The 72,089-nt window shown below is 40.2% G+C and overlaps 1 long non-coding RNA gene and 1 pseudogene across 1 annotated transcript; both read right to left on the minus strand.

Annotated features, from left to right (window-relative positions):
* Window positions 1-1,929: 1,929 nt before the first annotated feature.
* On the minus strand, window positions 1,930-9,923 carry LOC110349123 (uncharacterized). Its single transcript, XR_002394876.2, has 4 exons — window positions 9,790-9,923; window positions 2,661-2,810; window positions 2,431-2,525; window positions 1,930-2,091 (listed from the first exon to the last, which is right to left on the minus strand). It is a non-coding gene; the product is annotated as an uncharacterized LOC110349123 (long non-coding RNA).
* A 24,395-nt stretch (window positions 9,924-34,318) lies between these two features.
* On the minus strand, window positions 34,319-42,081 carry LOC101703811 (cyclin-Y-like protein 1; annotated as a pseudogene).
* Window positions 42,082-72,089: the final 30,008 nt, after the last annotated feature.

The following is a 72,089-nucleotide window of genomic DNA, read 5'->3' on the forward strand; positions in this document are numbered from 1 at the left end:
AGAGAATGTGTGTGGTGGAGAGACTCATGACTCCTATTTTATTTACACATGAAAAGGGTACCATGTTGGACCAAAGAGAATCAAAGTTAAGTGGTTGAGGTAGGCTTTGTAATTATGCAACCCATTAATCAGGTGTGGGCTATTCAGATGATTGGCAGGTGGATTTTTCCTTGGAATTCCCAGACAGCAGACATTGTTTGCTTTGGATCAGGTGGCCAGACTTCTCTTTTCTCTCTGTGTGTCAAAGCACTGTGCAGGGAAGTCGAGCCCACACATGAGCTCAGTGGAGTCCCACGCACAGATTCCAGAATGCTTCGGAGAAACATGAGGATGATTTTATTTTGATAATCATATCTTACTGAAGTGCTTGCCTTTTAGAGAAAGCATGCAAAAAACATTTTAAAAAAAAAAAAAATTAGGCTTTATGTGCTGAACTAAATTTCCATTTTTTCCCAAAATATATTTACTGAACAATATGGCTCCATACTTTTGGAATCTGTAGAGTCATCAATAAAAGGAATAGTTACATGCTGAAATCTCTTGCTTAAAAATGTTTTAATTTTATTTAGCAAGTAATAAATTAATCCCCACTGTAAAATGTTTAGGTATAAAAAATAATAACTGTCCCTTTCAATACTAGTCATCATTCTAGGGGGAGTCACTGTTACCCTGTAGGAATTAAACTTTACCTCCTTGTATTTTTATGGTATTTTCATATATAAGGTTTTAGGAAAACCTAATTTGTGTGTGTGTGTGTGTGTATGTGCTTTACAGAAATGTGTATGATGTTACTTTTTACATGGTATTCTACAACTGTCTTTTTTCAGATAACTGTATATCTTATGTCTGTATATTATATATAATATGTATTGTGTTAAGTAAGTCTACCTCTAGAAAATGGCAGCACAAGATTTCAAAGTACAGTGGACCCTTGACTTAAGAACTCAATTCATTCTTGAGGGCTGGTTGTAACTCAGGTTCGTCAATGAAGGCTCAGGCTCCTCTACACAGCCTTCAAAGCCTCTCTCCTGTGCACAGGCAGATCTCAGTGTCCTTAGAGAGACATCGGCCCAGGATTTCTCAGTGAGCCCCACATGGGAGAGGATGCTGTCATGTTCCTTCCAGAGCTCTGTAAGGGTTAAACCTGTGTCTGAGACCATCTGGAAGCACAAGAGGCCGGCATTTGGGTGGTAACTCAAGATTTGATCATAAGTTAAAACTAAAATTCTGGTCATAATCCCGAGCTGTTCCTGTGTCAACCCTGTCACAATTCGAGGGTCCACTGTATGCATCTGCATCCTAGAGACAGTCAAGCGCTACAACAGACAGAGTTGCCTGGGTGTCCATGCAAAATCACCTTACCATACATCTGTGAGACTGTCTTTAGAGTAGGGATTGAAAACGGAATTGCTGCAGAGCTGCTGACTTAGAGGACATACACATTTTTAACTTTAATATATATTCCCAAGATGTCCTCAAAATAGTGACCAACTCTCACAATGCTGTAGGATCACATACCATTTTTAGTTGTGTCTTTTGTGTAGTTGCACTGTTTGTAGGTGCTATATTCATTGAAACCTTCCCTCCCACTATAGCGGGCATGTCTTTGTGAGGTCTATCCACTCTCATTTTCATCCCAGAGAAGCGAGTTAGAGGTGGTTAGAAATAGCACAGAATCAGCTGGCCCAGGCAGGAAATGATATTCCTCATCTTAGCACTGTGCTTTGACCAACTGAGCTAAGCTGTAGCCCGGCATCTGAGAGTAAGGGGATAAACATCACAGTAAATACAAAACCTTCTTGGCACATCCATGCTGCACCACTTAGGGTATCTATTAAGATATCTAATTAATAGGATTAACAGGATATCTATTAAGTTTTAGAACAGAGACCAATATAACAGTGGTCAAAATGAGTTTAGAAATTTAATCACGTCCCTGTCCAAATATAAGAAGTAAGGAGCTGGCATTGAAGATCCACAGTAGCAGCAATCTCTCTTGTTCAACTTTCCTCAAGGTGCTGTGTCTTCCATCGGATCCAAGATGGTGGCAATCATATTCACACTCAAGCCAGGGGTGAGAGAAAGACGCACCTGAAATCACATTCAACCTGCTCATACGTGGAATTCAGTGGCACAGACACATCTTTCAGAAAAAAATCAAGGGTTCTACTACTCTGAAAGATAAGGTAAGGACAGACACTGTCAGGCAACAGTCTGGTTATATATTTCAAAAGGACAATTACATGCTACTGAACAATAAAGGAACAATGACGAGTAATTCACCTATATTATTTAAATTTCACAAAGAATTTTCGTGTACTTTTGTCATTTTGCTCTCACAAAGTTCTGTGAATTAGTGGTGCTCAAGAAACAGACTGGACAGTTCAGAAAAGCAGACTATGAACAGCTATTACCAGCCACTACACTTACTTTAAAAGCCACTTGATTCTGCAAAAGATAGCGTTTCTGAGAGAAGTGGAGATCTCTCCTTTTGGGAGGCATAGGTGAAAGCTGGTTGGGAAGAACTGTGGAAAGAGTAAAGATAGAGAATAGGGGAGGCTGACCTTGAGGAGCTCAGCACATGGACAGGACCACAGGCATGAGAGGTGTTTGGAAGGACACACTTACTCTTAGGAGAGAATTGCTGTTATGCCAGTTACCTTCATCAGGGAGTCTTCTCATCACAGATGGCAGGTTAGCCTGAGGGTGATGGCTATGTCATCCAGAGGACAAGATCTCAGTGTCCATGTCAGTGGAGATTTCAGGATTTTGGTTTCTGTTTTTCTATCTTGTTTCCCATTTCTAGGTTGCTGTGGTGGACACAAATGTGGGGTGTTTAATCCAGGGTGTTCTGGGAGGGCTCTTGGAAGGTTGGTATGATGCTTGACCCTCAGTGGTCACAAGGAACCTGAGCTCAAGACGCATGTAGTCTGTACTTCCCACCTTTCCCAGGCCAAAAAATCATTTGAAGATTTTTGTTGAATATGGGTTCTGATCTAGTAGACCCAGCCTGGGCATTGGACTCTGTTTCTTGGGAATCTCCCAGCTGGGGCTGGTCCTTCTGGTCCCTGGACCATGGTTTGATTAGCCTGAGTCGCTGACGCACAGCATTGTGAGCCAAATACATGGCTGTTGCTCTAAGCCAATACGCTTTGTGCTCATTTTATCTCAGGCAGCACATGGTGGCTGCTCCAATCAACGCACTGTTACTAGTTCTTTAGGATGTCTGTAACAAAGCACCACACACAGTGGCTTAAAGCAATAGAAATTTGTTTCCTCATAGTTCTGGAAACCAAAAGACTGGCATCAATGTTTATTCTGGGGCTCTGAGGGCAAATCTTTTCTGTGCCTTTTCTAAGCTCCAGTGGTCACTACAATCCCTGGTGTCCCTGGTGTTCCTGGGCATTTAGGCATGTCCCTCTCCTGTCTGACTCTTACCACATGGCATTCTCTTGTCTGTGTGTCCAAACATCCCACATTTTCTGAGGACACCAGTCATCGGATTAGGGATACCCTGATCCAATATCACCACAACTTGATGACAGCTTCAAAGACTATTTCCACCTAAGATGACGTGCTTGTGGACAAACTTCAAACCCACACATTGGAATTATTCATATGGGAAATCCCATTCAGGATTCTAAATAACACCTGTCCCAAGAATCTTTGGGACATCAGCCCTTGGTAAGTTGCACCTGTGTTCTCTAGGATTTATTTGTGAATTCCAGCTAGGATTCTGAGTGCTAGCTCTTTTTTTAATCATAATTTGTTTTTATTCATTAAGTTTATTGGTACAGTTTAGGTATACAATGTGATGACATTCATCATTGGGAATTTGTACCTTTACATGATATATCTTGGCTCTTATTTTTTCCCCATTCCCCTGACCTCTCTTCCACCCCTCTACCTCTCCCTATTTACAAAGACTTGTTTCCGTTTTTTCCTTTTTCATATTTTATCTATGTGCCAAGAGCAGAGACTTTGGAAAACATTAATTTTTAATTTTTGGTGTGTAAATTATCTCACTGATCTTTACAATTCTCCTCAAATGTAGGTATAATGGTTTATGGCTCAGAGATCCTAGGAAATTGGCTAAAACCATACAATAAATATATTCAGCAACAGATATTTGTCCATCTGATTTTGAACATGATGTTTCTGTTGTACCATGGTGTTTCTCCTTAGGTTATCAGAAGGTCTGAGTTCTTGTCCTACTCTATTTTCCATTAAGTGGTGTGACCTAGAATGCCTTAATTTTGCTGAAATTCCTCCTTTTGATATAGAGCTAATAAATACATAAATGGGTTATTATGAATACCTAGAAGATGAAGTAAATTGTGTGGCTAGGGCTGGGTTTGGGGTTAGACAATGTTCAGTCAGAGGCTTAGCCAGGTGTGTGGTGCACACCTGTAAGCCCAGATTCTGGGAGGCTGAAGCAGGAGAATCATAAGTTCAAACCCGGCCTGGAAAACAGCAACTTAGCCAAGTCCTTGGCCCAAAATAAAATGTAAAAAAAGGATGGGGGATGTGGCTCAGTGCAAAGGCAGCCCCTGGGTTTAATTCCCAGTAACACACACACACACACACACACACACACACACCCTCGAGATTTGGCTCCAACTATGTGACTCTGGGGCATGTCAATATTAGCTTTGGAAGCTTTAATTTCTTTATCTGTAAAAAGGAAATAATCACATAGCCTATTTCAGAGAAGTACTGCAAAAATTAAATCAGATGATATACAACACATTTAGCTCAGTATATGGCCATTGTAAGCCCTCAAAGATGAACTACAATTAACTATTTTAAAAGCATTTTCTAAAGTGCAAAGTTCTAATTAATAGCAATTATTAAAATTGTGTTTCATTTGAGGTTCCATGGGGTACCACGCTCTTCGAAGTTAGGATGATTTCTCTGGGCTTTTTCTAACCAAACACCACCCTGGCTTGGCTATCAACCATCACTCATACCTCTGTACAACCAAAAACGAAGACCCGTTCCTCTGGCTGGAGATTTTTCACATAGGAAGACAAAAGCAGTTGGCAAAGAGGTCTCCGATGTTCACTTCCGGGAGCAGAAGGAGCTGTCATCCTGTTTTAGGCCGAGAGAGGCCTCAGAGCTCCTGACAGGGCCTCATAAGCTCATCCGGGTTTGCACACATGGTGACCTGCACAACCTGCATTGGTCTGCGTTGTTCCAAGTTACCATGTGGCTGGCCTCCCTACATCTGTTTCAGCTTGAGCGACTCAGAGAAAGACCACATACCTACCAAAACACACCAGGGTTCTCCAATAAGCTTTGGGAACATTCTCCTTGCTCCCCCGGCTAATACCTCAGGGGAACCCTCATTCAACCACTTAGCTTCTATTTCCATCCCTTCTCCATGTCTTACAGTCGCGTGTCTCCTACTCAGCCAAAGGCCAATGCATGTGCACATTTCCAAGCTCTCAGGGACTTCACTGGATGGATAGATCCAGGTACTTTCACCCTCAGGAATTTGACCGCAGTTATTTAGGCCAGGGATCAATCTCAGCCCCAAAGGAACTTATCTGCTATTGTGATTTAAAATCTCTGATCCCTTACAGTGACCCAGTGCCCAGACACCCATTCTCTCTTGAGAAGGCTGGAGTGGAGACACTGGTAAAGGGATGAATGAGCTCAGCCTGGCTGAGGGAAGGCAGGAAACAGAAGCCACTAAGAAGCGGAAGTCAAGGACAGAGGGACAGCCTGGGCAGAGGGAGGGAGCTTTGAGCACCAAGCAGTGTGAGTAAAAGGGTGCTCTGAGAGACTCTTACTGCCATGGCTATGGAGACACCAGAAACTCAGTCCAGGGAACCCAAGTTTCTGAGTCATCCCAAGTGGTGAGCTATACTGAATGAATTCATTTCTTGACTGAAAAGTAACAAAATTTAAATATGGCATCTTAAGAAAAAAGGCAAATGTGTTGGACATATAAGGGAAAGCTCTTAAAATACAAGAGTAACTGAGGAAATAGGCTTGGCAAAGAATGTTAACAAGGCCTTAGTCAGCCTTCCATTACTGTGACAAATACTGGGGATAAATCAACTTAAAAAGTAGGAAAGGTTTATTTTGGTTCATGGTTTCAGAGGTTTTCGTCTGTGGTCACTTGGCCTATGGTGGCACAGTATATCGTGGCGACAGTACATGGAAAAGTAGGCAGAGTTCCCAGCATCTCTAACTTTCCAGGGTTTCCACTGTACCTTTGGCTTCACCATCACAGCTTCGCTTCACCCTCTGCCCTTTCTTGGGCTTCTAGCAGGGACTGTAACTCTGTCACATATGTTTCCCTGGCATCCTAGGCCATCTTCTGAAGTCTGGGTGGAAGCCTCTATGATCCCATAACTTTTAGACTCTGCATGCCTGAAAAATCAGTATTATATGCATGATACCAAGGTCAACTGCCAGCATGAACACAAGCTGCCCCCTTTAGATCATGGCTGTTGTGGCCTCTGAGTGCCTGGATAGCTGAGCTGGGGGATGCATTTCCCTAGACAGTCTGAATGAGAAGGTGTCCCAGGGACTCTCTTTCCAAGCGGAAGACTTATGCTTTTGTACCCTTGAGCCTGTGATGGGTTCAGTCATGCTGATTTCTGAGAAGCCTGCAAAGTATCTTTCGTCTTGTCCCTTGTCTTCGTTACTTTTCTCCTTACTGAGACACAATACCAGACACCTGAAACTTTAAGGAGGAAAGGTTTATTTTGGCTCAGAATTTGTAGAGGTTTCAGTACATGGTCAGCTGCCTCCAAGCCAGGACAAAAGAGAAAGACCTCATGGCATGGTGGCAAGAAGCAGAAAGAGAACAAAGGAGGAGGAAGAAAGATGGACCCTTCCAGGTCATGCCAGCCACCCACAACTTCTGACCAAGATTCCCCTCCCAACATCACATTTTGCTATAATTCCACTCATCAGTAGACTCATCAGTGGACAGAGGATCATACCCCGTGATCCAATCACCTCCTCAAATCCCCACTTATGAATGCATGAGGCTTTGGGGTGACATCCAGATACAAACCACAGATCACTGCACAAAGTACTTGAACTCTTTTTAATGTTAATCTTTCAGCAACATGCTGTTCTTTACCTCAACTTTGCAGATGTTTCTGGCAAAAGTGTAAACTTAAAATAATTCAGTTTTGCTTTTTGCTCTTATAGATCTGGCTATAAGCAGATAGCAGAGGCCCTACCATAGCCTGAATGTTGGGCTTCTTTGAAAACACACACACACACGTGTGTGTGTGTGTGTGTGTGTTTCTGTGAAATATCTGTTCATACATGTTGCTCATTTTTAATTTAACTGGCTTTCATTTGTTATTTTTACTGTTGAGTTTTGAAAGTTACTTGTATACTTTAGATACTTATCTTTTAATCAATTGTGTGATTGCAAATTTGTTTTAGGCTGTAGCTTGTCTGTTTATCCTTTTTATGTAGAATTCAAAAATTAAGTTTCTATTTCTAATTTTGTTGCAGTCTGTTTTATTAATTTTTCTTTTGGCATAGATTTATTTGGCATAAATTTATTTGGGTTTCTTCTTTTTGGGGTTCATGAAGCTTTTTGGCTCTGTAGGTCTATGGGATTTTTTTGTTTAGTTTTTTGTCAAATTTGGGACATTTCAGTAACTCCTAAAAACATCTGTAAATCCTATCTTTTTCTCCTGACCTTTTAAGACTATAGTAATATAAATATTGAATCTTATCAGGTCCAGGTAGCATAACAAACTGGAATCCAGGTATTAAAAGAAATGAAGCGAGCCACAATTCCTATTGTCAAGGAGCTCACAATGGAGTGGGGAGCACAGATGTACAAATGAGAGGCCATGATACAATGGGTAAATACCATAAGAGCAGGAATTAAATGGTGTGAAATCACCGAAGGGACTCCTCATCTGGGAGAGGCCGCGGAAGTGTTGGGAAAGCATTCACATTGGTATTGGGTGGTAGGTTTGGAAGAGGTTTACCTGGTAAAAAGTGGAAGGAAATGATATGTGAAGAACAGAAAACTGCATGTTCCAACATGCAGAGGCCTTTGGGTAGGGAATTTTGGGTTGTCTATTTCGGTTACAGTGTGTGTGTGTGTGTGTGTGTGTGTGTGTGTGTGTGTGTGTGTGTGTGCCTGTGTGCACTTTGGAGGGAAGAAGTTACAAAGGATGATATTAAAATGATAGAACAAGATACTAAAGGTATTTGACCATGACAGACTTTGTACTCTACTCAGCAAGTGTGTTGTCCCTGGGTGATAGTGCCAGTTGATGTTTTCAAGTAGAAGAATGATTGCTCAGTTGTTAGAGATAAACTGTTGGCATCACATATGGCCTCCTAGGGAGAGACTAGCAGCAAGGGATCATTAAGAAGTTTTTAGGATAATCTGCTTGTCAGAGATGAAGATCTAAACAAAGGAAGTTGGTGTCAGTAAGCAGAGAGAAGATGATGTATCCATATTGCTTAGAAAATATGGAATAAGAGAAGAACCAAAGAATGCTCTAAATTCTCTGGGTGAGCCTCTTCCAGGTAGGGGTGATGTTAACATGACACAGGGACAGAAGAAACACGGGAAAGACACTGATGGGCTGAGTTTAGCAAAGTGGCAATGTCCAAGTCGCTAGTTCAGTGACTTCTGAAAAGAGATCAGAATGGAAGGCCCATTAGATTTGAAATAATTTAGAAATAGGGTTTTATTAGTTTGCTACTATTTCCATAGAAATTACTACAAAACATTGCAACATTTATTTTCTTTTGAAGTGTGAAATGAGTCTTTTGACACTGAAATCAAAGGATAGCACAGCTGAATTCCTTCTGCCGTTCCTAGGGAGAGATTTTGCCTACTTACATCTTCTAACTCCTGCATCCCTTGGCTCATGGCCCCTTCATCCATCTCAAAGTGCATCAGCTGCTTCCTTTGTCACCTGTGCTCTGATCTCCCCCATCTGCCAGTCCAGATAGTCCAGGATAATATTCTCATCTTAAAACACTGAACTTAAAAACATCTGCAAAAGTCTCCTGTTTTCTTCCTTTTCCAGTACTGACCATTGAACCCCAGGGCCTTCACACTAAGCTACATCCATAGCCCTTAAAGATTTTTTTTTTTCTATTTTAAGACAAGGTTTCACTAAGTTGCTAAGTTTCCCAGGCTGAGCTTGAACTTTTGATCCTCATGCCTCAGGCTCCCAGAGTGCTGGAATTACAAGGGTCCTCCAAAATTCTCAACCACAAAATTCCTTAGTCCTGTAAGGTGACACGTTCTTTGTTTGTGGGGACTCAGATATAAATATCTTTGGGATCTAGGGGGTGTTGTTCAGCCTATCACAAGGGCCAATGAGAAAAATGTGATAGAATGAGGGAAGGGAAAACATGAATGCAGAGATCGGGAAAACATGAATGCAGAGATCGGGAAAACATTAGTATGGAGAAAGAAGGGAGATACTTGCTGCTTGCATAGTAAATGTTTCTTAGAAGTCAATGAATCAAGAAATTTCTAAAAGGAGAATTTATGCTCCTCTCAGAAGTGTCTCTGTGGCCGGCCCCATTAGCCTGCCAGGTGCCACGTTTACCTTGTCACCAGCCCGTGAAGTCAGCAAAAACAGTGAATGGTGGGTGTGTGAAGCAACCTTCTGGGCCCTTTTCTCCAGTTCCTGATTTATTTGCTTTCCAGGTCTGAACTTTGCCCTACTCAGCTCTGAGATCCTGGTTTACCCACAGGTCCAGACACAATGTTCAGGAACGCAGCCCTCCATCTCCCTCTGCAGAAGCCAGGTTGGCCTCCCTCTGTCCTACCTTCTCTCACCGTGGTAGCAGTGAGCAACACAGCTTTCCAGACCCCTGGGCTTCCACTTCTGGAATGGGTTTTTCCTTACTTCAGGACCCTTGAATGGAGAGGGGAGCTTGGATTATTCTGGCATCATTCCACAGGACTTCCCATCCTTTTTGTTGTTGTTGTCTTTTGAGAGGGGCCTGGCTATGTAGTTCAGGCTGGCCTTGAACTCACTATGTAGCCCAAACTGGCCTGGAACTTGTGGTAATCCTCCTGCCTCAGCCTCCTGAGTGCTGGAATTATGGGCGTGTGCCACCACACCCAACAGGACTTTCCATTTTAACAAGGGGAAGTACCCAACCCAGAGAAGGACTTTTCTCAGACATTCAGGGAAGCCATGTGGCAATGGTTGTCTGTGCCTGGGTGATCTGCCCACCATCCTAGCAACATATTCTACTCCAGTAATTCCAGAGCCACACAGAGCAGGCGAGCCGAGCTCCTCTAAAAAGAAAGGGGGGGGGCTGCTATGACTACAAGAAAGAAAGGCAGAATGCTGGACCAACAACAAAGCGGATGTTCACAACACGGCGAATAGACTCCAAACTTTCTACTAAGAAAGGATGGCATTCCTGTAGCATTATCAAGAACTGTGCACACAGAGAACCTATATCAGAAGGAGCACGCGATGATTAGGCCTTTAATCATGCAACCCTAACACCTGGCATTCGTGTAAAAATGCTACAAAAGGATTATATTCTTGTAGCCTCCAGTGCAATGCCTGGCACTGAGACAAGATTCAATAAACACTTGATGAATTGGTAAGTCAGTGAATGAAGATACTGAATATAGGAATATAGAGATGTCAATCTGTAATCTACAGGTGATTTGGGGGAATCAGAGCAGAATTTTTTTTTAAAGAAGACTATTTTTGTGGACATATCCAGTTGTAAAATTTTTAAATGTAGACTTCCAAACCAGTATGTTAAAAACTCCACCTCATGGTCACACGCTGGCTTTAGAAAGCGGGAGCTACTGAAAGGTTTTTTGTATAATCTGATTAAGGGGCTGAGTAAGAAGAGGCAAGAGGTTAACGATTGGTGGTTTTAACACCACATTTACCTAAGCTGAAAGGGTTTTTCTAAAGATCTTTAAAAACCTTTGTGAAGTGTGTAATATGAGGGCTGGGCTTGGAGCCCAGAGTTAACACATCCCGGTCCTTCTGCCCCTCTGTATGGCCAGAGTGCTTCCACACCTACGCTAGGAGACAGCTCTCCCTCACTGTCATCTGAGACAGAATTCCGTGGTGCTATGGCACCATCAGAAATCTGTAGGTTTTTATTCTGAATGGTTTGACTAGTTATCAGATGCCACTTCCAAAGAGGCAAAAATTGGGTCTTGGGGTGGAGAGAGATCTTAGCTATCTCTTCAGAGGGCCACATAAATAGATATGAAGTGTATCCCTGATAATCTCATGGTGCCAGTTAGGAGAAAATGGCTAAAAGTTTTCTTAGAAAAGCAATAGTAACAATTGATGATGATAACAACGATGATGATATTTTTCAAACGTTGAGAAATCCTGAGTTATAAGGAAGTACCTGAAATATACTGGTGCTATTCCTTTTATCATGCTTACTCTGCCCTAAGAAAAAAGATATCATATTGGGAATGATCAGACTTGAGTGATAATTTTCATAGCTATCATCGATGTTTATTCATTCATTCATCCACTCGTCAAATATTTATTAGGTAATTTCTATGTTCTACACATGGTACTAGTCTCTGGAATTATCGTAATAAAAGGGCAAGCACTTTTCCCTCAGAGTTCATATTTGGGGATGGAGCATGATAAATAAATTCCATGTATGTCTAAGTAGTAATAATTATGAGAATTAAGATGATTATAATAGCTGTCAAAATAATAATCTTAAAAATTTATGTGATAAAGATTACAGAAATTTCAAAAGCACAGTGGAAAAAAATGACATTTGAACTGGGTCTCAAGTGGCCAAAGGACTGGTAATTCCAGTCCCAAAAGTTTCTAGGCAGAGAGAGGAGGCAGGCAGAGTTCTCGGGCTGGGAGAGGCAGGGCCTTGGGGTCCGTCGCGCTGGCTGGGCTGGCAGTGGCAGGCTCTGGTGCTGGGCTCTGGGCAGAGTCAGAGTCCTGTGACCTTGGGGGAGTCGCCCAGGCTGCTGGTCTGGGGTGCCCTGGAGGATGCTCTTGCCCCCCGGGGCCTGGACAAGCATGGAGGGAGAGTTCAGATTCCTCCAAAACCAGAACCTGCCCCTTCCACTGTTGATTTTTGAGGGACAGGCGTTTTTCTCCGTCTGACAATCTGCTTCTGCTGTACTTCGGGGCCATGTTGTGGGGACAAGCACAGGGCTCGGGCTGGGGGCTCCGGGCTCCGGAACCCCACCCGTCAGTAAATTACTGGGTGACTCCTGCCAGGCCATTCCGGGATCTGTGCTTCCAGACCCTCATGGGGAGCACCATTAAGACCCCTCCTACGACACAGACTCTGTGATTCTATCACCCTTGCCAGAGCCGGGAGGACTCAAACCCCTCACGCAAACTCACCAAACTCTCCTAAAATAATAAAGCCATTTCCTGGGGAAGGGTTGGCAGGAGCAGTGGGGAGCCTCTTGCAGGGTGTGATGAAACCCAGTCCCAGCCGAATATTAGGTTAGAGAGGGGTCTGTGATGGGCGAGGGCTGGCGAGAGAAGAGAGAAGGCAGACAGAGGGCTGGGAGGGAGAAAGTTTAATTGCAATTGTTTGGCCTGCTGATCCCCGGCAAATGACAAGAAGCCCCGAAGGAGCGGCCAACGCAGATATTTGAAAAGCAGAGGCGGCGGGGGATGGTTTGGCCTCTCCCTCCCCTCCGAGGCTGTTTGAGGAGCGGTCTACAGCGCTGACAAGCACGGGTTTGGGAGGCCATTGAAAAGTTTTGGGCCTAAATAGGGTAGGCAGCTTGGCTTAAGTGTTGCTAAGGAATACCTGGCAACGGGCAACAATAGGCCTTTCAGAGAATCCGGGGCAAACAGTGACCGTGGTAATGGGGTGGGCTTCAGGGTCTCCTTGCCCGGCCGGGCCCCTCCCCTGCTCACACAGAGGCCTGGGCACTGGGCTATGTTCCGGAAATTCCCCGCACAAAGCCCCATTCAGCGGGAGGCGGGCCAATGCGTGTGCTTTGGGGGGGTGGGGGTGGGGCGAGGGGGAGGGGTGCCGGAGAAGGCGCTTTGCTGCCAAAAAAACACAAAAAACACACCCTCTCGAGGCTCTTTCTTCTCGCAGAGACTAAGAGAGGCACAGAAAGTGCTAAGTTTGTAAAAGAGGCTGAAAAGGTTCAGAAAAAGTAGCATAAAAGGGGCTGGGGAACGCCCCCTGAATTTTGAACAGAGCGCAGAAAAGGGACCCTAAAAAGCAATTAGGGAAGCTGCTTGTAAATGAGGAGGCGGCTCGTTCGGGGTGGGGGGCCGAGGCCGAGGTAGGTGTGCCCGGGAGGCGGAGGAGGTGCGGGTGGGAGCAGGTGAGGGACGGAGCGAGGCCCGAGCCCAGGGGACCTGTGGGAGGGGCCGTGCTCCCAGCGCCCACTCCCCCGAGTGAGTTCCAGTTCTGACTCGCACTGTTCAGCCGCCCCGCCCTGCCTGGTTTTGTCCTCTGGAGGAGGCCGCGGAGCCTGGGACGTGCCCAGCACCGGGGGGCTGGGGGGGGGGGGGGCTGAGCCGCGCATCTCTCCAGCCTCCTCGGTCTCTGCCAACCAGGGAGGCCCCGGGCCCTGGTGCCGGATACCTGCTGTCCTTTCCTCGCCACTGAGTGACCGGCAGGATGCTCCCGGAGCTGGGTGTCGCCCAGAACCAGCGAGCCGGGCCAGCAGAGGAAGGGAGGCAGCCAACAGATGAGTGCTCTACACATTCCACGTGCCCGAGCTGCGTAACATTCGTGCTCAAACACCCTACTCAACCTCTCTAAAGATAATAATTTTACATTTCCAGCAGCATGTGCACAGTGACAATTATCTGTATCCCTACTGTGTCGCAGCACCAACCAATAATCAAGAGAATTATGTTCCAGTTGAAAGCAGATTTAAATAAACAGACCCTAAATGGGAGCCAATAATAGATGTACCAAAATAGTGCGGGGAGCAAGCAGCCATTCAGATAGGAGCTGTTGAGCTGAAGGGAGAGTGGCATCCAGACCCTGGGGTGTGGAGCTCCTGTCTGGAGCTCAGTCTCTTGTCCCTGCAGACCTGACCAGTTCACTGTCCTACACCCAGCCGAGGACCCTCCTTTCTTTCCTCCCTCCCCCACCTCTTCCTCCTTCCCTTCGACAGAGTCCTGCTTCCTTATCACCTAGGGATATTTAGGCACCTTCAGCAAAACGATTTTTGTGTCCCTCTGCTCAAGATTAAAACCAGTCATGTTGGCCCTTTCTGAAGCAAGGGAGGAGGATATTAGCTCTTTAAAAGAAAACCAAACTGTCATTTTAGGACAAGGGAGAATGGGTTGCTGAAGAGGCAGAAGAATGGAGAACCACTACACTTAGACATCAGGTACTGTTAGAGGTTACTCCCGGTGCTAGGCGTGGCCCTCTGCCCTGAGGATTCAGAGGGGAAAGTGATGGTCCCTTGTCCTCAAGAGCTTCCACTAATGCAGGGAAGATAACCAGGCCCAGGTAACCGTGGTTCTGCATTTCCAGTAATGAGTATGTGTACAGCATACAACAGGGACAGCAGAGAAGGGCTTTGCAGGTGAGGGGAAGGAGATGTCAGGAGGACCAGGATGTGCCTCTAAGGGTGAGCAACACAGAACCTAGAAGGGATCTTCCTGGCAGAGGAAGCAGTGTGGTCAAAGGCCTGGATGCAAAGGAAGGCTCTATTTGTTTGGGCCTCAGGAAGTCCTTCAACAAGAACAGTTTCAAAGTGAGATATCAGAGACAACTGGGACAGGAGGTGCTAAAAAGTAGGGAGTGACAACAAAGGACATGGCTTTGATCTAACCGGGAGGATGAGGCAATGAACAGGAACCTCATTTCTGCTTGCTCCTTGTTTTCCATGGGGACTTCTATTGTCAGTGCTCTTTTGGCTTCCTGTTTCCTCCTTTTAGAAGTTCTCTCCCAGATCTCTGCTTCTTTACTTCCTCTTGCTCAGGAGTCGGTTGCTGGGCTCCATGTCTCTTCTGTTCCACATGGAGTAAATTCTGATCTGCTGCTGGCCACAGTGTAACAGGAATCTGTCCTTCCTGGTTTGACATATCTGTGGATGCCCCCCAGTGAAGCAATCTAATTCTGGAGAGCATTGTTAGGATGCTATTGTTGTCCCAAGTGTCAGCCTGGTTCTTCTACATTTTCATTAATAAGTCTGACATTTTGATCTCAGTCTACCTTTGGTGTCTCACCTTCAGCAGAGCATAGACGTACTAGCTTTTAACCTCTTGAAGTGCCACAGTGAACCGAGCAGGTTAGACTGCTTCCTGGAGAGAGGGATGGAGGGCATTGAGGATATCTGCCCAGAGGCATGGTATGTTCAAAAGGCCTCTTTGGCAGTTGGGTAGAAAATGGATTGTAGAGGGCAGGATGTGATTTTGGGGGAAGGAGGTGATGAAGACCTTAATTGGGAAGGAAGTCTTAGTGCAGAATTTGAGAAGAGGTAGCGAAAGAATATGTTGGGAAATATGTTTTGGAATAACAGCAATTGGTTGTAGGGTAAGGAGGAATCTAGATTTCTGCTAAGTCAATTGGAGTCTCATTTGATGGGACAGAGAAGAAATATGAGGTCGGATGGGAGAGGGGATCATGAGTTCATTTTGTGACAAGTCTCAGAGGCAGTTAGACTTACACAGGCCCAGAGCCCCGTGGAAGATAACAGCTGAATTTACAAACCCAGTGAGAAATGACTGGTGGAGCACAGAATAAGAGAAGAGGCCAAGAGAGATGACAGGGTGAGGCCAGGGGAGGTGTGTAGATGCAAACCCACATTTAAATCAAATTATCAGAAACCCACTCAGTCTTTACCGAGTGCTAGGGAGACATATTATACTTTGCTTTATTCCCAGAGCTGAGCGGAGTGTCTGGCATACAACAAAGGCAATCGACATTACTTTAATATGTAGGTCACCACTTTCCAAAATGTCCAATGTTCAAGTCTTTCTTGTCTGGTTTGTGTTTGTTTTTTGTTTATTTGAGATATGGGTGAAGCATGTATCAATTACACATGTACACTATTTTGTTAAACTCTTCACACAACTCTATGAAGTAGAAACTAATGGAATTATAATAGAATTAGAATTAGAATTAAAACAGAAATTAATGGAATGAAGGAAACTGAGGTTGCAGTGCAGCAGTCAAGCTCTGAACCCCAGCCTGGCCAACTACACGTGAACCACAGGCCATGGGGCTTCTTTCCAAACAGAGGTGGCTGAATTTCCATCTTTAGCAGTTTCCTGCCTAGCAGGGAAATAAAATATCCTCTCACAATAGCAGAGCAAAACCACAAGGTGTGAAGTAAGTAAGGAAATGCCGCACTGATAAGGTACCAAGGAAAGATATCATTAGATACACAGTTAGACAGGGTTAGCTTGGATCTGTAACTTGTTTATTGAGCAATGTTAAGAGCTATAAATCTCAAATTTCCTCATTCTTATGCAGGCGGGAAATATTTCTTCACGGGTACATTTCTGCCTTTGTCCCTGTGGGAAAGCATCTTGCACAAAGCTTAATGTCCAAGATGGAATCTCCCTTTGCCGAATTTTTTCTTTCTCCTCCACCTTAACAGGAAAAACACCCCAAAACCCAAAACCAAAAACCAAACAAACTTCTAAAAGACTTCAAATCCAAAGAGTACCAAGAATACAGAACTATATTTATTTTCAAAATATTATTGTGAAAAATTGTGTTTTTATTAGGAAAATTCTAACAGCAAAGATAATACGATGATATTTAAATCTTGATGAGAAAGTAAAAGGGTTTTTCTTTGTAAAAAACAACACAGAGGGCCAGGGATTTAGCTCAGTGGCTTCACCGCCTGCTGCACAAGTGCAAGGACCCGAGTTCAATCCCCAGTACAAAACAAACGAACAAACAAACAAAAAAACCCAAACCAACACCCCCAGGAAAACAGCTATAACCAAGACTAAGGAGTAGAATGTCTCATCTTCTAGATGACGTTCTATTTCTTGGCTAGTGATTTTTTAAAAAGAGTTTTTATTTATTTTTACCCTGTAGCCATACATTGTTATTTAAAGCTATCTGTCAGAATTAAGAAAGCAGTGTACTTCATTAATTCATCTGCTCAGGAGTAATTCATGGAAGATGAGATTAAATTTTTTGCCTATATTCATAATTCTTTAAGAATACTCTATCTTTTATGAGAAAAATTCTCATTATTACCTGTGATAAAAGGAAACAATAAAAAGTTTCCGTGTTTTTAATAATTGGTTTTTCAGGACCACAGACAGCTCAGGATGTTTTAGTTACTCCCCTCCTTCCCAAGTGTATTTCATTTCATGGTCAAAAGTAAAATTACAGACACATTCATCTATACATTCTTTATTTTCAAATTTATGGCTTTCCCCTAAGAGAAAAAAGCCACATTTAGAAACACTAGACCATTAATCCATCTTGTCCACTTTCATTCATTTTTGGAATTCTGTTTCAATTTAATCACTCAGTGTATTCAGCATGATTAACCAAGATGCAGGTTCTCCTCAAATTCTCCCTTCAAAATGTCCTTGATACATTAAAGCAAAGCTTTCTGACTGGGGTTGAATGCACATTTGAAAAGGGCTGGTAGACAGGGGTCTGCAAAAGACTAGATTTGCAGGACACTGTCATTCCGGGTTCATGCGCACTGAGGAGTGAGGCATATAAATGCCATCTAGTCCTCACCTCTGTACAAGTGAGGACCTCCCATACTGAAGGATGGAGTGGAAAAGATAAAGAAGTGTGGATAGAGAAAGCCGAGATAGTTGGAAGCAGGTTGATATACCCAGCTGTATCATTCAATCCAAATGCTTTCAGTTGCTAGTGGGAGAAATCTAAACAGATGGATCTGAAGGGTGAAGGAAAATTGGTGGTTAAATATGGGAAAGTGAAGGCGAATGCAGCTTCAGGGCCAGTTGTGTTCTGTTGCTCCGATTGCACACTGGAACTCTTTCTCTCTCTCTCAGCTTGGCCTTTCTCTTCACTGACTTCCCTCTCAGAAGTTTTTTTCCCTCAGGCCAGTGAGGTGCCCCACAGGCTCCAGGCCCATGTCCTTCCAGTATCGCTACTCCGTCCTGGCCCGGTTTTTACAAAGCCATCACTGTGTCATGGGATGGACATGCCAATTGCTTCAGCCTTGGTTAGGTGCCTGTTCCTCAAGCTACAGGCAGACTTGGATGCAGAAGAAACACTTGGACCAGGAGAAGAAGAGAGATTCTTCAAAGAATTCACAGGAAGAAAGGCTCGCAGACAGTATGGCCAACATTCACTTGAAACTGGAACTGGAACAAAGTATCCCAAACTAGGAAGCTTAAATAGCAGAAATACATTGTCTCGGGGCTGGGAGTCTGAATCAAGATGTCAGCAGGCCTGATTCCCCTAGGGCCACAGACGAGCTTCTTTTCTACTCCAGGCCTCTCTGGCTCCTTGATGTCATCTTTTCTGTGTCTCCTCACATCCTCTTCCCTCTGTGCGTGTCGATCTCCCCAGAGGGCCACGTTTCCTTCTTTTGTAAGGTCCCAGTCATTTTGGATTGCAGCTCACTTCCGGGACTCGTTTGAACTGACCACTTCTGTAAAAGACCCCATCTCCACATAAAGTCACATGCTGAAGTCCTGGGGACCAGGGCTCATATATCACTTTTGTCGGGGGACATAATTCAACCCCTGGTATGCCCCTATCCTGGAGCTACATCCTCCCCTACTCAAAATACCACAGTTTCTGCTTTTTAAAAATTTAAATCTTAGTTTTAGGATTTGCTTTTCACCCAGAAAGCCTTCTGTTGGTGGTTAACTAGGATAGTTCCATGGCCCTCTCCCCTCCAAACCCTGAGAATATGATGAACAAATTAGGGGAGACATTTTCCCTGATTTCATTTACAATGTAGATGTGCATTTAGGAAAAGGAACATTATATATACATAAATATGTACAAACTGACTTTGTAATTGTTTTGTATTTATCAAATTGTTTGTCCCTCAGAAATTCTCTGCAAAAAGGAATATCATTTAACTTGGCTTAAACTAGTGCTCCCCAAATGTACATAGGGCATGACTATAAACATCCTGAAGAGAAGTGCTGTGGACCTCCAGGCTGGGAAGTTATTCCTGGTCATATCCAAGAACAACAGTACTAAGGAATTCTTTGGTTCCTACACTTTGATTGGCAGAATTATCCCCTCTCTCCCTTTAGGTATGCTTCCCCTTTACTCAGCACCAGAGACTCTTAGGTGTTTACTAATAATTTATTTCCCTTTTTTTCCTGCACTTATAGCTAAACTGCATTTTCTGCTCACTCTTGCAGTCCCTGTGACCAAACTCTACTCAATAGAATGTGCTTGGAAGTGACATGTGCCATTTCTGAGATGACAGCAGAGCTCGAAGGGAAGGTATATCCACGAGGCAAGCATAACCTAGCAAACATGCCTCCCTGACTCTACACATGGAGGAGAGCCCTCCAGGAGCTAGGGATGTCCAACTCAGCCCTGACTATAGACAAAAAGCAAACCTTTATAGAGTTTGAGTCATCAGATATATTTATTTGTTATGACAGTGTAGCCTACTTTACTAACACATGAAGTAATGTACTACTGAAATGAGTCTAAAATACATGGCATTGGCTTGGTGATTTGTTATCAGAGTGACAAGAAGATCAGATTCCAGGTGATGAAGGGAAACTCTTGCTACAACTCTTGCCTGAAGCAATTGGAAGGCAGAAGTACCACCTTTAGAGCCTATAGTTGTAGGCAAAGAATTTGGAAAAGCCAGACAGTAACATATGTTGGCTAAGTTTTGATGTTTTCTAAGGACTTCAAGAAAGAAATGCAATCAGGCAAGAATTGTACAGAAAATAAAGGAAACACAACTAGTCCAGAAACATGGAACACTTCAGAGAAGATGAGGTATCTACTTTTAGACCCCTAAACTGCAAAAAATAACAGTGAGAAGATTTTGAATGTTAATGACCTCCAATGATTTCACAGTTAACTAGTTCTAGGGCTCACATTTGTAGCAGAATTCAAATTGTGCTGGCTTCCCAGCTGTACCTGCTGCCTAAGGTGGCCTCCAGTTAGCTAACACTAAATTGAGAGGAAGACAGAGGTATGGAGAAGGGAATCAATAATAAGGTAGGCTTAAAACCGTGTCTTGGAAAAAATTTGGGTTAAGTTATTGGCTCATAGAACTGAAAGAACATAGATACTAGAACATATATCGGGGGTCAAATCAAGGAACTTCCTCCACAACAGGTCAAGTTTCATCATTACTAAGGACCAGAGGCTGCGAGTTTACCATGCTCTTCTGTCATCAGTGGACGTTTCAATTGCAAGTTGCCCGTATCTGCTTCCCCAGTGTATAAGGAGTGAGTTGTGTGTGTCTGTGGGGTAGAGGGAGGCACTGTTCAGATAACTTGCTTTTAGCTTTCCCTTTCTGGGCACCCTTAATCATCTATTGGGATGCTTAATCATTTGCTTCCACATTTTCTGCTGCAGAGGGTGCCCTAGTCTGGTCTATCTGGATATTGTTCATCATCCTAGACCCAGTAACTAGCCCATGATCAGTCACCAAGCTCAAGTAGGGTCAACACAGTTCTCATTTAAAGATTTATATGCACACTGAGCTTCTCTGCTTTTGTGACTCTAATGTTAACAAAAATACAGGAATGGAGTTGGGAAGAGTCATCTTTACTGTCAGAGAAAATGAATATAGAAAGGATAAAGGCAGAATGGTGGTAGAAAGCTGACAGATGCAGTGAGAAAGGCAGAGGCATTGTTTGCAAACCTGGATACAGTCATGTCCAACAGAGCTACATGATTTCTTGCCATTCTTGCCACTTTTCACTGTCTTCCTGGCCTAACCAATATCTGCATTTGCCTATTTTAATTCTGTTTATTTTTATTAATCATCATCATCATCATCATTATTTGCCTCCTAAGTGACCTTAAAAGTGACCTAAAAGGGGTTTTAGTCTATCAAGAGTTATCACTTTAAGAGTGGTCAAAAGATGATACCTTTTACTCAACACCCTCCAGGAGCTTCCATATTTCACTCAGAAAAATCCTAGTAACCCTCATGCCTGGCTGTGTTTGAGCTCCCATTACCCCAGGGCCTCTCCTTCCATTCCTCTACCTCTTGCCCTCCCAACTCCAGGCACATAACATTTGTGTTGTCCCACAAACACACTTATCTACTTTCTGAAACAGTTGGCAGTTTACATTTATGGCAATTTCTGTCAAATAAAAACATTACAGTGTATCCTCATCCACTTTATCCACTCAGTCTGGAACTTTGTGCCTTTTGACTTGTCCCCAAAGTCAAAATGACTATGAAAGGCAAATTTTTTGAATCAACTCAGGACACTGAGGCAGCCAGGACAGTGAAACTAAAGGTACTCATGAAAGAGGACTCCAGAGCTGCTGCAGAAAGTGGCAGGAATAACAGAATAAGTGTGTTCAAAGCAAGGAGAGTATCTTCATAGGGATCAATGGCAATGCGTCTTTTACTGTAATAAAGTTTTAAAAATGTAAACATTTACCACACCTTCTGATTATTCCTTCTACAACTTCAGAGTCATTTATCAGTTGTAAGTCCTGCTTTCCATATCCATAAAATGGGGACAAGAATCGGTCAGCTGTGGAAGCTAATGATTGTAAGAAGGCAGAATCACAGCACTTTTGTTATTGTTTCTGTGGCCTGACAAGCAATGCCATGTTGTGGTCCTCACCAATGTCTTAAAGTCACTTGCAGTCGTCACATATCACACACAGATTGGTTATCATTCAATAAAAGTCACATCCTGACCCTAGTGCCACACTTACTCACCTTGGAATCTTATGCAATGATCTCAAAATTGTTTCTTCATTTGTAAAAATGACACGATAGTAGCTACTGCACCTAGCTTCCAGGGCTAAGGATCAAACAAAGCGGTTTGTGAAATATTTCTAAAAACCAGAAACTTCGGCATGAATGCAAATGACTGGTGGTGGTAGGCAGCCTGGCATCCAACATCTGAACCCACCACCCCTACTGGAAGGAAGGACGCTCTGAGCAGAAAACAGTCCTCCCAGCCCAGCTCTCCCACCCAACCGTTCTGCAGTCCCTCTTTTGTGCTCATTGGCTGTTTGAGAATTATATATTTTTCATCGTCTTCCCTTAATAACTGTTGTGAACTCTTGGGCTTATACATTTGTGTTTGCACTTCCTACTGAAATAGTTTTAAAATGATATCCTAATAGTCAGGATCAAGGGAAAATCTTGATCGAACTAACACTAAGTTGAGTTAGGTTTTCACGTTAGTCTATGATTTAACACTAAGACTGCAATAAATCAATGCTTTTCAGCTCATTTATTTATAAGCTCCAGTTTGGGGCTCCGATGAACTCCTGAGTGGTTTTGGCATTTCCGGGGGAAGGCTGTCCCTGCTGGCCTTTCAGCTTGCTGTCCCAAATGGACAAGTAAACAGGGCACCATCATGTGCACATGAGAAAGAATGACCTACATCCTCGGTGTTACAGTACAGTATTAGAAGTGTAATTTCAGCCATTTCTCCCAATTAAGGCTAACTCATCTGTGATTTCAGTCTCTCATTTGAAATAAAAGTCTAACGATAATTGGAGCACAGAGCTATTCACCACTGTACTTCAATCTGGAAATAATTGTCTTTGTTCAATTAGGAATCTGCATTTTCATGCCAGTCTTCACAGATTATTTTGAATGGAGAATGCACTCTGATTAAGAGCTATCCTTCTTGGAAGAAGAAAAAAATAAACCAGCAGGCTGAAGTCCTCATCTTCATGTTGGATTTAACATTTTGTTTATGCCTAACTGACTGAGAAAGATGTCACATAAATCACTTTTAAAATTCAATATGGTAAAAATCTCCCAGGGTATTCATATATGGCTTTAAAAAATTTTTAAACTCCTTGGCAATGATTCTTAAGAGTTGGGTTTGGAAAACTGTCCATTTGCCTGAGGCCTTCCATTAATTTTACACATGATAAAGACCAGGTGTTTTGGGAACAAAATCTGATTAACATTTACTTCTGACACTTGTAGAACTACTTGTTCTCCTTGGTACTTTTCAAATAGGTAACCTCATATGTAACTCTTACAAAGAAACTTGACAGTTAGGCATTGCTATCCCCAAGCCACCGGTAGGATAATAAAGGCCAGAGAGTTCATGCAATTTTTCCCAAGGCCAATGAATGAGTCACCGGAGAAACCAGGAGTCAAATGTGAGTTTGGCCCTGATGCCCACGTTCTCTCCTACCTCTAGCTCTTTTCTCTTATTAATGTAAACAGCCAAAAAAACCTGATGAGCAGCATTGTAGTGATAAGGTGCTTAGACACAAATTTGAATAATGCCCAGTCAGTGTATGTCTATACTATAAACCACTATGTTCCAATGATTCTGAAAATGCCTGTATTTAATATTTCTGATAGGAAACAAAAGATCTACAAGTTATGAAAACATATGAGCACAATGACAACTTTCTTACATAATCTAAGATTCTATCCATACCAAAATATGATTTAATTTGAAAAAATGGATTCCCTTAGGAAAAAAACCCATCGCTTCTTTGTTTTTTTGCATCCTTTCAATGAAACATAGATATTAAAGTGAGAAAAATGAATCATTCTCTTAATAACCTCAAGAGGCAGGCAGGATCGGCAGCATCTTATCACTAGCATGTCTATCTTCCTATATCATGTGTGTGTTTTAACATCCACATGCAAGTCAGAAAATCCCATCAGTGCAAGAAGTAGAACTCTGGCCAAACCTTCCATTATCCCTTCTAGAAACATTATACAGGCATTGTAAATCCCCACCTTTGATGCAGAGCAGTTCTTTCTCGTTAATAATACTCTGGTAAACCTACACATGGGTGTTTTCCCATTCTTCTCTGCCTTTGACCTTGCCGTTTCATAACGACAACAAGAAGAAAAGACCTACTTACGCACCTGGATGGAAAGTGATAGCTAACCCAAATTTTCTTTTCTTGCAAATATAGAGAGTTAGTATTTGAGAGACTTGAGGTCCAATGGGACTTGTAAGCAAAAGTGCCGATAACTTCTACCTTTCATGCTGAATTTGATTCTGCCTATGGAGTATTTGTCTGGGACGAGGTTGGTGAGAGAAATGCAGCATTCTCTTTTTTATCTACCTACTCCACTGGCTACGGCAGGTGTGGAGATAACTTGCCAATAATGACTGGAGGCAATATTTCCCCTTTCACAGGAACTCAGCATCTGGTACTGAGGGCCAAAGATAATTTAGTCTCCTAGTTAACTCAGTGCGCAAGCAAAGACTGATAAATGAATCTGATTGCACTGCCATTCAGCAGTGTCAATAATATATTAACTCTGGGCTGCTCTGAGTGAGCTCTTCAGATGCCTTCAGGAAAGAAAGTACAGCTCTAATCGAATTAACCTATCTCAAAACCAAGCACATTACTTAAGGGAGAGAGGGTCAAGCTTTATGGAGGTTAGTAGAATCACTACAAATATATTTGCATAGTGTGTAGATCTCTTCCATCTAACCTTTGGTCTTGTACAATTAAACGTCAGATTCAATTTTGGCCTTGTGTACTCTAGAATGAATAACTTTACCCCTGACACTTTTCATCCCAGTAGAAATGGTGGCTAAAGCTGAAAAATTGCCAACATGCCCAGCTAATAAGCTCTGTGGCTTAAGAAAAAAAAAATCAGCGTGTCCATCAAGCCCAAGGAAGATATATGGCTGTGAGTGAACAATTTAGACCACAAGACAAATCTTTGAGAAAAACAGTTATTTTTCTTCTTGCCCTAATTATCTGAACTGGTTCCTGAAATTGGTAAAATGTACCAGATAGTTCCTTAAATCTCCACTGTACTTTGTCAGTGTTCCCATAACCATCTTGCTTGGTAAACCACCTTCAGAGAGTAGAGAGCTATAGTCTGAGGAGAAGAAAATGAGCTATTTGGGGAGCAAAGTATTCTGCATGAGTCAATGTCCCAGGGCCCTCCGAGAATATGTGGAGGAATAAAATGACATAATTAAATTAAGTGGCTGAGCAATGCCGAAGAAAATATGCCTACAAGGCTCTACCTCTTGGGAGAATGTCATCTTAGACATTTTTAAAGATATCTTATTACACAGAAGGTCACCAAGGGGAAATTATCTCAGTTTGGGAAATAAAACATGATTTTCTTGGGAAAGCAGAAAATTCTTCTGGGGAAGGAGTGTAAGGGAAGGAAAACCTCTTGGAGACAGTGAAACACACGTGTCCTCCCTCAGTGTAAGGAAAATAGCCAGTATTTGTAGGCTTGAAAGAGAGGGAAATGGAGTACAGTTTTGTACTTTCTAAATTCACATGTTGAAATCCCGACCCTCATACAATGATAACTATAAGGAGGTGATCTATTAGGAGTTTCTTAAGGTAAGATTAGATCATGAGTGCAAGGCCCTCAGAATGGGATTAAAAAGAGGAAGAGACATGATCTCCTCCCACCCACCCTGTCCCTCTTTGGACACAATAAGGAAAGGCCAGAAGAGGAAACAGAAGTTGGCTATCTGTGACCTGCTCTCCTCCTTGACATTGGACTTCACAGCCTCTAGAACTGTGAGAAATAGACATTTATGGTATAAGTCACTCAGTCTACAGTATTTGCAGATAGCAGATCAGACTAATGCTGCAATAGTCAACACTACTTTAGGGTGTTTCTTTCACAGAAACGTATTTCGAACACACCCTTCACTGGCAGATAAAATTAAGTGACCGTGTTTGTTTCATGACATGCCCCTGATTAAACCATTACGGTCCTTTTCTAATCAGCATTAGAAAATCTATTGACTGCCCTACAGCCAATAGAATTCTCACTCTTGAAAGTCAAAGGTGAAGCCAATTAAGGCAGTGTCAGTCCTGTAGTAAGACAAAACTGGATGAAACTGGATTGAAAGGGGGGCAAAAACGGTAAGTAGAAACACGAGGCAGCTACTCCCAAAGAAGTTAGTGGGTGGGTCCATAACTCCCAGTCCCCACAGTCTGTTCAGTGAGGCTCAGTTGAACCTGATTTTATTTTTGAAGAAGTATGTGAGTGTGCTTCTTATAATATTGAAAGACTTTCCACTTTCCACATTATTTTTTGAGGTGAGCTAATTCCAACAAGCTTGTATTTGCTTATAGCTAATTCCTGAATAAGATAAAGGACAAGAATCTAAAGATAATACGTTTGACATTTGAAAATTACAGAAAATAGAAAACATAGAGGAATACAATCAAGCATGTATTAAATGTCTCATCTGACAGATGCTGCAGTAGGTATATTACATATTTTAATCTTTTTAGCAATTGTGTATCTCAAGGACATTTCTATTTTAACTATACAGATGAAGCAAGTGAGGCTCAAAGAGCTGAGTAAAGTTGCCTTACCTCCTGAAGTGTCAGGACTTAAACTCAGGACTTTATGTCTCCAGAGCACCTTTCCTTAATCCTGTCACCAGACTTTGGAATAATCCAGACATGATGAGACAGTTAAGGTGAATGGTCAACTTGACAGGCTCTGGAGGCAGCTAGAGGATTAGTAACTTCTGGGTGTGTCTGGGGGGATCATGAAGTCATGATCTTGGATATTATATATGGTCCCTACTCCCTTCCTCTCTGGCACTGTTTTCTACTCTGCTTTCTGGTCACTGTGAACTAGGTATCTTTGCTCCACCATGATTTTCCTGCCTTGGAACCAGTGGACCATGGACTGAATCTCCTGAAATTGGAAGCCAGATTAAACTTCTTTAAATTGTGGGTGTGGGTATTATATCTCAGCAACTGGACAGTTTGATTAACACTTGTGGTTACCAGGTAACAGACGATTCTTGACAATGGTGAAGATGAAGATCACTATGTGTGGTGATTAATTTTATACATTAATTTGGGAAGTATTTTTGGATGAGATTAATGTTTAAATAGGTGAATGCTAAGGAAGCAGAATGTACTACCTCCCTTATGTAAGTGCATTGATTTCATCCAATCTGTTGGAGTCCTGCATAAAACAAAAACACTGGCCTCCAGGTCTGAGAGGAGAAATCTCCCGCCGACTAAGTTTAGATGTCACGTGGTTTTTCTGGGTTTCTGAAGCTGGCCTTTGGCCTGGAACTTCACCATCAACCCTCCTGGGTTTCTAGTTGGCTGACACACATGGCAGATTTGGATTTACCAGTCTGTAATTCTGCAAATCAATTCCTTATAATAAATCTCTTTGTATAAATATAAACATCCTCTTTGTTCTGTTTCTCTAAGAAACATCATCTATTAATACACCATGCAAAAGGCTCAATCAGAAAACTAAAGGTGCAACTCCAAGCTGGTTCTGGAGTATGTAAGTAGTTTCTTGTTTGGGTGTTTGATATGGACTTCTGGTTTTAAGTTTATTGTTGGCAATGTATACCTATTTATTTCTTTTTATTTTCCACATATATGCTTTTTATATCTAAAAAGCATCATTTGCAGATAGCAATAGTTGAGTCTTGCTTGTTCATCTATTTGCACAGACCCTGCCTTTTCATTGAAATTTTTAGTTCATGAATAGAGTTAGATTTTACTATTATACTTTACTTTTTTCCTGTTTAATCCTGCTGTTTTTCTCCTCTGTTCTTTCTACCTTGATTTCTTTAAAGTTAATTGCAAAGATTTTAAAATCCTATTTTAATTCATCCATTGACTTTAACTTATACCCCTTTAGTGTTTGCTGTAAATTGTAATGTGTACCCTTAACTTCTCATGGTCTGCTATGAGCTAAAATACCATTATACAAAATGTGTAGAATTATGAAAATTGATTTATACATTTATATTGTGTCTTAAGCTATAGTTATGCTACTAACACTATAATATAGAGCATGTTCTAATAACTCTACTTAAATAATATTATTTTGAGGATAAGCCCATGGATTTTTAAGGAATTAAAAAGGAAAAATCAGTGTTTCTATTTATCTTCAAGTATAGATTAGATATAAATCTACTTATAGATTCTTTCAAGTTATTCTCATTATTTTTGGTTTTCATCAATTTGTGCATAGTGTCCTTAGGTATGATTTCCTCTTTATTTATACTTCTTGGTGTTTGCACATTTTCTTGAATCTGTTAATTTGTGCTTTTCACTAAATTTGGAAAAATTTTTGGCTAGTATATCTTGAAAAATTTCATGCCCTTTTCTGTCTCTCCTTTTCTCTGGGATTTTGTATGTGAGACCTTTGGATATAACCATAAGTCTCTGAAGCTATGTTTATTTTCAAAATCTCTTTATCCCTATTATATGTATCAAAATATTGTATTGATTTATCTTTAAATGAACTAACTCTTTCCCATCTTCAATCTGATGTTAAACCTATCCATGACTTATTTCACGTATTATATTTTTCAGTTATAAAATTTTCATTTGAATTTTTTAGTTTTATTTCTGGGAGTTTTCTATAATTTTAATAGCTACTTTAAAACTGTTATGTAATAATTTAAAAATCTGAATTATCTCAGAGTCAATTTCATTGACTGTGTCTTCTCTATCATGGGTCATATTTTCTTATTTTTTAAAATGCCCAATGAGCTTAAATAATATCTTGGAAACTGAGAGGGATACATTGTCAAGACTCTGGATGATGCTATGTTTGTCTGAAGTATACTGGCTGATTTGTTTGTTTGATTGCTTCTTCTTTAGTCCAAGGCTGAGGTAAACTCAAACTGCAAACTTTGTCCCTACATCGGGAAGCAGCTAAAGCTTTATGGAAGAACTTTTAGCGTTGGATGAGCTATCTAGAGTTTTCCCCAAACATTAACAGTTTAGAAGTTGCCAGAGATTTGAGCATAGTTTATACATAGAATACATACATAATTTATACATAGAATATAGAGTTCTTTCGCTGTTTTCTTCATCCAGTGACTCCCTTCTCATTTTCTGATTCCTATAATTACTCTGAAATGTTTTCTAGTTCCTTAAACTAGGAACAGCATGTATTGTAATAAAAATAAAAGCTCACCAAATACCATTTATTTTCTTCACATGTCAACCCCTCTCCAGAATATGAGTTTCTGGTGGCTTTCTAGAGCCTTCAAGTAATTGTTTCTTATATTCTTTCCACCATTTATGATTATTATTTTCAGAAGGGTTAGTTACATGGAAGCTATTCCACTGTAACCAAAGTGGCAGCCTAGTTAGAATAGAGACTAACAGTTGCAATGAAATTGCAACAAACCTCTTTGGAACTATTCTTTTAGCTTTGTAGGAACAAATGTCAAGAAGGTTTAGTTTTCAAAATCTTTTTTCAGAGGAAGCCAACCTCAGTCCTTCCATGCTAATGTCATGCTTCAGTAACTCACGAGACAGGTAATCAGATATAGGTTATTTTAAAGTGTAATTTCCTTAAATCCCAAATGTAAAAATTTCAGCCTAGTTATTAACATATAAAAAGTAGATCATACAGTGTATTCAAAGGTGATAAATGCTATTTTAAAAAGTAAAATTAGGACAAGGTATGGAGAATTGGGAGGCCAGGAGAAGGGAGAGCGTTGCAACTTTATATAGGTGGTCAGGGCATGATTTCTGCAAAAGATGACATTCAAGCAGATTCTTGAGGGAGACAAGAGAATTTGCTGTCAGATATCAAGGGGAACAATGTTTCAGGAAAAGAGAGCATCATCATGTGCTATATATACCAGGTGGTACTTATTTGATTCTCTTTCAAAACCCAGGAAAGTCGTTCTCTTACCTTTGTTTACAGACATGAAAACTGAGGTCAAGGGAGAATAAACAGCTTGTCTAAGGTCATGAAACTAGTAAATGACAGAATGGAGCTCAGTCCTCGGCTTTCTCTCCTTACACCCCATCCCCTGCGCCACTCTGTGGTATTATCTGTTTACTGGATTCATCAGCATTTTCCCAAACAGTGAATACTCTACATGCTCTCAGTTGCTAAACCTCAGTCCCTTCTCTTAAGGTGCACACACACACGAGTAGGTAAACTGCAATACATGGTAGTATATCTTAAAACAGATCTACAGAATGCTACACAATTCACATCGGAAATTAACCAAACAGAAAAATGCCTGGAAACCCACCATCGGCTGCTTTTGGTGGACGTATTTGTGCTGATTTCACCTTGTGGTTCTCTCTAATCCTGCACAAGGCTTCTTGGATTTGAATTCAGGACATCCCTTTGTAAGAGATAAAAGATGGTAGGAGGAGGAGAGGAAGAAGAGCATGACCCTGGGGAGAATTCTTGGTAGAATTTAAGCTTCCTCTTTGGACATACACCTTTCTCAAGATGTTTGGTGGATAGCTCATGTCTTCTTGTCAGCTGGTAAACACCAGACACCAAAGTGGAGGACCACAAGATCCAAAATCCAAAGTACATGCGTCAAATAGCCCACCTGTGTCACTCTGATAATTATTCTCTTCATAGCCTAGACACACATCTCCAGATACACTTCTTTAACTGCTGTCCTTTATGTGTAAAAAGGGATTGTAATAGTTCTCCTTGTACAGAGCTGTTGTATTCACTGAGATAATACAATGCTTGCCACATATTAAGTGCTGAAGAAATATCAGGAGTTCTTATTTCCATTTAATATGCTTCTTGGATATTAACCTGTTCAATAAATACTTGGTTAAAATACATCTCAAATTTTAGAAGGAGAAAATGGTGCAGTGCTGATTGACACCAAAATTCTGAGATCTGGAATCTAGACACCTGGAAAGAAACAACTTGGCAAAGAAAAAAAGAAGTAGACTTCCAGGTGAGAGAGAACTGACAGGAAAATTAGATGCTACAGAGAACTTAGGGAGATAGACGACAATGCAGAGAAAACCATGAAACAACCTGGAGGCTCACCCCAGCTACTGGCTTGTGAGGAGGGAGACCTTGCTCCATGGAGAGCATTAGGGAGAAATGGCAGACTGGGCTCCAAAAGGAGCTCACAGCTGTTGTGAACTGCACAAACAGCACAATGCTTTGCTCTGAGGGCACTCCTTCAACATAGCAGGCAACAGCCAGAGAGGAAATCAGAGTGGCCCACTATATCGCCTGAGAGTGGTTAATCAGGTGCCATTTTAGGAAGGGGTGGTTACTTAAATCTGGGACTCAGAACAACAAAAAAACAACTTCACTTCAGGGTTCCCAATGGGACCCTCCCACAGTGACTGGGTGAGAGACAGTCACAGGAGACAGCCACAGACAAGGAGTAAGACAGAAAGAGAACCCATGAGGGATTTAAACTCAGATCAAGAGGGACATAGGCCCTAACTTCCACAGTGAAAGTCCAGGGTTTGCTTAAGCTGCACTCAGAAAGACCTGGGGCTGAAAGTACTGCTGTTAAGTACAGTAGCTCCTGGATGGAAACTACTCATTCAAAAATATGGAGAATTTTTTCGGACTCATTTTCTTTTTAATTTCTTCCTTCTTTTTCACTGGTTTACTGGGTTTGGGGAAATTTTCCTTCATTCTTTTTTTCTTTTTCTTCTAATTGTTTTTTTTAATCTTCAAATTTTTTCTCCCTTTTTTCTTTTATCTTCTATTTCTTGTTTATTCTTTTCTATTACCTTTATTTAATTCTATCAAAATCCTTCTATTCCTTAATAGAAGCCTCTGTCTCACTTTTCTCTCCTCCTTCTCATCCCCCGTAGTTTAAATTTCATTTTTTCTTTCATTCTATTCCCAACACCTTGTATCTTTAATGGTATAACCATTAAGCTTTATTAATCTTTAGATAATTAACTCTTATGTTATTAGTGTTGAATTCTTTTCTATTGTTAATGGAGGTGTAGTTGTCACTTTTAGTAGATATTTGTTGTATGTCAATATTTGGCTTGCACTAGTGTTTATACTATAATTATAGTTCTCTTTTCTCTGGTTAAGGGTGGTACATAATTGATTCTTACTGTATGTCAACATCAAATTTGTCTTGGGTGATATTTCTGTTGCTGATTTACTTGATATTGCCAGGGTCACATAATTGTTGCTATTAATAGATTTTCTCTGCATGCCAGCATCTGGATTACTTTTGTAACATTAACAATATTGCAGTTTATTCCTGGAGAAGTGGGTGCTGGGCCAATTGTACTGCATCCCAAATTAACAGAGATGGTCAGATCTTGGTACAGAGGCCAAAGACTATAGTTAGCCATGCCCAGTGTATTGCTGAAAAGCAGATACTAACTAGAGATCTCCATACTAGCAATAAAGTCTTTACATAATAAGTGCCCACAAATTTAGCACAAATGAAACAGTAGTAACTCTCAATTTGAATGGTGTTGATTCACTCATCAAAAAACACAAACTGACAGAATGGATCAAGGAAAAAACCCAAACCCTTATAAAACCCCTTATATCAGTATATAAAAAGCACATTTTTTTGTATTTTAATCAAAATACAAAAATATAAACAAGGGGAAAAATGACTAAGTGGTAGCATTGCTTTTCAAAATAAAATTGCAGTTAATATTCAGATCTCCAAGCTTGAATCTCCATAAACAATTTCAAGGGGGTAGATTGTCATATTTCTTGTGCTACTGCTTATCTCTTACATCTTTCTGTAAAACATGGTGGAACATGCACTATGCAAGGTTGTATGAAGAGCTGCTATGCTGTGAGAAAGTATTGCTGGGATGGAAGGCCTTTGTTACAGGCAAGATTCCTAGGGTTACATTTTAGAAGGCCGAGAAATAGATTTCACAGGGCAAGAACACTAATCAGTATTAATATTTCAAATTCAAGTAACATCATTGTAAACTCCCTCAAGTCACTTAATCCCCACCCTTTAATGCCTTCACTAATGTTCCTATGATTCATGTAAGTTCTGTCTCAAATAGGACTTGAAATGGGGCACCTGGAGCCAGGTTAACATGTAGGGCAGACTTCCAACGAAACTTTCTGATACCACTTGCTGCTATTGGGGTCCAATTCCTTTTTATAACGTGTGAATTAACACTGCTCTTAATAATCTTCCTTTACCAAATTTAGAGAAAAGAAATTTAGGTGATCAAAGTAGACAGTACATCGCTCTCAAACAACTATTTAAAAACAGGAGGGAAATTCTGTGGCAATACAAAGCATCCCAAAAGTCCTAGTGCAATCTCAAGCCTCCATACCAGTAGAAGTAGAGAAGCTGCAATATTACAAAACATCATCTGAAAGTTTCAACCTTTTAAATGTGAAATATCAACCTTTTAATTGCAATCTCCACTCCGCTTCTTCTTTTTTCTATTCCCTTTAAGAGACACTAGGAAAAAAGCAAAAATAAAAGCTCAATATTCCAAATAAGCAAACCTGAAAATTTCAAATGATATTTTACAAAAGTTTGGAGCTTCTATACTTGCTGTAATGCCCTGGGAGGCAGCAGCACAGTAGGGTAAGGCTTAACACTACACTCAAAGTCCTGGGACATCTTGCATTTTATTATCTGATATTTAGCACTACACCACCATGTTGGTTTGCGTTATGAAAATATCCTCTATTATGTTTATTTAACAAGGGGAAAAATCATCAGAAAATGTGAAGGACCATTAAGAGTTCACGGGATACAGCATGGACCTGATAGAAGTAGAAAGTCCATAACTGAGGCTTTCTCTTTATGACCACAAACATGCCACCACGGTAGTAAGTAGTGCTTGCAAAGGGCATGAGGGGCAAGTGTTCTACAGCAGCTTTTCTGTGTAAACTGATGGACAATAATGACCAGCAACTCAATGACACTACTGGAAGGAAGAACCTGACAATGCGACAGTCTCCTCCTCAGGGGCTTCATGAGTAGGAGGAACACGCCCATGTTTGGGCCTGGGTAGGTGGCTCAGTGGTAGACACTGTGCCCAGGTTATAAATAAGATCCTGGCTTTTATGCCCAGCACCATGCAATAAAAAAGATCCCCGTATTTTAATGGTAATACTGCAACAACCCTAAAGGCATATGTAGCACTATGGGGGCAGAATAATTATATGGGTACTATTTTTAAATCTAATTTTTAAAAATTAATTAAAATGTGAAAGTAGTTTAAACTAAAGTGCTTAATTGATAAACTGCACAGAGCTCACAGCACCGGTCTGTGAAGTAAGCAAATGCCTCTGTGTCAGTCTGGAGCTTCTGCTTTGCAGTACTTGCAACTCCGCTCACATCAATGAGGATAGGAAGTATGTTGCTGCTGACTGACAAAGCCTCTTTCTTGCCCATGCAGTGCTACTGTCACTGTTCAGGGCTTGCTTAAATTCAAGGTCTTTCTTTTTGGTAAAAATATTAACTTTGCTGGGTTTTTTTGGTTTTTTGTTTGTTTTGCAAGAGAGGTGGTATTTCTCCAGCTTTTGAAAATGCGGGGTTCATGATGTCTTAGGTCCCATTTCTCCCTTTTAAGAGAGGATGATATTAGACAAAAAAAGCCAACAAAATTGCCATCACTGGATGATCTTCCCACAGCTGCTCTGCATAAGTCTTTGTCTTCACACAATCCTGACATGGCTTCTAGGGCTTCTGGTCTTTTTCCTTTCTTTCTTTTTCTTTTTAGTTCTTTTATTGGTACATTTTATGTATACAATTTGTTTACATTTATCATTGGATGTTTGTACCCCCCTCCGCCCTTCCCTATTTACATAGATTTCTTTTTTTTTTTTTTTTTGGTACCAGGGATTGAACTCGGGTCCTTGCGCTTACGCAGCAGGCAATAAAACCACTGAGCTAAATCCCCAGCCCTTTACATAGATTTCATTTCAATTTTTTTTCTTATAGTTTTTCCTTTCCCTCTTTTCCTTTCCCCTTCCCCTCCCTTCACTCCTTTGTCTTTGGACTTTTTTCATTTTTCAAATTATCAATTATTCATTTTAATCGTTTTAACCCTTGTTTACATTATCAGTTTCTCACACTAGAGAAACTATTCAGTATTTACACATGTGTGTCCTATTTATTTCATTTAAGAATATGGCCTCAATATGTATCCATTTAGCTATAAATGACTCTAGTTTTTCGTTCTTTATGGCTGAGTAGTACTCCATTTTATAAAAAACCCCACATTTTCTTTATCCAGTTTCCAGTTGATGGGCACTTGGGCTGCTTCCAAGCTTTAGCTATTACAAACTGTGCCGCTATGAACATGGGTGCACATATATCACTGTGGTATGATTCTTTTAATTCTTTTGGGAAGATACCCAGCAGGGGAATAGCTGGGTCCAATGGGACCTCTAGCCCTAGTTCTTTGAGGTATCTCCATACGGATTTCCACAGTGGTTGCACCAGTCTGCATTCCCACCAACAATGGAGAAGGGTTCCTTTCTCCCCACAACCCCGCCAGCATTTGTTATTTGTTGATTTCTTGATAGCAGCCATTCTATCTGGGGTGAGGTGGAATCTCAGTGTTGTTTTCATCTGCATCTCTCAAATGATGAGTGATGTTGAACATTTTTTCACATATTTGTTTGCTGCTTTTACTTCTTTGTCTGAGAAATGTCTGTTCATTTCAGATGCCCATTTTTGAACTGGGTCTTTGAATTTGGGCCCTCTGATTTTTTTCAATTCTTTATATATTCTAGATAGTAGTCCTTTGTCTGAGGTACACCTGCTAGAAACTTTTTCCCATATTGTAGGTTGTCTGTTGATGGTTTCTTTTGCAGTGCAGAAGCTTTTTAATAAGATGAGATCCCAGTTGTTGATTCTTTCTGCTAGTTCCTGTGCTGCTGAGGTTTTGTTCATGAAGTCTTTTCCTATGCCAATGTCTTCAAGAGTTCTACCTAACTTATCTTCCAGCAAGTTTAGTGTTTCTGTCTTAATATTTAGATCTTTAATCCACTTTGATCTTAGTTTAGTGCATGGTGATAGGTATGGGTCTCGTTTTAATCTTTGGCAGGTTGAAATCCAGTTTTTCCAACACCATTTATTAAATAGGCTATCTTTTCTCCAATGATGGTGCTTGGCTCCTTTGTCAAAGATGAGGTGGCTGAGCATGCCTGGAGTTGTTTCTGCATCTTCTAATCTATTCCACTGATCCTCAGGTCTGTTCTTTGCCAGTACCATGCTGATTTTATCACAGTAGCTTTGTAGTAAAGTTTCAAGTTGGGGATTGTGATACCCCCAGCCATGTTTCTGTTGCTTAGAATTGCTTTAGCTATTCTAGATCTCTTTTGGTTCCAAATGAATTTTTGGATTGTTTTCTCTAGTTCTGTGAAGCATATTGTTGGAATTTCAATTGGCATTGCATCGAATCTATATAGTAGTTTTGGAAGTATGGCCATTTTCACTATATTGGTTTTTCCTACCCAGGAGCAAGGGATGTCTTTCCCTTTTCTTGTATCCTCTTCGATCTCTTTTTTCAGAGTGCTGTAGTTTTCAGTGTAGAGGTCTTTTGCTTCCTTTGTTAGGTTGATTCCTAGATATTTCATTTTTGGGGGATGCTATTGTAAAAGGAATTGTTTCCCTAATTTCTCTCTCAGCAAGTCAGTTATTTGTGTACAAGAAGGCTATTGTTTTTTGAGTGTTGACCTTATATCCAGCTACTCTACTGAATCTGTCAATTAAGTCTAGAAGTCTTCTGGCGGAGTTTTTTAGGTCTTCTATGTAAAGTATCATATCGTCAGCAAATAATGACAGTTTAACTTCTTCTTTTCCTATCTTTATTCCTTTTATTTCTTTCTCTTTTCTAATTGCTGTGGCTAATGTTTCTAGAGCTATATTGAACAGGAGTGGTGATAGTGGGCATCCTTGTCTTGTTCCTGATTTTAGCATGAAGGTTTTCAGTTTTTGACCATTTAGTATGATGTTGGCTGTTGGTTTTTCATAGATAGCCTTAATCAGGTTAAGATAAAGACCTTCTATTCCAATTTTCCATAGGGTTTTTATCATGAATGAATGTTGGATTTTGTCTAATGCTTTGTCTGCATCTATTGAGATGATCATATGGTTTTTGTCCTTGACTCTGTTAATATGGTGTATTACGTTTATTGATTTATGAATGTTGAACCATCCTTGCATCCCTGGGATAAATCCGACTTGGTCAGGGTGAATGATCTTCTTGATGACCCTCTGTATTCTGTTTGCCAGTATCTTGTTGAAGATTTTTGCATCTATGTTCATTAGGGAGATTGGCCTGTAGTTCTCTTTTTGGGTTGGGTCTTTCCCTGGTTTTGGAATCAAAGTAACACTTGCTTCCAGGAATGAATTTGGAAGTATTGCTTCCCTTTCAATTTCCTTGATGAGTTTAAAGAGTAATGGTGATAGTTCTTCTTTAAATGTCTTGTAAAATTCAGCAGTGAAGCCATCTGGGCCTGGGCTTTTCTTTGTTGGTAAACATTTTATTACATTTTCAATTTCACTCATTATAATTGGTGTGTATAGAATTTCTATATCTTCTTCATTTAACTTTGGCAATTCGTATGTATCTGGGAATCTGCCCATTTCTTCTGTGTTTTCCATTTTATTAGAGTACAGGTTCTCAAAGTAGGTATTGATGATCCTCTGGATTTCTGTTGGATCTGTTGTGACTTCACCTTTTTCATTCTTAACTGCATCTATTTGTGCCTTTTCTTTCCTTTTTTTTGATAAGGTTGGCTAAAGGTTTATCAATTTTATTTATTCTTTCAAAAAACCAACTCTTTGATTCATTGATTTTTTTTGTATCATTCTCATAGTCTCCATTGCATTGATTTCTGCCCTGATCTTTATAATTTCCTCCCTTGTACGAACTTTGGATTCATTATGCTCTTCTTTTTCTAGGAGCTTGAGGTTCTGCATTAGGTTATTTATCTGAGTTCCCTCTGTTTTCCTAATATGGGCATTCACTGGTATGAATTTCCCATGTAGAACTGCTTTCATTGTGTCCCATAGATTCCTGTATGTTGTACTGGCATTTTCATTTACTTGTAGAAACTGTTTAATTTCTTCTTTAATTACTTCTGTGACCCATTGGTTGTTCAAGAGGGTGTTATTCAGTTTCCATGTGTTTGTTGGGGTTTTGCAGTTTCTTATGTTATTGATCTCCAATTTTATTGCACTATGGTCTGATGATATACAGGGGGTAACTTCAATTCTTTCACATTTACTTAGACATGTCCTATGAGCTAGCACATGGTCTATTCTGGAGAATGACCTGTGTGCAGCTGAAAAGAATGTGTATTCTGATTTTGTGGGGTGGAACACTCTGTAAACATCTATTAAGTCCATTTGTTCAGTAGCTTGCTTCAGTTCTAGAATTTCCTTGTTAACTTTTTGTCTAGAAGATCTGTCTATTTGAGATAGCGGGGTATTGAGGTCCCCCACTACAACTGTGTTAGTGTTTATTTGGTTTTTCATGTCTATTAATATTTGCTTTGTATAGTTGGGGGCATTTGTATTTGGTGCATGTATATTTAGGATTGTCATCTCTTCCTCTTGGATTGTTCCCTTCACAAGGATGTAGTGACCATCTTTGTCTCTTTTAATTAGTTTTGGTTTGAAATCTACTTTGTCTGCAAATAAGATTGCTACCCCTGCTTTCTTCTGGGTTCCTGTGGCGTGGAGAACTGTTTTCCATCCTTTTACTTTCAGTCTACAAGTTTCTTTTTGAGTTAGGTGTGTTTCTTGTATACAGCATATTGTTGCATTTTCCTTTTTAATACATTCTGCCAGTCTATTTCTTTTGATTGGTGAATTGAGGCCATTAACATTGAAGGTTATAATTGATACTGATTTATACTTGTCATGATGTTTTACTTTTGTTGGCTCTTTTATTTCTTATTTTTCCCCCTTTCCCTTTAGTGTCTTACCTTGCCTGGTGACTTCCCTCTGTTGGGTCTCATGGAGTTGTGACCTTCATTGCTTTTTTCTAGGATATTGTTTAGAATTGCTTGTAGTGCTGGTTTGGTGTTCATGAAATTTCTCAGGTATTCTTTTTCGTGGAAGTATCTAATTTCCCCATTGATTTTGAAAGATAATTTTGCAGGATACAACAGTGTAGGTTGGAAGTTATTTTCTTTTAGGGCTTGAAATACTTCACTCCAGGCTCTCCTTGATTTGAGGGTTTGCATTGAGAAGTCTGCTGTGATTCTGATGGGCTTTCCTTTGTAGGTGATTTTTTTCTTTTCTCTAACTGCTTGTAGGATTTTGTTTTTCTGTTGGGTTTCTGGGATCTTGAATATTATATGTCTAGGTATAGATTTTTTTTTGATCATGGCTAATTGGAGTTCTATATGCCTCACTTATCTGTATGTCCAATTCTCTACCTCTGTCTCAGAAGTTTTCTACTATTACTTCTGTGAACAGTTTTTTTATGTCAATTGTGCTTTCTCCTGTTTTTTCATGCACTATCAGTCTTAAGTTATTCTTCTTTGCGTTGTCTAGCAGTTGTTGGATTGATTTCTCGTGGTCCCTTACTATTTTTAAGAAATCTCTATTTTCATGGTCTCTAACCGTGATCCTGTCTTCTATATCTGATATTCTATCTTCAGATTCCCTTAATCTGCTGTGGATACTTTCAATGGAGTTTTTGATCTCCTGAATATCTGTTTGAATCTGTTTCATGGATTCCATTTCTTTCTAATGTTGGGCGATCATGATTTCCATTTCTTTCTTATGCTGGGTATTCACAGCCTCCAGTATGTTTCTGAGCTCATCTATTTTTTTTAATCTGTTTCTGTTCTAGATCCTCTAATCATGTCTTTCATTCTGCTCACCATCTCTATAGACATCTGGGAGATTATTTCTGCTTTGAATTTTTCTAGGGCCTCATTCATCTGTTTTGTTACTTCCTGTGCTATCAGTTCAGGGTATCCAGGTGGTTGGTTATGAGACTTTTCCATCTCATTTCCCCCAGGCTTTACCCTTGGTGGGGTGGAAATCTGAGTTTGTGCCTTGCTTAAATGTCTTCTCATTTTTGTTTTTGATACTGTCCTTGGTTTAACTCCTGGGTTGATAGTTTGAAATCGCCTATTGCAGGTATCTTTGTTGCTTGTAATTAGAACCCTTATGGAATGATTGCTTCTCAGAGGTGTCTTCCAGATATAGCTGGTCTTTAAGTTTTGAGTCTCTAATGACTCTAAGGGTATCTCATTTTCCTTATACTAGGAAGGTTCATTGACTAGATCAATAACAACACCTTAGCCCAAGTGATAAAATCAGCAACACCATTGCATCACATACATCTTTAAAAATGACATTTTGTGGTAGTTATTAATCTGTCACCTTTAGCTGTATGAATTAAATCAAGATCAAGGACCAACCCAACATATAGTGAATAAGCTCTTCAATATAACAACTTTACCTTTTGGGATGGGGAGTTAGAAGGGGTTGGGTAGGGAGGGACAGATGGGAAGAAGGATAGGGAAAGGTTAGCAGTGTGGCCAGAGGACACAATGAGAAAGAAAAAGAGAATAATAGGAAAATAAAGAAGAACTCTGAATGAGGACCAAAACAGGGACAAAAAGGGAAGATAAACTATGTGGGAGAGCAGGAGAGTGAGTGTAAGAGAGAGAGAGAAAGGAAAGAGAAAAGAAAGAAGAAAAGAAAAAAAGGAGAGAAAAACAAATATTTGCAAAGAGTAGGAAAAAAAATAAAGATAAGAGGAGCAAAAGAAAAGAGAAAAAAAACTAATAATACTAATTTTGGGAATAAAAAATAACAATGAAGATGAAGGGCCTCTTTCAGGGTATGTCTCTGCTATCACAATAGACAATGTGGGTAGCAGTGTGCAGATATAAGTCAATGAATTTCAGCAAGCTAGTCGCAGACCTGTGAGATTCAGGCAGATTTCTGGCTGCAAGTCCCAAGTTGAGCTCCCTGTTCTCCTGTAGGTTGAACTCTGCAGAGTTGTATTGCAGGTTCCAGCTGCCCTTCCCCTGAAGATAATTCCAGTCCTGATGGGAGGTGAAGATGACTCCAACTTACCCAGTACAGTGATCTAGTGGTCCGGTGTCTTCTGCGTCTCTGTAATGTGGAACTGGGTGGCTGTACAGAGGAGCGGGCCCGGGTGTGGGCTGTCCAGTGGATTGCTGCCAGGGCCTGGGCTGATTCAGCATGTTCCGCATAACTCGCAACCTTGGTATGGCATCCGCAGACCTGCCTCTTGTGGTCTGTCTTTGGTCAAAGGCACAGGCACACACCACATGCCACTGTCATATGCTAAAGAACAAAGGTCAAAGTAGTATTTGGCATAAACACTAACAGGCACTTTAACATTAAACCTAAGAAGGTCCAAGTAATGCCTGTCCAACTCATTTATGTCCTCAAGTGTAACATCCTTGAAGATCTGGCAGAGAGAGCTCTGTATTCCACAGAGTCTCATCATCCCAATCCTTGCAGGGAAGAATGGCTCCCAGGACAATCCTTCTCCAGTTAGTAGGACAGATGTCAATCTCAGCATAGGACAAAAGCCTTTCTAAGAAGACCAAGGTTATTATTGCACCTTCAGTTGGTAACTGTGTGGCATTAAAAATTCTAGCAATAAATCTGTAAATACACATATGTTTAGGATCATGCTCAAAGTATTCCTCTGGAAGCTTTTCTCTTGTAAGTGGATGCAATTGCTCATCAAAAATATCCAGGCATCTGTTTGCATCTCTGTTCTTTATGAGGTAATATACTGCTATGCTTACACATTCTACTGTTTTTCTATGACTAGGCTGGCTGAGTGTGCTATCATCTAGAAATATCGTTGAGCAGGAGCTATACTTCCTAGTAAGCTGTCCCGGAGATTCATGGATGAAGTTGTTGCATATCCTCTGAGCATCCACATATGCTTGACATTTGTTCGGGAAAATTGTGCTTGATATGATTCCAAAGCTATACCTTGGGGCACCTTGAAGTCTCCAATGTGATGGTCATTCCTGGCTCCCATGAAAAACTCCTTGGTCTCCTGGGGAGCAGGTGCTTCTGTCACCGAATCTTTGGTCACTGCTACATAGATCTCAGACACAAAGTATGGCTTCACTGGCCCCTTTCCCCTGCCCACCTTGGGGCTGGTATTGGAGGCCACACAACAGCTCAGAATGTTCCCCATGGGTCACCACTGCACCTTCGCTCAGCCCCACTCAACCAGCTCAACAATGCTCAGCTCCCCCAAGCTGACTGGTCTTCTGAGGGGCTGTGACCTCACTCAGTTCAAAGGGGGTGGAGATCCCACAAGTGTTGAGAGCCAAATCCAGTGCCAGAGATCAGGTCAGAGCTCTTCCTCCTTCAGCCACCACCTACCAACTGAAAGTATGAGGCCAGGACCTGCCAACTGGAATGCATCCTGTGGTAACCTGGTTACCAAGAGCCAATCATGAGCAGAGTTCCATCCACATGCCCGCCCAACTGGCACCCCACTTGACTCAAAAGATCCCACACCATCTGGGGCTGCCCTGCCCTGTAGCAGACACCTCTGCCCAGTATTAGCAGACTATAAGTCTATAAGAAGTACATTTAATCCAAAAAGAAATTCACAGATTAAAACTCAAAGGGTGGAAAACAGTATTTCATGCAATAGGAACCCAAATAAAAGCAAGAATAGTTATCCTAATTTCAGACAAAGTGGACTTCAAGAAGAAAACTGATCAGAAGAGGCAAAGAAAGTCACTACATATTGATTAAAGAACCAGTTCAACAGGAAGAAAAAGCCATCATAAACGTATATGCACCAAACACTGGTGCACTCAACTTCATATAACAAACTTTACTGGACATAAACAATTCGATAAATGCCAACACAAATATAATGGAAGGATTCGATACCCCACTGTCACAAATAGACTGGTCAACTAGACAAAAAAACCAACAAAGAAATATCAGAGTTGAACCAAGCCTTCAAACTAATGGACTTAATAGATATCTGCAGCATTTCACCCAACAACAACAGAATACACATTCTGCTTAGCAATGCATAGGATTTTCTTCAAAACAGACAACATGCTATTCCATAACATGTGCTTAAGTAAATGCAAAAGAATTGAAATTATCCCATGCATACTATCAGATCATAGTGCAATGAAACTAGAAATCAATGGCAAAAGAAATCACAGAAATTATGCAAACACATAGAAATTAAACAATACACTCTTGAATATTCAATAGGTCACAGAAGGAATCAAGGAAGAAGTTAGTTTCTAGAATCAAACAATAATGCCAGTATAATACCAGAATCTATGGGACATAAGGAAAGTTGTCCTAAGAGGAAAACATATCTGTGAATGTCCACATTAGAAAGACAGAGTGAGTTCAAATGAATAACTTAATGATGCACCTCAAAGTCCTAGAAAAACAAAAGTAATCCAAATCCAAAGCTAGTATAAAGAGGGAAATTATAAATATAAGAACAGAAATGAATGCATCTGAGACAAAAAATGGAAAGAATCAATAAGTCGAAAAGCTGGTTCTTTGAAAGAATAAGCAAAATAGAGCAACCCCTAATCAAGCTTACCAAAAAGGGAAAGAAAAGACCCAAAACAATACAATTAGAAATGAAAAAGGCAGAATCACAACAGACACTGCCAAAATCCAAAAAGTTATTAGCAATTATATTGAGAACATACTCTAATAAATTAGAGAATTCAGAAGAAATGGATCAATTTCTAGGTATATAGGAATTAACAAAAATGAACCGAGAAATTATTTTTTTTTAAAACCCTGAATAATACAATATCAGGCAATGAAATTGAAGAAGTAAAAAAAAGAGTACCAGCTAAGAAAAGCCCAGATCCTGTTACATTCACAGTCACATTCTACAAGAACTTAGAGAAGATCTAGTGCTAATACTCCATAAACTCCTTAAGGAAATCAAAATGAAAGGAGTACTCCCAAAGTCATTCCTGAAAGCTAGCATTACCCTGATTCCAAAACCAGAAAAAGACCCAACCAAAAGAAGAGAACTTCTGGCCAAACTCTTTAATGAACATATATGCAAAAATCCTAAACAAGAATACTCTCAAACAGAACACAACACATCATCAAAGAGATCATACATCATGACCAAGTTGGATTTATCCCAGAGATGCAGGAATGGTTCGACATAGGCAACTCAATAAATGTAATACATCACATAAACATAAACAAAGACAAAAAAAACCATACAGTTATTTCAGTTGATGCAGAAAAAGCCTTTGACAAAACCTAACATAAATTCATGATTAGAACCCTGATATATGGATCTTATCTCAGACTGATAAACAGCATTTATGACAAACCAATGGCCAACATTATATTAAAAGGGGAGACACTGAAAGCTTTTCCTCTAAAATCAGCAACAAGTCAGTGATGTCTACTGTCACCACTACTGTTCAATATAGTTCTTGGAACATTAGCCAGAGCAATTAGACAAGAGAAAGAAATAAAAGAGATAAGTACAGGTAAGGGAGAAGTCAAATTATTATTATTGTAAATAACATGATTCTTTACATAGAAGACTCAAAACACTCCACCAAAATCAATAACCACCTAGAGTCAATAACCAAATTCAGTAGCATAGCAGGATTCAAAGTCAACACATGAAAATCAATAGCATTCCTGTACATCAATAATAAACTTGCCAAGGAAGAAATTAGGGAAACAATACCATTCACAATAGCATCAAGAAAAACTAAATATTTAGAAATTAACCCAACCAAGGAAGTGATAGATGTCTACAACAAAAACTACAGTACTCTGAAAAAAGAGATCAAAGAGGACATCAGACAATGGAAAGATATTCCCTGTTCTGAATAGGCAGACCAACATTGTCAAAATGGCTATACTTCCAAAACTGATATGCAGATTTAATGCAATGCTAATCAATATACCAACAGCATTTCTCACAGAACTAGAAAAAAATCATGCAATTCGTATGGAACCAGAAGAGACCTAGAAGAGCAAAAGCAATCCTGGGCAACAAGAGCAAAGCAGGAGGCATCACAATCCCAGACTTCAAGTATACTAGAGAGGTAGATAAAACAGCATGGTATTGGCAAAAACAAAAAACCAAAATAAACCAGAAAAGAAAAAAACACCAAACCAGACATGTGGATCAATGGAACAGAAGATACAGGAACAACTCTAGGCCCATTCAGCTACCTGATCTTAGACAAAGGGGCTAAAAACTTATACTGGAGGAAAGATAGAATCTTTAGCAAACAGTGCTGAGAAAACTGGTCATCAACATGCAGAAGACTGAATGTAGACCCATATCTCTCACAATATATTAACTAAAATAAAAATGGATCAATCATCTAAATATTAAAACAGAGATACTTAATATGCTGGAAGATAAAATAGGTAAAATTCTTCAAAACAATGGCATAGGCAAGGAATTTCTGAATAGAATCCCACCTGCACAAAAAATTATACCAAGAATCAACAAATGTGGTCATATCAAATTAAAAAGCTTCTGCACAATAAAGAAAACAACCAACAGAATGAAGAGACAATCTATAGAAAGGGAAAATGTTTGCCAGCTATGCCTTGGAAAGGTGACTAATATCTAAAATATATAAAGAACTAAAAAATTTAGGACCCCTCCCCCCCCAAATAAAAGACCCAATTAAAAATGGGCAACTGAAATGAATAGAAACTTCTCAGAAGAAGAATTACAGATGGCCAGTAAATACATGAAGAAATGTTCACCATGCTGGCCATTAGAGAAATGCAAATTAAAACAACACTGAGACTGCATCTTACTTCAGAAAGAGTGGCTGTCATCAAGAAATTAAATAATAACAAATGCTGGCAGAGGTCCAGGGGAAAAGAAACCCTTCTACATGTGTGGGGGGCCAAGGTGTAAGCTAGTACAACCATTATGAGAATCAGCATGGAGATTTCTCAAAAACTAAAACTAGAAATTCCATTCAACCCAGCTATTCCCGTCTCACTAGGAGAAGACCATGAAGTCTTTTCAGTCGGCTCCAGTGCCTTGCGCTGTTCTCAGGCCCCACTTCTCCCACATCACTGCGACGTCAGCTGCTTTCCCTCTCCTCCTTGCTCAAGTTCCTTCCCTAGCCTTCCGCAGGGTTCCTAGAACTCAATGGCAGATCAGTCCACAGATGAATGGACGGATGATCGAGACAGACAGCTGATAAACCATTAGAGTTTTATAAAACCTAGCAGCTCAAAGAAGGGCGGAAATATCATGAATGTAGCATTTCAAGGCTGAGGATTTTTTCCATTAATTTTTGGTCCCTTTTTACCTTTCTTGGGTTGATGTTTGCTGTTATAACAAGAAATCAAAATAATTCTTTAGAAAATTTCTGAAGTACAATCCCCGGTAAAAAAAAAATAAGAAAAGAAAATTTCCCAAGTAAAGAGTAACTATTTATAGGGTGTAATGTTTACATTGCTCACAACGTCAAAAAAGTAGTTTTGGAAAGCTTTTAAATAAGTTCTTGTTTTAGAAGGAAAAATTACACCTACACATTGACGTGTGTGTGTGTCTGTCTGTCTGTCTGTCTTGTTTTTAAAGATCTCTTGTGATAGAGATTTCAAAACTCCCAATAGGATCTCAATGCTGCATAACATTACTTTGAAAAACACTTAAATGTCATTTTAAAAAGGAAGAAAATGTATTTTTTATATCATCTGAGCTTCCTATAAAAACTCAACACTAAATTTTTTTTTTTTGGTACCAGGGATAGAACTCCAGTCCTTGCACTTGTGGGGCAGGGGCAGAACCACTGAGTTAAATCTCTGGCCCACTAAAATTTTTTAAAAGGGTAAGATGCCTAAATCATCTGCTTTTTAGATTCAGATGTCGCCTCTAAACCTATGATGGCAAAAGGTCGCCAAACAAGTAATGTGTTCTTCAGGCAAGCTGATAAGAGACTTATTTCTTTCTTTCTTTTCTTTTTTTTTTTTTTAGAAACTTTATTTCAAGCAATGAAGAGCAGAAGGATCTTTAGTAGAGTTTAGTACAAGCAACTACCAGAAAAGTTTAGAGCAGTATGGTTGACTTCCTTTGTACAAAGTTATGTTAGCAAAACTGGAGCTAGAGAAATAAGCCTTTCACCACTGCTGTCTCCTAGACAGGAGCCTGACCTATCCCGATCTCTAATCCTGTTCCACCTTCAGCTCCAGTAGACAAGTTGATCTACTATCTTGCATTCCGATGGCATCTCGATATTGCACATGTATACTTGGTGGCAAAACAAACAATAACACATACAGGGTGGAAAATACCAAGACTCAAATGTGCTTAGACAATAAAGAACAAAATTACATCCTGGAGGCTGAAGCAGGAAGGTTGCAATTTTGAGCCCAGCCTGGGGAATTTAGTGACTTGGCTATACCCTGTCTCAAAATCTTTTAAAAAAGGATTGGAGATATGGCTCAGCATGCAGCCTCTGAGTTCAGTCTCCAGCACTGTGAAAAATAAACAACCACCACAATTAAATAACAAATACAGGGATAATATATCTACATATACAGTGCTTATGTTATAATTTGCAAAGACTCATTCTAGTTCATAGAAAACTGCATCCTAGTACAGAAATGGGCAAACAACAGCAGTTCATTTGAGAGAAAATACCGAAAACAAACAAAAATGTTTAATCTTCACTACTGACCAAAGAGATAGTCATTAAAGAAAAAAAGACACCAATTTAGAAATGTTAAGTTATATTGAAAAGATCTTAGGGACCTAGATGCTCATTACAAATGAACATTCAAATCCATTGAATGTTTGGAGAGAAACTGAAAAACTCATGTACTTCTGATATCACTCTAAATTTATAATTCACAGATTGACAAAACAGAAAAAAAGATAAAGTTATCCAAACCCTTTGGTTCTGACAAACCAAGGCAGAAGGAATTAACAATAAAAAGCTACATGCAAGATGATACTTACTATAATGAAGGGAGGAACCATGTGAAACAAGAAAGGCAGATAATTAGCAAATCAAAATAATACTTTCTAAAACCACATAGAAATCAAGGATGATAGTGACAACATACCGACATAGAAATCTAAAAAATAGTGATACTGTAGTATTCGGTGAACTTTGAAATGTAAAACGATACCTGTGTTGAAAAACTATGCATGTCATGATCTGCAAAGTTAGAAAATGTTTGGTTTAGAAGGATCAGGCTTTTCCCCTTTTTTGGTAGATTCTCTTAGTTGGGGTGTTTCCCCTGTTCTATCCATTTAAAAAAGAAAACAGCCAACACTTGCGAGGGAGAATGGAGGAGAGGATGAGAGATGAGTCTATAGACAGATCCTGGCCCCTGGCCTCACAGGCAGCCTTCGTGGACTCTCAATTTTCTGCAGCGCTGTCAGCTCCTTTCTGGAGGGGTTGATGTGCAGCCCTAATCCTCTCTGCTGGCTGCCTCCCTATTCAGGAGGGTATGCAAATACTTCCAAACCAGAGCGTTTTAGCCCTATTCAAGGCCCAAGACAACACACTTTTCATTAGCATTTGAAGTGTGAGGGCTGAAAAAGGGGAATGGACAACTTTTTTTTCTTTTTTCTTTCTTTTTTTTCCCCCTTTGGCTGGAAGCTTTGGGGAGACTTGAAAATGTACGTTTTTCATCTCTTTGCACACATCAGCATCGGCGCTAAACTTCAGAGAGAGGCATTGACTGCCCTGGGGGAAGGCATTCAGGGGGATTTTTACACATACACAGAGGGCCAGCGCCCGAAATAAATCACAGGATGGAGGTGGCAGAGATGAAGCGAGAGGAGTTCAGCGGGCTAAGCTATGCATCCAGAGGCATGAATTTAAATCTCGATTTATTTTTCTTCTCTCTCTGCTCTTGTGTGAACCTTCTTCAGGACTGGGGAGGGGGCGCTGGGGAGAGCAGGGCCAGATTTAAGATGCAAGAGCAGCCGCAGCCTCCCGTGCGCTGCCCTCTGGAGATGCTGAGCCCATAGCCAGCCGGACAGGGCAGAGCCTGGCACTCCACAGCCTAGGTCACAAGTTCAATCCCCTTCTGGGTCAGTTAGCTTTTCTCTGTGCCGCAGCCACAGACTAAAGGCCTGAGCCCCTATTCAAGCGGAATGTCTCACCAAATGTGTGGCCCTGGTCACCACACACAAAACACCCCAGTCAGAGCCCAGCAATCCATCCTCTCCTGTGGGTTAGGAGGAGCAAGCTGTTCCCGGGGGCCCCAGTGGAAGGCAGGGGTGGCAGGACAGCTCTCTGCAAAGATGTGGTAAGAGGGGATGAAGGAAGCCTTGGGTATGGGAGAGAGATGGGGACCTGCCCCAACTCTGGGTGAGTTGCTCAATGTTTCCGAGCCTCTGCTATAGCTGAGTTGCGATGGCTGAAGAAGCCAGGGCCCATGGAGAGCTTACTCGTGCTGTGCCTGATGCATACCGGGCCCTCACATTGGCCTGGGCTTGTCACCACCAGACACCAAACAGTGTTCTTTGGCCATTTAAGGACACGTGAAGGCTAGACAGAGAGGTCCTTGATAGCAACAAAGATTATTGAGTGCCTGATCCATATTATTAATATCTCTCTATATTTTTCCTTTTCTTTTTGGGGGGAAGTGAGTTATTAAAAAATAAGAGTCACATGGATGTTGTCCCCAGCGAACCTTTAGAGCTAAATAATCTAGCTATAAATCCCAATTCAGTCAGTTACTGCCTAAGTTATACTGAATCAATTAACCTTCCAGTGGCTCAATTTCTCTATCTAGAAAATGGGAATTGTAGTTATCTATCTTGTAGGGTTGTTTTAGGATTAACTGGGTGATATATGGGAAATGCATAGTTACATATGGTAAACTGTTCAAGTCACGGATATGTTTATGGTGGGAAAATAAATCATGGTTTTTGCCAATTTTTAGCTTTAGAGAAGTGACAGGATTGCACTGCAAGCCAGATCACTGCCTTGGCCACGCTTCTGCAGTCTGATCTCCACCTACCTTTCTGGTTTGACATCTGTGCTTCTGTCCCCTCCTTCCACACATACAGTGATGGGTTCTGTCTCCCAGTGCTTCCTTGCTTGCTTTTGCATATGCAGTGTTTTCTTCCCTCATTTAACCACCAATTTGGCGGTTGTTCCCATTTCAAGATCTGAGTGGCATGAGAAAGACTGAATCCAGGACTGGTAGAGTAAGGCTGAGTGTAGGAGCAGCAGGAAAGAGTGCGGCGGTCGATTAGTGATGCCTGTGACGGGTGCAGGACAGGACAGCTGTTGTGTCCATGCAAGCACTGCCTGGTGGGCTCCTAATGCTTGCACGTGGCCTCTGCCTGTTCCCTCTTCTCTTTACCTCTTTACGTCCCCACGTCTTCACCTTGCTTCTCTCCTAAGCAACCATTTCCAGGGCAAACAAGTGTTCTTTCTCAAAAAATGTTGTCCACAATAAATATATACAATTTTTATTTGTTGATTAAAATAAATAATGACTAATTTTAAAAGAGCTCACTTCCAGCACTTTTCCAGGACTCACGTCTCCCCCTCCCCCTTGCTTCAGCATCCTTGTTTGCCCCAGATATGAAAATTAAAAAAACTTTCTCCTTTTCTTTACAGTACAGGTAGAAAGCTTGTGATAGAGGCTCTGAAAAAAATGTCAAGATTGTAAAATGCTAAGCGGCTACAGTGACCTACAGAAAGCATAAATCCACTGGCTGGCTTTTGCTTGTTTATTTTGTTTTGTTTTTGAGATGGAGTCTCATGTAACCCAGGCTGGCCTGGGACTCACAATGCTCCTGCCTCAGCCTCCTGAGTGCAGGAATTAGAGGGGTCTGCCACGACACCTGGTTCAATGGCTGATTTGAAAGAAAACATTTAATAACATTCAGCTCTTGGGAGAAAAATGTATGAAGAGACCTGATGATATCGAAGGATGAAATAAGGATGAAATAAGAGAAGGCTGTTCTTTAATTACTGCACTTCACAAGCCACCCCAAACTAAGTGGCTTCTGATAAGTGCTATGTATTTGGCTCTGGTCTTTGGGTTGCCTATGTTGTTATCCAGATCTGTGGCAGGCCTGGATGATCATGGCTGGGCTCATAACCAGCTGCTGGGTTTGCTGGAGGCTGGTTCGTGTGGAGAGGCCTCAGCCAGGCAAAGGGGCTTGGAAAGGGGAGGGGGGGATAGGACCATTTTTACCCCAAAATGTACCAATCACTGAAGTGACTGCTCAGGCAGGGCTGGGCTGGGAGGCAGGTGAGGTCAGGTGAAGCCTGCGGGTGCAGACGAAGCCACGGGAATAGGAAGAGAGCGAGCAGCTGGGTTGCACAAGGAGCAGGAGGGGGCAGTTCATTAGGATGGCAGAGCAGGAGGGATGAAGGCCAAACCAGTGACCTTTGATGGCAACCAGGATGCCAGCAAAGGAAGGAATCCTTCTAGAGTTTAATTTCCTCATGGATAAAACTGGAAGCGTAACATCTAGATTCCAGGTGGCTGTAAGATTATAGACACATAAAGGGTGTGAACTGCATGCCACTTCCACACACAGCCTGGCCACACATCCACCTGTGTACAGCACATGCATGGAGCACCAGACCAAGAGTCATGGACCCTGACCACCATCCCAGCTCTGGCTTTTACAACACAGTGAATTCGGGTAGATCACTTAAATATCTAAGCTCCAGTTTAATCATCTGTACAACAGGGGTAATAATAAGCTCAAAGTATCCTTCTTGAAGGGTTGAACAACGGGGCCAGAGTGTGCTCTGTGGCCTGGCCTTCAACCCGGTGTGGTCAGGATGATGGTGGGGGTCGTGGACCTCTGCAAGCTTCTGGCTTCCCCTTGCCCACAGCCTGGCTACTGTGCACAGTGGTCACGATTGATTTCACTGCGCCCTTATTCCTGTTTGCCTCGTTCATCACAAGAAGCCCAGAAGTCCTCAAATGCCTCTCGTCCCTCAGCCTGTCTTCTCAAATGGCTCTGTGAACATTCTCTTTTTACTTCAGCTCCCTCAGCCTCCAGGCAGGCAGCTGCCTTTCCAGAGCTCGGTAGCCCCATGTGACTGTGGCCATCATATTACAAAGGGTGGGCTCAGTCCTTGGACTTCTTGCTCGCTCTCCTGTTGACTCCACACAGCCAACAGCTTTCATGCAGCTCTGCATTAATGAACGCAAAGCTCTCCAAAGCTCGGACCTCCCTGTGGAACTCCTCATGTGCACACGCACATGGCCACTGCCTCTCCGATGTGTCCATGTAAATGCTTGGAGCCTTCTCCAAGTCAGCACATCCAAAACAAAAAAGCACGGGCTGTCCCCCCAGATCTGTTCCTCCCATTGTTTTTGCCTCTTCCATGGACAACAATACCATTCTTCTAATGGACTGGGCCACAAACCCTGGAGAGTTCCTTGGCTCCTCTTCCCCAGCCCCACAGCTGATCTATGAGCAAAAGCTCTGAATGCCGTTTTTGCAAAATGTGTCTCAATTCAAACCCTTCTCATCTCCAACACAACCATCCTAGTCCTAGCTACTGCCTTACTTGGGCTAAAGGTAATGATCCCCTAACTAATTTTCCTCTTCCTTTGTTCTTGTGTCCTTTGTCTGCTCTTAGCGCAATCACTGTGGTGCAGTCTGAACGCAAGTCAGGTCCTACCACTCCTCTGCTTCAATACCTTCCAGCGTTACTTTCTTGTTTCAGAGCAAAACTCAAAGTTCTACAAACCTCTAATAATCCATGGTCTTCTAGCTTTTGCCTTGCTCACCCACCTCAGGGCCTTTGCCCTGCTATTTTCTCTGACCGTTATGCTCTTCCCTTGGGCAGCTTGTTTGAATGGCTTCCCACTCTGCTCCAGTCCTGTGCTCAGCTGTCACCTCAGCCCAGTCCTTTCCCAACCTGCTTTAAGCAGCTTCCACTTCTGATCCAGCACTCCCTACCAAGCTCTTCTCTGTTTTCTTCTCCTCCAAAACACTTCTCCCATTGGATGCTCCGTTTGTCTCTCTCTCTATTTATTTCTTTGGTGGGTTGGTTAGCTGGTTGTTTTCTGTCTCTTCCCCAAGACAGAAATGATGTGAAGGGGAGAGTTTTCTGTTGCTTTGTTCCCTGAGGTGTGCCTGGGTGAGAACAGGACCCAACACACCACACAGAGCTAGTTATTAAACTTTGCCTAGTGAATGCATGAGATAATGGTGATAACAAGCTTATCACTGTGCCTGACACGCAGCAGGTGTCTAGGAGATCTTAGTTTGCTGTAAGGATTTGGTGACATGATCTATTGCTATAGAATGTCACACAGTTCTAAGTCACTGCCGCCTCTATTGCCGCCTTTCCCACTGGCCTTCTACTTGGCCTGCATGGATTCTGAGCAGAGCGTGAGATAGGATTGTTGTCAGAAACACACACGGGGCAGCCACAGCTTGAATCTGGCCCTCACAACCGAGATGCTTCTTATCTGCTGTAGGCTGGAAATGCAGATGACAGAGTAATTATAACCATGTTTAACATAAGAGCTAGTCCTCTTGTCCTTGTGGCTTCACATAAGAGATAACTCGCCCAGAGAATAGACTAGACGTGTGGTTTGAAAAGCCTGGTCACCAGAGGCCGTTTGTTGGCAGGCAAGAAGCCCTCGATGCCACACTGGAGGACTAAAGACTCAGATAACCGAATCTTAGCCGTTAAAACCAGGTTAGCAGCTCAGTTAGACTGCGTGTTAGGGCCAGGGAATATATTTCAGAAGAGTTTTCTTATCAAATGGTTTTTAAACAGAGTAAGCTCCAAACCTTTAGAAAATTATATGTGTGAATATGTTCATTTCCAAAACTACTATTGTATCCACTGTGGCAGTATTTATACACTGTAAAGAACTTTAGAAAAACAAGAAAATGAACCCTTAGAAACTGCCTGTCTCTGTTAAGAGTACCTTCCCCCTGCCCCAGCTCTGTTTCCTATACATTTTTGGTACAGTATTTCAGAATGGACCACTTGCTCTTCATAATGCAATGGTTTTCCTCCAGAAGCTTGAAAAGGATGACTTTTGGGAAATAAAAACTAAGATACAAGTAAATATGTCCTGTCATGACCAGCTCTGAGATAAGGCAAGCAAATCTTAGGGAAATAATAATGATCAGGAGCTCAGCGGGCTTGTGCTGCAGGGGCAGAGGGTCGTCTGCTGTGATGGCTGGGGTGTGGTTTGAGTGTGTTCCCCAAAGTCCACATGTAGCAAGCTTGGTGGGCACACGATAGGAGCCTGATGGGAGGGGCTCTGGGAGACGAAGAGACAGAGAGTTCTCATGGTAGTCACCTTGGTTCTGGCAAGAGGGTTGTCATCAAAGAGCAAGGCTGATCCCTCCCTGTCTGCTCTCTGGCTTCCTATCTTGCCATCTTCTCTCTCCCTCTCGCAAGGTCTTCCTTCGAGACATCAGCCTTGATGTGATGCAGCCAGGGGTGGGGAGGCCTCCTACACGTGGTGTCAAGCTGTTTTCACTTTCAGCCTCTAAAATGGGGAGGTAAATAAACACCATTTCATAGAAAGTACCCAGCCTCCTACACTTCATTACAGCAATGGAAAATGGATTCCCACAAGAGCGTAAGTTCAGCCTCTCCCATGCGTCTGGTTCTAGTTGGCCCATGCCCCAGCCTCCACCCGAGGAAGGAGAGATGGGAGGAAACCTTCCCCAGAGACTCGAGCTTCTCCACTTTGCTGACACTGTAGCTCTGGATTTAGGTGATTCTATTCTATGGAGGACAAGGACCAACATTCCTTTCCCCACCTTTCGGGCCAGGACAGCTGGAGAGATTACTTCAGTGGAGTAAGGACACGATCACAGAAATTTGCCCTGAGAGATCTAGAAATATATCATGTGTTTTATTTTTCTCAACACCATATGTTCTCATTTAGGATTAAATTAGTGCCACATAAAATGTGAATATTCTTCGGAAGGGTATTTACATTCCAACACCAAATATGAAGGGGTCAGCTTCCTGCTTGCGAGTGTCCGACCAGGTCATCCAGCAGTTGGGGGAAAGGTCTGGGAACGGAAGCCCTTGAGACCACTTCTTTCTGTCCTTCAGGGACGTTGCCTCTGCCTGGTCCTCTGCCTGTCTGCTTGGCTCCTTCCCTCAGCCTAGGGACAGTTCCAAGTCACTGGCAGCCAGAAAAAACCCAGAGCTCTCCCTGCTCTTTCTTTCCTCTTCTGGACCTTCACAGGTGAACTCACTAGCTCTCCCCACCTCCTCAGTTCCCACCCCTGCCGAGCCATGCAGCTGCCTTCTGTCTGCCCAAGCCCCAGAGGAGCAAAATCAGTCTTGCTATGATCGCTCTTGACCTTTTAGTGGACAACTGAATTAAGTTTTCCTCTCTCTAAGGGCCCTATGTCCTCAGTGTCTCTGTCCTTCTAGCATACATAGGATGATCAAAACATACAGCGACTGTTTAAATGCAATAATTTATTATAGTAAAAGACACGCTGCTGTTAATCCCCTCACACACACACCCTCGCTCTGAGCACACCTGTCTCATGGTTCTTGCTACTTTCTGAAGCAGCCCTGGAGTCCTCCTCTGTGGGTGTCTTTCTGATGTATAATCAGAAAGGCAGTGAATGGTGCTGCCAAGTGCCATCCAATAAAAAGGGAGGCTTGTAAAACAGGACAGCGTGTCTTCATTATCCTGTTCAGCAGATCGGGCACTGTGTGCCTTCTGGCTCTTCTCCAAAGTCAAAATGACCACAAAAGCTCATCAACTGAATCAATTCAGGACACTGAGGCAGCCAGGACAGTGCAACTAAAGACATCCAAGAAAGAGGACTTGCAGAGCTGCTTCAGAAAGTGGCGAGGACGATGGATAGCGTAAGTGTGTTCAAAGCAAGAGGGAGTATTTTGAGGATGGTTGTCTTTTAAATCAATGGCAATTCAAGTTGGTCTCTAAAAAGGGCAAAATGTCTTAGATTTTTTTCTATTTGAACATTCACCGTATTTGTTCATCACACCTCGTGCGCTCCAGGTTCCCGCAGTGCTCCTCTGCTCTTGCTTCCTGTTCCAGGTGAGCCTTGGTGCTCAGGGCTCTTTCTTCCCACAGATCTTCCAAACACACTTCCCCTGAAGAACTGCTGAGTGCACTCAGGGTTTTGGTTAGCACACCTGCACGCCTGTGACCGCTTGTGTGTGCAGACGTAGACACACTATGGAACCATGGAGCCATGTTCTGAGAAATGTATAGGTGGGTGATTGTGTGTTGTGTGAACATCACAGAGTAGAGCATACTTACACAAACAGGTCGCATGGCTACTACATACCTGAGCTGTACAGTGTGTGCATATACACCGAGTAGCCTATTGCTCCTGGAGTCCTGAGGAACAAAATAGTATGAGATTAAATCAGACACAAAAGAAAATGATGCAACGAGATGGATGAGATCATTCCTGTCGGTAGAACATGTCATACTGTTCTACAGTAATTTATTTTGTAAGTAGGTGAACTACATCTAAAACAATAATAAAAAGTATACTGTAATAAATATAGAAACTAGTAACATAGCCATTTATTTTCAAGCATTATGTACTACACATAATTGGATATGTTACCTTTCGATAGGACTGGCAGTGCAGTGGGTGTGCTTGACACCAGCATCTCCACAAACAAGTGAGTAATGGCTTGCATCATGAGCTGAAGATGGCTACTAAGTCCCTAGGAGGTAGGAATGCTTTTAGTTTCCTTATGATATGGGACTGCTTGTGTATTGGCTTTACCATTTATGAAACCTTTTTTGGTACATGACTCGGTGTGCATGTGTTTGCACGTGTGTGTGTCTGTGTCAGACACTACTTGACCAAAATTAAAAACTCTATATTACTTCTTGCACTGAATCCTTCATTGTTTATTTTATTTAACAAATACACACAGAGCATCTACTGCCTGTAAAGTGTCAGTTTGAGCACTGTATTTGTCAGCTTCTCATTGCTGTGACAAAGTACCTGACATATACAACTTAAAGGAGGAGAGGTTCACTTTGGCTCCTGGTTTCAGTCCGTGTTCAGCTGGCTTTAAGACAGGAGCATCATGGTAGAGGTCATGTCAGAGGAAAGCTGCTCACCTCATGGTGCTGAAGGCAGGGAAGCAGGAAGAGCCAGAGGAAAAATACACCTTTCAGGGGCAAGCTTCCAGTGAGTGACCTACTCCCTCCAGCCAGTCCCCACCTCCTAACAGTATGTCCAGCTATGAACTCATCGCTGGATTAATCTATCAGTGAGATTAGCATCCACCTTCCCCAATGCCCCCATGTGAGCCTTTTGGGGGACATTTTTGAATAAACTATACCAAGCACTAAATAAATGTCAAGTACTTGATGCTCACACAAACACTACGAATGAACTATGTGCTATTATTATCATCACCCTTTTACAATTGCAGAAACTGAGGCACAAGAGGTAACAGAATGGGGCCAAACTCATTGGATCGGTAACAGAGCTGGGATTCAAACAGACACACTGTAGCTCACAGCCTGCCATGGAACCACTAAGCAACACTGCATCTCAAGGCAGTGATCTCTTTGGACAGCTCTTCTGTTCATCCTGCCACACAGGTGCGGGCTTGGCATCACTCCTTACACCTGTGTCTACAAATGGGCACATCCTGTGACTTTACCAGGTGTGTGTGTTCATGCAGCCACAACCCAGAGCAACAAATAGGGCATTGCCAGTACCCCAGTGTCTCTCTTCTGCTTCCTCCCTGTTATTACACGATCAAAAAAAAACAAACAAACTAGTTTTGCCTGTTTCTCCAATGTGGTAAATAGAATTATATAGTATACATTCTTTCATGATGAGGTTTTTGCCCTCAATATTTGGAACGTGATATTTATCCTATTGCTGAGCGTAGCAATAGTTTACCTCTTTCATTGCTATGTGTTAGTCAGCTTTCCATTTCTGTCACTAAATATTAGAGATAATTAATTTATAAAGAGAAAAAAGCTTGTTTTGGCTCACAGTTTTCGAAGTTCCAGCTCATGATCAGGCAGGCCTCTTGTGTCTAGGCCTTGGTGGAGGGGCCAGACAGCATTGGCTGGGGGTGTATGGAGAAATCAGCTGCTCGGCTCAGGGCTAGGAAGTAAAAGAGGGTGAGAAAGAGGTTGAGGGCCCACAGTCTCCTTCAACAGCACCTCCCCAACAACCTGTGGGCCTCCTCCCAGACCCCCAATCCTCAAGATTCTACTACCTTGCAGCAGATTCCCTGGAGGACCACGCCTTTATCACACAGCCTTTGGCGACCGCTCAGCATCCAAACTATGCTACTGCATAATGCTCCACTTATTCATAGTTGATAATGTCTCCATTTTACTACTTATGGACTTACGTTCTGTTTCTAGTTACAGATTATTGAAAATAACACGGATGTGAACATTTTGTACATCTTTTGGTATACATGTGTGCATGTATTTGCTAGGTATATACCCAGAAACAAATTTATGAAGTCGCAGGATATGTAGATGATTGGCTCTATAGATGCTGCCAAAGTGGATTTAAGTGGAAGTAAAAAGGATTAAGAGGTGTTATGCGCATGTGCCAGATCCACACAATGATGTAAGCATTATGTATTGGAAACATGTACTAATAAAAAAATTTTAAAAATTAGAGTGACTTAGACAATTTACTCTCCCACCATCAGTTTATTAGTGGTCAGATGGCCCAAATCCTCACCAATTCTTGGTATTCTCAAATGCTCTATTTTAGGCATTCTGATGGATGCTTGGTAGTATTACTTTGCATTTCTCTGATAACAAATGATGGTTAACATCTTTGTGTATGCTATTACCTACTTAGAAACCTGTTTTGTGAGAGGCTTGCTCAAGGTACTTGTCTCTGTTTTAATCAGTTGTCTGGATTTTTTTTCCTGATTGAAAGGACTTGTTTATATATTTTAAATATAAGCCTTTTATGAAATATTTATACTGTAAAATTCTCTCAGTGCTTGATTTGGCAGCACATATACTAAAACTGTAAAATTCTCTGTGTGACTTTTTAGTTTCATAATCGTGTTTTATAATGCATATAAGTTCTTATTTTTCATTAATTCTACTCTTTCTTTTATGGTTAGCATTTTTGGAGACTATTAAAATATATTTTTGTATCCCAAGCTCATAAATATCTCAAAAATAGTTTCCTATGGTATCTTCTAGAACATTATTATTTTACTTTTTACATTTAGATCTATGATCTATTTGGAAGAGAGAGAGAGAGAGAGAGAAATGAAAATGAGAGGGTAAAGAATTTTTTCCATATAGATAATCAGTTCAATCAGAATCATATGTCAAAAATTCTGCCACTGTACAATTTCATTCATGTGGCAATTTTGTTATGAATTAGTGGGAATCTTATGAGAATATGTATTTATAAACTATCATTGTGTCCCATTTATCTTTAGTCATTTCTTTGCCAATAGCACCATAATGTATTAGTTATTTTAACTTTAGAATGTCTGAAATCATAGCAGTTCGGATTTTCTAATTTTGATCTTCTCTTACAAATCATCATGATTATTCTTTGCATTGTGTATATTGTTACATTTTGCTTTTAAATTTTAAAAGAAATTTTATTTTGAGATTATTGTGGATTCACATGAAATTATAAGAAATACTACAGAGAGATCCTGACTAACCTTTATCTAATTTTCACCATTGGTAACATCTTAAATATTACCATGCAATTTCACACCCAGGATATTGACATTAAAATTCCTTGTGGTTTTAGGTTGAATTTCCAGAATGGCTGAATGTTTTCATATGTGCCTATTTGCCATCTGGTGAAATGTCTGTTCATATATTTTTTTCTTTTTGCTCATTTTCTTTGTGGAGTTTTGCTTTTTTTAAAGCTGAATTTTGAGAGTTCCTTACATATTTTAAATATTAGTCCTTTATATATATAATATACAAATATTTTCTCCCAGGCTATAGCTTAGATTTCACCCTCTTTATAGGGTCTTTCATGGAGAAATGTTTTTATTTTGATGAGATCTGATTTATCATTATTTTTCCTTAAGTTTAGTTTTGGTTTTAAATACAAGAACTTTTTGGAAATTCCCATGTCCTGAAGCTCTTCTCTGTGTTTTTCTAGCTTTGTATGTCTTATTTCCCATGATTTTTGTGATCTAGGTGGAATTAAATTTTTTATAAGATGTGAAACTTAGGTTAATTTACTTTATGGTCTATTGATTTCTAGCTCTTCCCAGCTGTTGGTCAATTCTCCATTGACCTGTTTTCACACCTTGTAAAAATCAGTAGAGCATATTTGAGTGAGTCTAGCTATTGTTTTCTATTTTATTCCATTGATCTATGAGACCATTTCTCTGCCAATACTGCACAGCGTTTATTGCCATAGCTATACATCTTGCAATGCAATAGACTGATTCTTCTCATTTAATCATTTCATTTGTCTTCTTCAAAATTGCTTTAGCTAATTTAATTCCTTTGCCTTTCTATAAAAACTATGGAATAATTTGGTCTAGATCTACAAAAAGTATCTTGTTGGGATTTGATACTGATTACATTAAACCTATAAATCAATTTAGAAAGAACCAACATATTTAAGATATTGAATCTTTCCATTTATGATCATGGTATATCTTTTTTTTTTTTTTTTGAGATAAGGTTCTTGGTAAATATTCCAGGCTGGCTTGCCCTACATCACAATCCCCCTGCCTCAGCCTCTCAAGAAGCTGAGGCCATAGCTGTGTGTCTCAGTCCCCAGCTTCAATCATGGCATCTCTTTAGTTATTTAGATCTCAAAATTTCTTCCATCAGCTTGTATTTTCAGGACAGAAATACTATGTTTTATTAGGTTTATATGGATATATTTCAATTTTCTGAATAATTTTAAATGGTAATATATTATTTTAATTTCCACATAGTCATTATTAATATAAAGAAATACTATTGACTTTTTTTGTTATTTTACATTCTGCTGTCTTTGGTGAACTGATTAGTTTTGAGAGGTGTGTGTGTGTGCATGTATGTGTTTACATTTCTTAGGATATTCTAGTAGATGATTATGTCATCTATAAGTAGGGATTGTCTTATTATTTTTTCTTTTGTCTTTCTTATTTCTTTATTCTTTTTGCTTTATTTCATTGATTAGAATTTCTAGCGCTATACTGAATATGAGTTATGGAAACAGACACCTTTATCCGTTCCCGGATTAAAAAAAAAGTACTCAACATTAAGTGTAATGTTAGTGGTAGGTTTTTCTTTTTATAGACGCTGTTTATGAAGTTAAGTTCCCCTTTACTCTTATTTTTCTTGGTGTCACATTATAAATAGTGTTGAATCTTCTCACAAGTTATCTCTACATTGATTCACATGGTTATGTGAATTTTTAAATTTAACCTGTTAATAATTTAGGGTTCTAGTGCTTGATTTTCAAATACTGAACCAGCCTTGCAGTTCTGGGGGAAAAAATCCTGTTTGGTCAGGGTGTGTAATTCTTTTTGTGTTTATTGCTAATTACAATGTTAACATGATATCAAGAATTTTTGGATGCTTACCGATGAGTGATACTGCTCTATAGTTTGCTCTTTTTGTCCTGCTGTTTTCTAGTTTTGATATTGGAATAATACCTCATAAAACAAACCAGATAAGTGTTCTACTCTCTGAAAAGACTGTACAGAATTGATATAAATTGTTGTCTGAAACCTTGGAAGAATTCTCCAATAAAATCATCTGTACCTACTGATTGATTTTTGGAGGGAGTTTCAACATTATGAAATAAATTGCTTGATAGTTATCAGGCTACTCAAACTTTTTCATATTGAGTGGCTTGGTAGTATTTGTAAATCTTGAGAACCTGGTTCATTTCATCTAAATTGTAAAATTTGCACTTAAAGAGCTTTTCATAATTACTTTTGAGATGTCTGCAAGGTGTGTAGCAATATCCCCAGTTTAATTCCTACTATTGGCAAGGTATATCTTATCTTTTTCTTAGCTGTCTTTGAGATTTGTCAATTTTATTGATTTTTCAAAGAATTGGCTCTTTGTTTGTTTGACTTTCTATGTTGTTTTTCTGTTTTTGAATCCCTCAGTTTCTGCAATTATCTTTATTATTTTCTCCTTTCTGCTTGTTCTTGAATTATTTAATTTTCCTTTGTGTACATTCCTTAACACTAATATGTAAACTTAACACCATAAATTTCTCTTTCATTACTATTCTAGCTGTGTCATGCAAGTTTTTAATCTTTTGTATTTTAAAATTTTTTAAAAAAATTTTATTTGATTGGCACATTTTAGGTATACAATATAATGACATTCATCATTGCATCTTTACATAATCTCTCTTGGTTCTTATTTTTTTCCCCCTTGCCCTGCCCTCCCTTCAACCCCTCCACCCTTCCCTATCTACAAAGACTTTGTTCCCATTTTTGCTTTTTCTCATATTAATTCCATTTCCTTCTTTCTTTTCCCCTCCCCCTCCCCTTTCCCCTTCCCCTTTGCACCTTTTCTTCCTGTTTCACATTATTTATTATACCTTTTAGTCCTTATTTACACTTTCAGTTTCTCACACTAGAGAAACTATTTGGTATTTACACGTGTGTCTTATTTATTTCACTTAAGACTATCTCCTCAATGTGCATCCATTTAGCAATAAATGTCTCTAATTTCTCATTTTTTATGGCTAAGTAGTACTCGATTAAAAAAAACCCCACATTTTCTTTATCCAGTTGATGGGCATTTGGGATGCTTCCAAGTTTTAGCTATTACAAATTGTGCTGCTATGAACATGGATGCACATATATCACTGCAGTATGATTCTTTTAATTCTTTGGGAAAGATACCCAGCAGGGGAATAGTTGGGTCAAATGGGACTTCCAGTCCTAGTTCTTTGAGGTATCTCCATACTGATTTTCACAGTGGTTGCACCAGGCTACACTCCCATCAGCAGTGGAGCAGGGTTCCTCTTTCCCCACAGCACCGCCAGCATTTGCTATTGGTTGATTTCTTGATAGCAGCCATTCTTTCTGGGGTGAGGTGGAATCTCAGCATTGCTTTCATTTGCATCTCTCGAATGACCAGTGATGTTGAACAATTTTTCATGTTTATTTGCTATTTCTACTTCTTCATGTGAGAAATGTCTGTTCATTTCAGATGCTCATTTTCGGACTGGGTTTTTAAACTTGGGAGGTCTGATTTTTTTAAGTTCTTTATAGATTCGAGATAGTAGACTTTCGTCTGAGGAACAGCAGGTGAAGATTTTTTCCCACATTGTGGGTTGTCTCTTCACACTGTTGTTGGTTTCTCTTGCTGTGAAGAAGATTTTTAGTAAAAAGAGATCCCACTTGATTGTCTGTGCTAGTTCATGGGGAACTGAGGTTTTGTTCATAAAATCTTTTCCTACACCAATGTCTTCAAGAGTGCTTCCTGAACCTCTCTTCCAGCTGGTTTAGTGTTTCTGTTTTAATATTTAGATCTTTAATCCATTTAGATTTTAGTTTAGTACATGGTGAGAGATATAGGTCTAGTTTTAATCTTTGGCAAGCTGAAACCCTATTTCTCCAGCACCATTTATTAAAGAGACTATCTTTCCTCCAGCGGGGGGTGTTTGGCTCCTTTGTCAAAGATGAGGTGGCTGAGTGTGTCTGGAGTTGTTTCTGCATCTTCTAATCTGTTCCACTGGTCCTGAGGTATGTTTCTTTGCCAGTGCCATGCTGTTTTTATTACACTTGCTTTGTAGTATAGTTTCAAGTTGGGTGTTGTGATACCCCCTGCCATGTCTCTGTTACCTAGAATTGCTTTTGCTATTCTGGGTCTCTTCTTGTTCTAAATTAATTTTGGGGTTGTTTTCTCAAAGTCTATGAAGTATGTAGCTGGGATTTCAATTGGGATTGAATTGACTCTATATAGCAATTTTGGAAGTATGGTCATTTTCGCTATGTTGATCCTTCCTACCCAGGAGCAAGGGATGTCTTTCCATTTTCTGATATTATGTCAATCTCTCTTTTCAGAGTGATACAGTTTTCAGAGAAGAGGTCTTTGATTTCTTTTGTTAGGGTGATTCCTAGGTATTTCAGTTTTTTGTATGCTATTGTAAAAGGAATTGTTTGACCTATTTCTGTCTCAGTGAGTCTGTTGTTTGTGTAGAGGAAAGCTATTGATTTTTTTGTGTTGCCCTTGTATCCAGCTACTTGACTCAATTTGTTTATTAAGTCTAGAAGACTTTTGGTGGAGTTCTTGGGGTCTTCTATATACAGTATCATGTCATCTGCAAATAATGACAATTTGACTTCTTCGTTTCCTATCTTTATTCCTTTTATTTCTTTCTCTTGTCTAATTGCCATGGCTGTTTCTAAAACTATACTGAATGGGAGTGGTGATAGTGGACATCCTTGTCTTGTTCCTGATTTTAGTGTGAAGGATTTCGGTTTTTGACCGTTTAGTATGATATTGGCTGTTGGTTTTTCATAGATGGCTTTTATCAGATTGAGGTAGAGACCATCTATTCCAAATTTTTGTAGTTTTTTTATCATAAATGCATGTTGGATTTTGTCAAATGATTTTCTGCATCTGTTGAGATGATCATATGGTTTTTGTCCTTGGCTCTATTGATATAGAGTATTACATTGACTGATTTGCGTATGTTGAATCATCCCTGCATCCCTGTCATAAATCCCATTTGGTCAGGGTATATGATCTTCTTGGTGATGTTCTGAATTGTATTTGCCAATATCTCATTAAGGAGTTTTGCATCTATGTTCGTTAGTGAGATTGGCCTATAGTTCTCTTTTTTGGTTGGGTCTTTCTCTGCTTTGGGAATCAAGGTGATGCTTGCTTACAGGAATGAATTTGGGAGTATTGCTTCCCTTTCCATTTCATTGAAGAGTTTAAATGGTAGTGGCAGTAGTTCCTCTCTAAATGTCTTGTAGAATTCAGCAGTGAAGCCATCAGGACCTTGGCTTTTCTTAGATGGTAAGTTTTTAATTACATTTTCAATTTCATTGATTGATATTAGGTTGTTTAGAATTTTTAGGTCTTCTTCGTTCAACTTTGGTGACTCATATGTATCTTGGAATCTGTCCATTTCTTCTGTGTTTTCCATCTTATTGACATATATGTTCTCAAAGTTGATTGATAATCCTCTGGATTTCTGCTGGGTCCGTTGTAATTTCATCCTTTTCATTCCTTATTGCATGGATTTAGGCCATTTCTTTCCTTTTTCTGATAAGGTTGGCTAAGGGTTTGTTGATTTTGTTTATTCTTTTCAAGAATCAACTCTTGGCTACATTGATTTTTTTGTATCATTCTCTTAGTCTCCATTGCATTGATTTCTGCTCTGATCTTTATAATTTCCTCCCTTGTATGAGCTTTTGGTTCATCCTGCTCTTCTTTTTCTAGAAGTTTGAGGTTCAACATCAGGTTGTTTAATTGGGCTTGCTCTGTTCTCCTAATATGTGTATTCACTGCTATGAATTTCCCTCATAAGACTGCTTTCATTGTGTCCCATAGATTCTGATATGTTGTATTGTCATCGTCATTTAATTGAAGGAACTGTCTAATTTCTTCTTTAATTTCCTCTATGACCCATTGGTTATTCAGAAGTGTGTTGTTCAATTTCCACGTGTTTATGAAATTTTTCCAGTTTCTTTTGCTATGGATCTCCAATTTCATCACCATCACACTGTGGTCTGATAATATACAGGGGATAACTTCAATTCCTTTGCACTTACTTAAACATGTTCTATGTGTGAGTATGTGGTCTATTTTGGAGAATGACCCATGTGCAGTTGAGAAGAATGTGTATTCTGATTTTGTGGGGTGGAAGACTCTGTAAACATCTGTTAAATTCATTTGTTCAAGAGTTCTATTGAGTTCTAGTATTTCATTACTTATTTTTTATCTAGTTAATCTATCTATTTGTGACAGTGGGGTGCTGAGTTCCCCCATTACTATTGTATTAGTGCTTATATGATTTTTCATGTCTGTTAGTATTTTTTTTATATAGTTGGGAGCACTAGTGTTTGGTGCATATATGTTTATGATTGTTATCTCTTCCTCTTGGATTGTTCCCTTTACAAGGATGTTGTGTCCTTCTTTGCCTCTCTTAATCAGTGTTGGTTTGAAATCTATTTGATCTGCAAAGAGGATAGCTACTCCTGCTTTTTTTTCGGGTTCCTGATGGATGGAGTATTGTTTTCCATCCTTTAACTTTCAGTCTATGAGTTTCTTTTTGAATTAAATGTGTTTCTTGTATACAGCATATTGCTGGATCTTGCTTCTTGACTGATTCTGCCAGTCTATTTCTTTTGATTGGTGAGTTGAGACCATTAACGTTGATGGTTATAACTGATACATATTGATTTACCATTATCATGACTTTTTCTTTTTGTTGGATTCTCCCCCTTTGTTTTTAATTTCTTGTTGTGCCCAGTAGATTCATTCTGCTGGGCTTCCTGAGGTTCTGAGCCTCATTGTATTTTCCTAGGATTTTATCTAAAATTTTTTGGTGTGCTGGTTTGGTATTCATGAAGTTCCTGACGTGCTCTTTATCATGAAAGTATCTTACTTCTCCATCAATTTTGAAAGATAGTTTTGCAGGGTACATCAGTCTGGGTTGGAGGCTGTTTTCCTTTAGGGCTTACAATACTTCACCCCAAGCTCTTCTTGACTTGAGGGTTTGTGTTGAGAAGTCTGCTGTGATTCTGATGGGCTTTCCTTTGTATGTGATTCATTTCTTTTCTCTAATGCTTGTAGAACATTGTTCTTCTATTTGGTTTCTGGAATCTTAACAATTATATGCCTATGTGTAGTTTTTTTTTGACCAAGGCTATTTGGATTCCTATATGCCTTTCTTATCTGTATGTGAAGTTCTTTTCTCCTGCTTGGGAAGTTTTCTGCTATCACTTCTGTGAACAGTTTTTTTATGTCATCTACACTCTCTCTTGTTTCTTCATTGACTCCAATCAGTCTTTTGTTATTCTTCTTTGCATCGTCTAGCAGCTGCTGGATTGATTTCTTGTGGTCCCTTACAATTTTAAAGAAATTTTTCTTTTCCTGGTCACTATTTGCAATCTTATTTTCTATAGCTGAAATTCTGTCCTCACAATGGCTCATTCTGCTGTGTAGACTTTCAATGGAGTTTTTAATCTCCTGGAAATCTGTTTGCATCTGTTTTATGGATTTCATTTGTTTCCTATGTTGGGATTCCATCATGTTCCTCAGCTCTGCTATTTTTGTTTTTAATCTGTGTCTTCTCTAGATTTACTAATCATGTTTTGCACTATGGGCACAATCTCTGCTGTTATGTGAAAAATTATATCTGATTTCATTTTTTCCAGATCCTTTTGTGTTGCTAGTTCAGGGAGTCCAGGCTGTCGAGTATCAGAGTGTTCCATTTCGTTTCCCTTTGGGGTTGCTGTAGGTGATCTGAATGTCTGGTTCTGAGGCTTGTTTACATGTCTTCTCATTTTGATGGGGGTAGGGGAAAGATGTTGCTGGTGCCCACATGGCTCACCTCCTCTGTGCTGGGAGTGGTGGTAGGTTGGCCCAGAAGCCTCCTACTCTGCACTGGGAGCTGTGGCACATTGACCCTGAAGCCTCCTACTCTCCACTCAATATTTTGTATTTTTGATCTGAGTCAAATGTAGTTTTTAATTCTCCTAGAGACCTCTTGTATTCATGGATTATTTGAAAATATGTTGCTTAGTTTTTGACTGGAGATTTTAATGGTACCTTTGTTACTGATTTCTAGTTTGATTCCATTGTGGTCAGAGAACACACTGTATGTGATTATGATTCTTTTAAATTTGTTGAGTTTTTTTTATAACCCAAGAAATAGTCTATCTTGGTATCAGTTTGGTGGGCATGGGAAAGGGTGGATATTCTGCTTTGTTAGGTGAGATGTTTTATAAGTGTTGACTAGATCTGTTTCCAGGTAGTTTTCTATATCCTTGCTGATTTTTCATTTGTTCCATCAGTTTTTGAGATGGGTATGTTGAACTCTCAGATTCTAATTGTGTGTATATCCATTTCTCTTTTCTGTTCTGTCAGTTTTTGCTTCTCAAATTTTGCAACTTTGTTGTTTGGTGTCACATGTTTGGAATTGCTATGTGATCTTTTACCACTTGAAAAATTCTATGCCACTTCTGGCCTCTGTGGTTCTGATTAGAAATTCTTGTTTATTCATCTTTTTTTTTCTTCCTATAGGTTTTTTCTCTCTCTCTTTAAGATTCCTTTATCTTTAAATTACAGAATTTTGAGTCTGATGTTCCCTGGTGTAGATTTCTGTAGATTTGTCCTATTATCTTCCATAGTCTTTTGTGAAATTTTGGAATTTATCAGCCATCCTACTTTTGCAAAGTTTTCTAGCTATGGCTTCTTTTTGCATCCCTTCCTCAACTGTGAATAGTGGATATTAGATGTTTTACTATAGACTCATTGGTTCCTGGAGCTCTGTTTACTTATTTTAAATCCATTTCCCCCCAGTGTTTGAATTGAGTAATCTATAGTTCTAGCTTCCAGTTTACTGATTCTCTGCTCTATTGCCTTCATTCTCCTGAGCTTACCCAGTAGGTTGAGTTTGTTTTTAGTTTTAGTTTTTCAAGTTTCACTTATATTTTTCAGTTCTAAAATTTCTGTTTGATTCTTTTTCACATCTTCTATTTATTTGCTGAGACTCTATTTCTTTTCTGAAAGGTCCTATTTTCTTGGGGAGATTTTTTGTTTGTTTCAACCCTGTTCATAATTACTTGTTGAAATATATTAAAGATGGTAGCTTTTAAATCTTTTTCAGATAATTCTAACATTGCTATTATCTTGATGTTAGCATCAATTGTCTTTTTCATTTCTCTCGAGATTGCTACGGCTTGGGGTCTAAAAAGTAATTTTTGATTGAAAGGTGGATGTCACATGCATTGTGTTATGAGATCCTACGTTATTTAAACCTTAGGATTTAGCTGCCTTTCTCTGACACTGCTTTGACTAGGGAAGAGACAACAGCACTTCTTTACCACCCAGTAGAGAGTAAAGTCTATGTTTTTCATTCATTTTCTATCAACACTTGAAGGTAATGCTCCTGGCTCACACTAGGTGGGAGTGAGAGATTTTACTCCTCACTAGACTTCTTCTGATACCCTCTGGAAGAAGGAGGTGGTACTATCTCATTTTTGCTCCTACAATGCCTTCACTGACACCATGGGCAGGGGTAGCCATTTTATTTCCTGTTGGTGATTCAGGTCCTACCTTCCCACAGGGTTGTTTTGACACTATCCACTCAGAGAGGTGATAGGATCCCTTATTACTGCTAGGTGAGGTGCAAGTCCAGGTTTTTCAAAGACTTCCACTGAGACCATGGGAGAGGCATGGTCATTACCTAATAGGGACAAAAGGCCTGGAAACCTACTCAGTTTCATAACACGGTAACAAAATACCTGAAATAACCAACTTACAGGGAAGAAAGTTTTTATTCTAGATAATGGTTTCAGATAAGGGTTCAGTCCATGGTAGCTTGTTCCCATTGTCTTTAAGCCTGTGATGGTACAGGACATCATAGAGGGAACTTGTGGAGAGGAAGCCTATTCACCTCATGGGAAGCAAAGAGATAGACAGGAAGGGACTGAAGTCTCAATATCCAATACAGTATCACCTAAAGCACACCCTCAATAATCTAACTTCCTTCCTTCTTCCTTCCTTCCTTCCAAGATTTTACCAGTTAGTTATCTGGAGACCAAGACATGGACTTTTAGATGCATTTCAGATCCGAACTATAGCATGACAGTGCCCCAGCTGTGGAGAAGTGCCTGAAGTACCTCATTAAAGCCTAGGGTAGAAGTCTGGTCTAGGTGAGGTTGAGGCTACAGTTCTGTTTTATATTCAGATGGTGTAGAGCAGCTGTTGTTCCAAGTTTTCTATGTTGCTAGGTTGCTCTTTCTCTGGTTCATTGGCTACAGAGAGTAGGCCTTTGCTGGGGCTCTTGTCTGTACCCATTGGTACTTCCAGATTGCTGGCTTCTTCAGCACCAAGTCTGAAAGAAAACCTGAGATGCTCATCACCATGTCCTTTGCTGGATCTCAGTGTCCCTAGCCAGTCTCCATTCTTCCTATCTTGCATCTTATATTTATTCTCTATAGAAAGCCCAAGCATTTAGTTCATGTGGGATAAAAAGAATGAAGTGTATCTACTCTACTTCCTGGAAGTGGAACTGTTCATCCTTCCTATACATTTTTAATTGGCTTTCAGCACTTCAAATATACCAATCTGTTGTCGTCTGGCCTTGTTTCTTTTTCTTTTCAGGGGTCATCTGTCAATATTACTGCAATCATTTAAAATATTATGTCTTTTTTCTTTGATTCTTTAAACTTTTGTTTGAATTTTATTTTAAGAAAGGATGTTTAGACTAAGTATAGTTTTTTTATTTATATATATATTTATTTATTTATTGGTACATTTTAGGTGTAAAATACATTTACATTTATCATTGGGTGTTTGTACCAGAGCATGATGTATCTTAGTTTTTATTTTTTCTCCCATTACCTGTCCACCCTTTACCCCCTCCACCCTTCCCTATTTACACAGAGTTTGATTCCATTTTTTTTCCTTTCTCATAATTTTTCCTTTCCCTTCTTCCCTTTCCCCTTCCCCTCCCACCAACCCCTAACCCTTGGACCTTTTCTTATTTCAAATTATCAATTATTCATTTTAATCATTTTCATCCTTATTTACACTTTCAATTTCTCACACTAGAGAAACTATTCAGTATTTACACGTGTCCTATTTATTTCACTTAAGAATATGGCCTCAATATGTATCCATTTAGCTATAAATATCTCTAGTTTCTCATTCTTTATGGCTGAGTAGTACTCCATTTTATAGAAAAACCACATCTTCTTTATCCAGTTTCCAGTAGATGGGCACTTGGGCTATTTCCAAGCTTTAGCTATTACAAACTGTGCCACTATAAACATAGGTGCACATATATCACTGTGGTATGATTCTTTTAATTCTTTGGGGAAGATTCCCAGTAGGGGAATAGCTGGGTCAAATGGGACCTCTAGTCTTAGTTCTTTGAGGTATCTCCATACTGATTTCCACAGCGGTTGCACCAGTCTACATTCCCACCAACAGTGGAGAAGGGTTCCTTTCTGTCCACACCCCCACCAGCATTTGTTATTTGTTGATTTCTTGATAGCAGCCAGTCTTTGTGGGGTGAGGTGGAATCTCAGTGTTGTTTTCATCTGCATCTCTCAAATGACCAGTGATGTTGAACATTTTTTCATATATTTAATTGGTGTTTTTACTTCTTTGTCTGAGAAATGTCTGTTCATTTCAGATGCCCATTTTTGAACTGGGTCTTTGAATTTGGGGGGTCTGATTTTTTTCAGTTCTTTATATGTTCTCAATAGTAGACCTTTGTCTGAGGTACAGCTGCTAAATATTTCTTCCCACATTGTAGGTTGTCTCTTAGCTCTGTTGGTAGTTTCTCTTGCAGTGCAGAAGCTTTTTAATAAGATGAGATCCCAGTTGTTGATTCTTTGTGCTAGCTCCCATGCTACTGAAGATTTGTTCATAAAGTCTTTTCCTATGCCAGTGTCTTCAAGAGTTCTACCTAACTTATCTTCCAGCAAGTTCAGTGTTTCTGGCTTAATATTTAGATCTTTAATCCACTTCGATCTTAGTTTAGTGCACGTTGAGAGGTATGGGTCTCGTTTTAATCTTTGGCAGGTTGAAATCCAGTTTTTCCAACATCATTTATTAAATAGCCTATCTTTCCTCCAATAAGGGTGGTTGGCTCCTTTGTCAAAGATTAGGTGGTTGAGTATGTCTGGAGTTGTTTCTGCATCTTGTAATCTATTCCACTGATCTTTGGGTCTGTTTCTTTCCCAGTACCATGCTGTTTTCATCACAGTAGCTTTGTAATATACTTTCAAGTTAGGGATTGTGATACCCCCAGCCATTAGACTAAATATAGTTTTATTTGCTTTTAATTCTATTTTAAGTTTGCAGTACTTCAGCTCTATGGCTTATAGTCTTCTATCAGTTTTGAAATGTCCCTCTTTTGTATTCTTAATAATATTTTCCTACAAATATTTCTGTTCCAGTCTCTCTTTTCTCTTCTGTTACTTGAGCTGCACAAATATTAGATAATTTCACTCTACTTCATGTGTTTCTTATGGTTTTATATGTTTTTTTCAAATCCTTTTTCCTTTCTGTGACTCAGCCTAGGTGTTTCCTACTGACCTATCTTTTATTTTATTAATCCTCTTTTCCTCTGCTTTCAAGTTGAGTTCACAACTCCAACTGCTGCTGCTTTAAGTTTTTGGAATTCTAGCTTGTATCTTGTTTTTACAGATTTGTCTGTGAAATTCTCCATCTTGCCATGTATTTCCTTGGATAGTCTACCGACAGTTA

This window comes from Heterocephalus glaber, unplaced genomic scaffold (genome assembly GCF_053883595.1).
Source record: "Heterocephalus glaber isolate CG9 unplaced genomic scaffold, H.glaber_assembly_v1.0 deba00001572, whole genome shotgun sequence".
Lineage (NCBI taxonomy): Eukaryota > Metazoa > Chordata > Mammalia > Rodentia > Bathyergidae > Heterocephalus > Heterocephalus glaber.